Source organism: Calliphora vicina, chromosome 1 (genome assembly GCF_958450345.1).
Source record: "Calliphora vicina chromosome 1, idCalVici1.1, whole genome shotgun sequence".
NCBI classification, from domain to species: Eukaryota; Metazoa; Arthropoda; class Insecta; order Diptera; family Calliphoridae; genus Calliphora; species Calliphora vicina.
The window spans coordinates 64617039-64689127 of NC_088780.1; the positions used below are offsets into that span (position 1 = coordinate 64617039).

A 72089-nucleotide genomic window follows, 5' to 3' on the forward strand; every position below is an offset into this window, starting at 1 on the left:
AAATTATATTTTTGTTCTCGCTCTGTAAACCACGACCAAAATAAAATCGTTTGAAACCTCAAAATAACCATACGGTTCGAAATTACTTATATGACACCTATCATTAGTTTCATATCTGTATAATCTGTGGTTATCTTCTTCGAACATTTTTTTGTGTGTTTTTTCAACTTATTGTCATTTTAAAAACATTTATGAAGAAAAAAGGTTTGTACAAATTTTATTTAATAAAATTTAATAATTTTAATATTTGTATATTTGCAGCCTTTCTTTGCAACCGCTCGCCAATGGGGTGATTTATATGGGCTGTTCAGGTTGCAGTTGTGGCAATAAAACTGCTGATAAATAACCACGCCTGGAGCGGATATTGACATCGATATTAAATGTGAGGATATACACCACGCCCTTGATTCTGTATACAAGACAATAAGGAACAAGTTCAAAAAAACATTGTCGAGCAATTCTCCCAGATGTAAATGCTGTTTAGTTACTTATTTGGTATTATTATTAAGAATGTGGAACGTCCATCTCTATCGCAGATTGCAGGTTTCAATCAAAAATTAGTCATACTATAAATAATTGGTAACGTATATATTAGAGTGACAATCAGTTGTATGGAAAAACATTTTTGTTAAAATTTTGAAGAGTGCCGGGTGGAATATTGTGACACTAGGCCTAAATGTTAAGTGCTGAAAATTTGAGCCAAATCGGGCAACGATTTCTGGACGCGCATCGAGGTCAAAGTTCAGATATATGCAAAATTTTACTGTTAATATGGAATAAATAGGTGAAACTCGTTAACTTTCTGCATTGTTTTCTAGAAATATGTAGATTTGTTTATATTAATGAATATTACACTAAAAAAAAATTTTGGAAATTATCCCTGTATCTCCTTTGGTTCCAAATGACCCAAAAACTGTATTATCGCCAAAATTCGGGAAAAATGCAAATTTTTCAGTTTTCTTAAAAATTTTATATATATATAAATGACAAAATTTGATCAAAAAATTTTAAAGTTATTACAAATTCGCCAGACCATTTACGTGTTTCAAGGCCACTTGAACAAACAATTTAGGAAAAAAATTAAGATATTTCGAGAAAAATTAAAATAAAAGCTCATTTTTACTTAAAATATGTCCATATTTACTTGTATATGAGTTTTTAACTTCGTAGGATACCGTTAACCTATTGCGATTTAAATTTTGCTAATTTAAAATGCAGGTACTAATTTGTTGTCCATATTTAGGCGAATGAGTCCAATTTCCTTACTGTTATAAATTTTAAGTAAAACCTATTCATAATATTATAGTCCTTATAATTTTAAATATGTTCTGAAAGTTTTACTAAAATCGCAAAACGATAACCTTTGAATCGTGAAGGTCAAAGGTCAAATTTTTCAATATTTGGAATTTCTAATGAAAAGATAGCGAAGTGTTATATATTTTTGGGCCGATTTTCATGAAACTTGAGGAAAATATATACTGGGGTCTAGCATTTACAACAACAGTGCAAAAATGGATTTTAACCTTTAAGAGGACTTGGGGTCAAAATGGTTGTGTTTTTCGTGATTTTAAAAGTTGAGGGTAATATGGACCCCAAGTGCTGCTAAGGGTTAATTTCCATTTTTGTGCTGTTATTTTAAATTCTGGACTTTATGTTATATTTTCCTTAAGTTGCATTAAAATCGGCCCAAAAATATATAACATTTCGCTATCTTTTCATTAGAAATTCCAAATATTGACAAATTTGACCTTTGACCTTCACGATTTAAAGGTTAACGTTTTCCGATTTTAGTAAAACTTTCAGACCATATTTAAAATTACCAGGATTATAATACTGTGAATAAGTTTTACTTAAAATTTATAACAGTAAGGAAATTGGGCTCATTCGCCTAAATATGGACAAAAAATTAGTTTTTCTTGAAAATCGCAAAATTTAAATCGCAGGTACGGGAAAACTGTAAGAGGTATTGACATAATTTTTTCATATTTTTATTCCCTATTTTGATCTCAATAAACCTCAATGTGATGATCGAAAAAATCCGAAATTTGTTTAACAAAATTTTTAAAAAATTGAAAATGGAGTTTTGAAACTGCCGTTAAAAAAAATTATTTTTTTTGGCCATACCTGCGAATAGGTTAACGGTATCCTACGAAGACAAAAACTCATATACAAGTAAATATGGTCATATTTTAAGTAAAAATTAGCTTTTATTTTAATTTTTCTGGAAATATCTTAATTTTTTTCCTAAATTTTTTGTTCAAGTGGCCTGAAATACGTTAATAGTCTGGCGAATTTGTAATAACTTTAAAATTTTTTAACCAAATTTTGTCATTTATATCTCATTACAACGATAATTACGTACATATTTCGATTCTTTTGCATTCAATTGCAAAAGTATTTATTTAGTAGCAACATTTTTTCAAAAACTGAAAAATTAGCATTTTTCTCTAATTTTGGCGATAATACAGTTTTTGGGTCATTTTGAACCAAAGGAGATACAGGGTTAATTTCCAAAATTTTTGTTTTAATGTAATATTCATTAATATAAATAAATATACATATTTCTAGAAAACAATGCAGAAAGTTAACGAGTTTCACCTATTTATTCCATATTAACAGTAAAATTTTGCATATATCTGAACTTTGACCTCGATGAGCGTCCAGAAATCGTTGCCCGATTTGGCTCAAATTTTCAGCACTTAACATTTAGGCCTAGTGTCACAATATTCCACCCGGCACTCTTTGAAATCTAAAAAAAAAAATCGGCTGTCACTCTAGTATGTATATTATTAATAAAACTAAACCTTCAAATCTGAATAGAACTGGAACAGATCATTAGATAGAGATGAACATTCCACATAGTAACATTCAGATTCATAGGATTGGATAGTATGTAATTGTTTCCCAAATCAATTTTTTAAGATCTAAACATTATTTTTTTCTTTTTATCTATAAATAAAGATAAATTAAATAAAAAATCAATTTTATTGTTATTAGTACTATAGCATAGAAAAATAGTTAATTTAACTAAACAGATATTTTATTACAAAGACACTTTACCAAAAATAAAAGTATAAATTAGCTTTGCTATCATTTGTAATTTTGAAAAGTTTATAAGCAAGTTTAACGAAAATTTTTGTTGATTTTTCGAACAAGGAAATCAACTAAAATTTTAGGCATATTTACTAAATAAATTTGTAAATGCCATTCTACCCTTGCGCTTAGTTGAATTTATACTATATTTTTAGCCAATGTAACCTATAGAATTTTTTGTGTGCAAGCAGCGTTGCCACTCATAAAATATTTTTCCTACCAAATTTCTAATTAAAAACTACCAAAGCCTACCAAATTTAAAATATTTGAGAAATGCTATATGAATTCGTTTCAAAATTAATAGTTAACTTAAAATTATATTATTGCTGCTATAAAATTATCCAGAGGAAGAATGATATTGAAGCAGAGTTTAACACATATTATTAGAAAATAAAAGTTTTGAGAGCCCTTTGGCATTTTTTGAACTCAACACTACTAAATAAATACAAATTTACCTGACTAACGGCCATTTTCACAATGTACGATTATTTCATTTTAACCGGAAAATTAACTAACTGTCGGTTTGTTTAACGGGGACCATTTAACCAACGGTTACCGATTTACGTTTCACCATCATTTGATTACTTAACCAAATCATTCAGTAGAAAGTATGGCAATAATGCATACATTTGTTTACGAAAAATAGTGCAATGAAAGATTGAAATATAAAAAATTGTTTAAAAGACGGCATAAAAAATAATAATTTGTGTTTTCTTAGTGGTATAATAAAAAAAAGTATAAAACTCAAAAATATTAAGGTACCTAACTGTAAAATTTACAGAACAAACTGAACAACAATTACTGAAAACCAACAAGCAAAAGTGCACATTTGTTGTTTGGTTTGTAAGTGCAATATCCGGGTGGTATATGGATCACACCGTGCAAAATTTACTTTTCTTCTCTTTACACTTTTAAAAATTATAAATATTACAAAAATATAAATGTTTTTCCATGTTCTTTTATTATATTTCTTACAATTAAGATGCTAACCGGCGAAATTTGTTCGGTTATATTTAACAGCAACTTTGTTGTTAAATAGTGTCAGTTAAGAATTAATCGTACATTGTGAAATTCATATTAGCCTAAAGTTCACGTTAACTTTTAATCGTACATTGTGAAATTCATATTAGCCTAAAGTTCACGTTAACTTTTAATCGTACATTTTAGAAAATGCTATCTTCATATTTTGCAAATATGTAGTTTTATTATTTTGGCTTAACATAAGTAGTTGTTTCGTTATTAATTTAATTATATTGTTCTTAAAAATACTTCTGTATTCAGAAATATCGTAGCCTACCAAAATACGACAAATATCGGAACAAACCAACCAAACTACCAAAAGTCAATTTGTTAACTTCAAACTACCAATTTTGGTCCAATTGGACTAAAGCGGCAACGCTGTGTGCAAGTGACCAATCCTTTTACATGAATAGCATCTACTCTCTCTAAATTTGCAACACACTGAATCATGGTTTTTCCAGCCGCAATGTTCACATGGTTTTTACTTCTGCCGCTGCTGTTGTTTCTGCTGTTATTTCGTCTGCCTTCGCCAACTGCGCTATCGTTTGCTCCGTATACTTTTTTGCATGTCTATCATGTTTTTTATTTTTGTTTATGTAGTTTACATTGTGATCCTCACACGTGGGTTTTGAAATTAATTTTGTTTCCATTATCATGGCCTTTTTTAATATCTGATCTAATGTAAGGTTTTCAGTTTCTTCCCACAGTTTATCAAATATTTGTGATGGAAGTCCAATTACAAAATGATCCAGAATCATTACACAGTAATGTAATCATTGCTTTGGGACTCAATTCTGACAATTGCACGTGAAAGTAGCCCCATAAATAAGAACTTCTGCATCATTAGTTTTGTCAAGTTGGCTGCCGTAATAATTTAATGGCCATACGAATTTTTTTTCCTCAAGGTGGATTTCTATCACTTTTTCTATATTTTAGCACGGTTATATCTCGTATACCGTACGGAATATCTCTTTTGTGGCTGAAGCAAAGTTGTAGATATTGAATAGTAGAAAAAAAGTACGGAACATACCTATCCGGAAAAGGTGCATCCAGTGCCTTAAAAATCGCAAAAATGCCCATTTTTTTAATTTTTTAACAATTTTTCACCTTTTTTGTTCAATAACTGGATTACAAATCCAATTATGGACCGATAACCATGAAATTAGGTCGTGTGATTTTTGTCTATATGAAAGTTATTTATCATGAATTTTGTATGTATACCATAATTTTTAACAGATTTATTCACATTAAAGTGATTTTCGGAAGCGGGTCTTATATGGGAGCTATGAATAATTATGGACGGATCATAATAAAATTTTTTGACATGAATTTTGTATATATAAAACTTATTTGGAGCGAAATTTGTGTAGATACATATATAAATTAAACATTTATGAGTGATAAAGTCCAATTTCGGGAGGACATTTGTATGGGGCCTAGGTGAAATAATGAAACGATTTCAGCCAATTTCAACAGGCTTCGTTCTTGGGCCGAACAAATTATATGTACCAAATTTTATGATTCGTCCAGAATTTGTCATAGCTCCCATATAAGACACGCTTCCGAAAATCACTTTAACACATTGACTGCCAAGGCACTTTCAGCAAATAAGATGCTGAGGGCCACAGCATTTTTTATGGGATACTGCGTTAGAAAAAATACTCAGTACAAGTTCTGAAAGTGATGAAGAATGTGAAGATTAAAGTTTTGATTACAAAATTCCAGACAACATCGAAAAAATTCTTAAAATCCAGCACTATTGTCTGACATGGCTAGAGAGAATAAAAGTCGTGTCGGACATATGTGTCCGACGTGGCGTAAACCGCATAGTGCAGTGTCACACATATGTGTCCGACGTGGCAGTCAATGTGTTAAAGTGCATAAATCTGTTAAAAATTATGATATACATACAAATTTCATGATAAATAACTTTCATATAGACACAAATCAAAGACTATAAATATATAAAGATGTTGCACTGCCATACATTGTACTGCCAGTCAGTGTTGTCAGATTAGGGGATTTTTCCCCAAATTGGGGATTTTATTTTGTAAATGGGGATAAATAATTGGGTTTGGGGAGATGGGGAACAGTTGGGGCAATGTTGTATGTTTTGGGGAATTTTGAATTTTTTTTGGGGATTTTTATTTTTACGTTTTACTTTTCGTATTTATGGAATTGTTCTATTTAATTTATGTAGTATATACGATTTAATGTTTAATAAAGAACTAAGATTAAATGAAATGATTTATGACAAAATACATCTATGCCTCGTTTCGCTAGCAGTAAGAATTTAAAAGCTATCAATAATTGCGGGTTTCATCATACTAGTGAATGGTATGAAAAGCTAATAATCGATTTTCGACTTTTCGATCAATAATTTTCATATCGATTTTTACAGTCGATTAATCGAACCTAATAATCGATTTTTTAATAATCGATCTGCATTTTTGGGATCTATAGCAAATGACCCATATTCGTTATAATTACTATTTATATTCTAGAGAAAATTATCTTTCTAACAAGATATAAAACAATAATTTCGAATGAATAATAACAAAGTTATACGAGTTTTATCTGACCAAATATTGAGCAAAAAGTGCTAGTTTACTCATATTTTACTCGCATTTCTATTGTTGACATAGTTGTTTACATAACTTTTGCATGCAAAACAGTGAGCAAATAATACAAAAATGACGTTTTCTTGAATATATGATGTAGGGAAATGCTAATAGCTTGGTTATTTTTAACCCGATGTTCATGCTTTATACCTTGTTAGAAAGATAATTTTCTCTAGAAGCTTAGGTTTATTGAAAATGTTTAAAAAACAGTATTTAAATAGGGAAATTTTTTAAGATATCGGAAAAAGTACCATTATTTACCCCATTTTACAACTTTCAATCGATTTCAGGCACGTGTTCTAGTTATCCGTTTTCACTTAAATTTTGCAGTAGTTAGTTTTAGCTACTAACGAACAAAATAAGACCCATCCAAAATAAATCAATTTTTTAAGGGCATGTCTAATGTACATACATACATACATACATATATAGTAAATATATGTATACTTTAATTAATATGAGATAAGTTCAAGTTTTTTAGTTAAATATTTAAGTAAAAATAATGATGAAATTAAAATTGGTTTGAGTTTTTAAGAATACATGCTTGAGTTTGTCAAGTTTAAAATATCTATATCAGAACAATACATGCTTGAGTTTGTCAAGTTTAATATATGTATCTTTCTTAATATCTATGTATATCAAAACAATTTGTATTGTTATATTTTAAAAAAATCTTTAGAATAAATAATACCTTCTAAAGGTTCGGTTACAAGGAACATCGAAAAATCGCGAAATCGGCATTTTACTATTTTTAAGGTATAAAATCGGCAAAATGCCGATAAATCGGCAAATCTGGCAGGCCTGTCCCTGTTACCTAGCCCCCTCATCAATAAGAAGCATAAAATTTTGTCAATTTTAAATACACTGTGTGCAACATCTTTATATATTTATAGTCTTTGCACAAATCACACGACCTAATTTCATGGTAATCGGTCCATAATTGGATTTGTAATCCAGTTATTGAGCAAAAAATGTGAAAAATTGGTAAAAATTTAAAAAAATGGTAATTTTTGGGATTTTTAAGGCACTGGATGCACCTTTTCCGGATAGGTATGTTCCGTACTTTTTTTCTACTATTCAAAATCTACAACTTTGCTTCAGCCACAAAAGAGATATTCCGTACGGTATACGAGATATAACCGTGCTAAAATATAGAAAAAGTGATAAAAATCCACCTTGAGGAAAAAAAATTTGTATGGCCATTAAATTATTACGGCAGCCAACTTGACAAAACTAATGATGCAGAAGTTCTTATTTATGGGGCTACTTTCACGTGCAATTGTCAGAATTGAGTCCCAAAATCATGCGTTCTATTGTGTTATATTTAAATGTTCTTTAAATTTGCAGTTTAAAGCCAACTTTTTTACCTTGGAATACCATTCACTTACTGACTCTCCTTCTTCCCTTTGAGTGTTATGAAATTTTTTTCTTTCGCTGAACACAACTATTGGCGGAGTAAAGTGTGTCTCAAGAATTTCAGACAGTTTCTTGTATGTTTTTTTAACCGGCGAATATGGATCACATAAACTGTGCAAAACTGAATAAGTTTCAGCCCCTAAAGACTTTAGGAGTATAGCTTTCTTTGCATTCTCTTCAATGCAATTTATTTCACAAAAGTGAATTTCTAGTTGCTCATTTCAAATTTTACAATTATAATTTGAATTAAATTCTGGAACTCCAGAAGTTTGTAACACTGTCATCGAGCTCGTCGCCATTTTTGTGGTGTATTCACATGAGTTCAAAACGATACTGACTTCTTTATTAATTCATCTTTTCTTTTGTTATTTACATTTTTACTTATTCTATATTTATGGAGATGCCAGATTTTGTTTTAAGTTCAATATCCAAAATACCAGAATATCAATATCTAACAATATTCCACTCAAAAAAGTTTTTGATTTCGGAAAAAAATATTAAAAATTTTGTATTTTTTTTAAATATTTTTTTCGAAAGATTGAAGAAAGAGCTATCTAAGCTATTTGGGACACATTTTGCTAAGAACAGTAGGTAATAAGATACATGGATAAGAAAAAACACCTGCTTGGCCAAAATGTCAAATGTCTCTAACTCAGAGAGTTTTCCACCGATCTTGTTGAAAAATTGTGTCTTTGATTTCAAAAGTTCACTTGACATGATTGTAGATGACATGAGTGTAGATAAATTTAATAGTGAGGGCGTTACTTATTTATGTAAAAAATATATATTCTGTTAATAAGTTTAGAATATGTATGTAGATATTTAAATATAAAAACAATCTTTGACAGCTGCTAGAACCAAAAAGCGAAATCTGTACTAACTCCAACTTGTATAAATTCGCCATGGTTTTAGGGATGTCGGAATTTTTTTTGGGTTTTTTAGTTTTACGGCTGATACAGTTGTCGCTAGGTTGACAATTTTTGGTCGAGTGGAACACGGGTTTCAGAGCGAAGATAAAATATCGTTGTGGTAACACATACACGTTGTAGTTTTGACTTTTTAGAAATTTTCAATCTTCTATGGAATGATTATACACACAGAAAAGAGATCGATTGGAAATCAGTTCCTATTTCAATTATTTTATAATATCAAACGATATTTAAGTGCTATTATTAGGGGGCGGATTTTCATGCATTTATTATTGGATAATAGGCGCCTAGAACATGCATCAAAAAAATCAAAATATGTATGATCTAAAAATTTAAAAAATATGCTTTTTTATTTATGTGCAGAAAAATAAAATAATTAACTAGGGATTGCGCAATGTCCAAAAGAAACACAGCAGTGTTCCCAGCAGTTAAGACTCTTTAAATTATACCAGGAAAAAAAATTATAATTGTTCTTCTGAGAAAACGATGGATATTTTAATTATAATATCTTTTCCGGTGTCGAAAGCAGTTAGTCGACAACATTTTTTTTTCATATTTTATTTATTGTATCTTCACAAAATAATGTGAACTATCAATAATTTGATCAAATCTTAAATCTAAATATTAATTTTTATTTACGTCCCACCAAAGTTGGACGAAAAATTATGTTTAATTTATAGATCCTATCATCAGCGCAGGTCTGTTGGATTCCTTCTTCTTAAGGCTGGGTTAGCCGACCGTTGATGTAATATAACCGTAATGTTGACTTAACGTAACACTTTAGTGCGATTATAGAACATTAAAAACGTGTCATATGTTTTTGACATAAACAAACAAATTTAAACAGCTGTTTGAAAGTGTTATCAACACAATTGTTTTAAATACTGTTCAAGCGATTTTATAATTTTTTTCTGCGATTTTAAAAAAAAAAATATTAAACTTTTTTGGTAATAGTACTTACATATAAACTGTATATTTTTACACATAATGTATTCATCATCATTGTGAAGTGCTTCGAAGTGACTTCATATATGTTTATATTAACCCATTGGGAGACAATTATAAATATTATTTATTACCTTGTCATACAGACTTTATTTATTAAAGGTCCGATAACTTAAAAATTAATTAATATTGTATTGTACTTTATACTAAGGGCCATTATTACAACTTGCCTTTATGTTCGCAATAGTAATAGTTAACTTTAAGGGTACCTTTTTCTATTGCTTAAATTTTCACCTTTCACTATTTCGAACATAAAGGCAAGTTGTAATAATGGCCCTAATTTGTTAATTTAATTTGTCTATACAAAATATTAATTTAATATTTTCAAACTATTACTTTCGACCATTATTAGTATACATTTTATAAATGCTTGTGTGAACTAATTTGTATAATAAGTAAATATTACCATAACAATAAAAAAATTTTGTTTTTAGTAAGAATTGTGCTAAATTTCCCAATTATTGATAAATTCACTGACATTTATTGTTGTTGTTGTAGCAGCAGTGATTGCTGAGTTGACAGCCCTTGGCCGAGTGAACTCGGGTCATTCCGGTGCGTAGAACTGGCTGTTGTGGGAATGACATTTATTGTTGCGGGATATGCTAGTTCCTTTGTCCCCTTTTACAATGCAGAAATTGAAAGGCAGACATTTTTCTCATTCTCTTTTGAACTAACCTAAACCTGTGTAATACACACTGTACCTCTTCAACACCTCGCCTTCAAACTTCGTCTGTCTACCTTTCAATTTCTGCATTGTAAACGTAGACTATGCGCATTTCACTGGTTGCTTAGGCCAGATCATCAGGAAACCTTTTCCCAAAAGGCTTTAGAAAAACTAAAGATATTATACAAATCAAACTATAGAGTGAATGAGAATTACAGACACTCAAGCTTTATTTGTAAAAATATCAAAGCTTAAATAAAAAATCAACAATAAACAGTGAGCTTATCTTTTCTTACAATTTATTTTTATTTATGTATTTATATTATTGAAATATTTAAAACATTTTTAGAACATTGAAAATATTGTTAAGCGTTCTGAGCATAAGTATTTTTTATACAAGACTTTTAAAATCAACAAGTTGACAACACCGTTAGTAAATGTCACGTTGAAACGTAAAGAAATTCAGTTTTTAACAGGTTCAGACGTTACAGTTACGTTACATTTTGTCACTATAACTGCTTTAACTACTTTACACACAATAGAAACGATCAGCTGTTCCGTTCCGTTAAGGTTACATTACATTACAGTCGGCTAATCCACCTTTTAGTCGGATGTAGCCATTACTTCTCATTAATGTTCGTGAAAGTGGGTTAGGGTCAGTGCTGCCAACATTTTTCCACAATTTCCCTCAAAGTGGGCTTTAAAAATCACCAGAAATCGCTAAATAAAATTTTTACAAAACCCGACAAATAAATAATTTGAAAAATTTTAATTTACGTTAAATAAAAATAGCTGATATATTACACATAATATGCGGCAAAAATGGGAGTAGTAGCCACAGAGGGCGTTGCACCTCCCAAACAATCTAAATACTAAAATTCATATCTATCTGTATAATTGTACATGCCATTGATTTTAATCGATTGCAGTCTATTTCATATTTGCTTAGCATTTGCAATGCCAATTGATAAAGCTGAAGGTCAGTATTTGCAAGTTTGCGGACTAAGTCTAGAAAAACCATGTTTTTCACATGAACAGTTTTCAGTTGCATTTTCTCGAGTAGGAAAACCCAAAGACTTATAGGTCTATGAACCAGATGGAAAAACTAAAAATATTGTATATACTAAGGCATTGGAACAATAAATAACACGGTGCTATGACGAAAAAAAACTTATAAAACGACCTAGCTTAGTACATTACAAATTGTGTCTAAAACTTTCAGAAACACCCACAAATTCAGAAGTTATTCTAAAAAACCGTTTTCAGAGATGTTCGTCGGCTTATCGACCTGTAGCTTAGTCAGTTTATATCCGACTTTAAATTTTATTTAATTATTTTTTTTCCTGATGTGTAGATGTGTATTAATTTTTCATTTTGGTTACTTTTTTCAAAACATTTTGTTATAGACAGATTTTTCAATATTTAATGGTGGTGTACTCTCAAAAAATGTTTCGGCATCGCACTGTGGTTCCAAATGAAAATCTAGGTGGACAAAATTATGAAAATCGGTATCTTCAGAATTTGGAAAGTTCCACAAATTTTTAATCATATTTTCGTTAATTTTTTTTAATATTTTACTGCTTTACTAAATTAGATATATCTCAATGGTTTTACCATATAGAAATTCATACTTCAAAACATAGATAAACATTGATATAGGCTTTTATTAAATGTATATCTTATATTTATGGGCCTCTCCATTTTCCTGTTATAGTCCTTTAAACTTGGTTCTCAAATATACTGATATTTTTTTTTCTATGAATGTTACATATATAGCTTGCCAAAAAAAAGACCGTCGAAGCCCGTCCAATGACTATATACATCATTTAAATAAACTTTCATTCCCCAGGTCTTTGTAAAAAAATTGTAGGCTCCAGCACCCGCCGAAATACTTTTTTTTTAATTCTTACGGAATAGAAATTTTAGAAATATTTATTTATTATTGATTTTTATATATCTAGACCCTACTGTAACTTGAAATATAGTAAATACAGATCTTTTTAAAAATTTAGTTTCAGAAAGACATGAAAACGTATTTTTTATTAATGTTTTTTATATGTATATCTAGACCCTACTGTAACTTGAAAAAAAGTTTATATTGATATTTTAAAGATTTTTTTTTGGAATCGGAGATACCAATTCTATATAAAAAGATCGCCAAATAATTTTGTCCACCTAGATTTTGATTTGGAACCACAGTGCATCGGTTTGTGTTAATTCTTGCTGTAGGTGTATAATTTTACATGACATTTTTCATAAACAAATTACATTTATCGTGATTGGCAATTGAAGCCAAAACATTTGAGAAATAGTAATTGTTTTAAAAGATATTTACGATTTGTGTGATTTAGGAATGAGTTCTCAATATTGGTTTAATTACACCAGCGGAACAGAGATTTTGGTGCAAGAAATTTCAATTACATTTTGTACGAGTTGATGAACTCTTAGTACTATGTTAAACTAGTTTTTTTCAGTCAGCTCACGTTTTCGAAATATTGTTGTTTTTATATTCACATTACATACCCTATTTTTTGGTATTTTTCTTCTAACTTTTGGGTAATACAGCATAGGAAATGACTTGTTTTCCATTAAACTGTTTGTCCAATTTGTTGTTGTAAATAAATAAGAGAAACATATTCTGGTGGATGTTTCTTTTAGCTTTATTGAGGACAAATAAAATGTTGTATTCCGAAAATTCTAAACAAGAATGTTTATTGTTAATATTTATCTAGGTCCAACCTTTGCTATTGGTTTAGATTTTATTAAAAATACTTTAATAAAAACTACGAATGACGTATGCATATAGGCGTCTGTATAAAACTGTATTTACATGAGACAATGATATTTAAATTCAAATATTAAAAATTTCATTAATAATTTATTTTATAAAAAATATAAAATTGTTTTCTTGCTGTAGCCAGTAACGCAAATCATAATATTGTTACGTTTTAACCTTTTCAAAACGTTGGTTTATTTCCTTTAAATAAACCGGATACTATTGATTGCAAATAAAAGCCGTTTAGCAGTTTGAAAATTGTAACAACTCCTTATTTATTTAAAATGTACAACAACTGAATTAAATAGTCACTCAATGTTTTTTTTTTTATACACGTTTATCAATACGCAGAAATACGGACACACTTTACAATGTACACAAATTCACCTGAAAAACACAGCACACTCAGTCAGTGTTGCCACCAAGACAATTATAAACTACACATGCCTCATGCCTAAATTACACATACGAGAAAAAATTACACATGTAAATAAATTTTCGTGATTTCAATGGGAGAAATTGTCTAAAATTGTCATGATTATAAAAGGTTTGTCACAGTAGACTCTGGGGTGTTTGGACCAAATACGATCACTTTATTGTCAATGGACAATTTTCACTTGTGGTGATTTTAATTTATCCAGGATATATTGGATTTTTTAGTGAACTTTTCTAATTTAATGAATTCTTGAGATCAGTCAAATATGTCAATCCCAAATACGCCTTTAACAATTATTAATCAATGTCCTTTGGAAATTGTTACATTTCTATTAAAAATAGCACACTGTTTGCTTTCGCATTTTAATTTATTCCTAATTTATATTAAGTGCTTTGAAATCAGTTTTGTTTTCAGTTTCAAAGATAAATATTTTTTACTATTTGTTTAAAAATTATAGCTCTGATCATTTTCCTTCCCAGTAAATACTTTACCATAAAATCTTGTAACGTTTATATTTTTAAAATTTGTAGTTATAAATTTGAAATTAAGCTTCCAAAATAGTAAGTCAATTTTAATGTTTATTATTTAAAACACAAGCCAGAAACCAGACAGGCAATAGCATAAACTCAAAATAGTTCTTACGGGTATAAAAAATAACAGGAAACAATTTGTAAATAAATTTTTCTCACACAAATTCCTACGTTCTTGTTTTTTTCTCTTAAGATTGGCTAACGTTACCCCGAAATAACTGCCGATATAATAGTTCGATTTTGGTTATTACAAATTGTTATTGGAAAAACGTTAATTTTCAATATAACGAAAATTAATGTTTTTCCAATAACAATTTGTAATAACTTGTAAAAATGTACAGTTATTATACTATTTTATATTTTGTTCATGTTGAAATTAAAATTCTTATATGTATATAAACTAAAATTTAGTTTCTATTACCAATATTACGCAAACAAAACTATCACAAACGGCGAAATGTCCATCTGGAAAACCAAACATAGCAATCTCCAAATTACTTATCGTATTTTTCTGCAAACCTTAATGTTAATTTAGTTCAAACTTGATTCATATCTTCATCTTATATATAAATAGGCCACACGTTTTTTTGTGGTACACTTTTAAGTATGTTATTGTCCACCAATATTAATAAAACATATTGTTACGAAATTGTACTTGAATTCAAATATAACGATTTTAACGGCTGATTTAAAAGTAGCATAATGCTTTCAAGTAACAGTGCTGTAAAACTGTAACATATCTGTGGGCATTGTTAAATAAAAGCTTTCAGTTGATTTGATTGTAAGTTGGCAACGCTGTATTCGAGTTCGAATAATCAGTTAAAGAACATTGTAGAAAGTACACCACAGATGGCGTATGATCTAGAATATTCGAACTTTGACAGTTAAAGAGCTTTCTAGATGGTAATGCAGTGTTATAAATAGTGGCAGAGGTTGCAGTCGTTAGTGAGTTTATCAGAGACGCTTTTCGAATAAACATCATCTAAGTGCCTTAAAGTGTGTTGTGTTTTCAAAGTAAATTCGTGTACATTATAAATTGTGTCTGTAATTCTGAGAATTTATAAACGTGTATAAAAAACATTGAGTGGCTATTTAATTCTGTTGTTGTTGTACATTTTAAAGAAATAAAGAGTTGTTACAATTCAATTCAAACTACTAAACGGCTTTTATTTGCAATCAAAAGTATCCGGTTTATTTAAAGGAAATAAACCAGCGTTTTGAAAAGGTTAAAACGTAACAATATTGTTTTCGAATTTCGGCCACCGGGAGAGTACATATAATTCCATTATACTGAGTAACAAGAGAGTACAATATAATAAATATGAATACATTTAGAGATACTGGATTTGTATTTATTTGAAATCTGAACTATCCATAATTCATTCATTCATTCAATTAAAATCCAAAATATAGATAAAAGACATACATTGACAATATATTTTGGATATAATTGGAATTTAAAATTACACATGAATTACACATTCACTCAATTACACATGGGTTACACATCCAAGTTAAAATTACACACAATATGTGTAATTACACATGAAGTGGCAACACTGCACTCAGTTGATGTTTATTCGAAAAGCGTCTCTGATAAACCCACCAACGACCGCAACCCCTGCCACCATTTATAACACTACCATCTGCACTCTAGATTGCTCTTTAACTGTCAAAGCTCGAATATTCTAGATCTTTCTAATACATACGCCATCTGTGGTGTACTTTCTACAATGTTCTTTAACTGAACACTCGAACTCGAATATACGGTCGCAGCAAACAGCGTTGCCAACTTAAGATCAATGGTCAACTGAAAGCTTTTATTCAATGTTATTAATGCCCACTGAAGTTTGGGCACTGCTATTTGAAAGCATTATGCAACTTTAAATCAGCCGTTAAAATCGTTACATTTGAATTTATGTACAATTTCGTAACATTATTAAGAGGCAAGTCCATTTCTTTAGACCCATTTTACGCTCACATTATACATTCAATTTGGGCAAGAAATATACCATTTTAAAGGGATTTATTCACAGAAGTGCTGAATATATATTATTGAAATCGGTTCAGTTTTTTAGGAGTTATAAGCGTTTAAAGATGTTACTAACACATATGCAAAAACGTGTACGTGTGAACCTTAAGGTTCACACGTTGTCATCGACGACTATATACACGACTTTTCTCTCATGTCGTCGTTGATGACAGTTATCGACTGTATCTTCCATATTGTCATTGACGACAGTATACGCGACAATATTCCCACTTTGTCACCATATTTTTTTTTATAGAAATAGATATTTTCATTTTATTATTGCTAAATATATTTATTTATACAAATAAAAATTGTAAGTAACTAAAATTAAACAGCATATTTAATTAATTTTTAAAAAAACTTTATAACATTTAATTATATGGGGGATTTTGTTTGTTTTTTTGACCGGTATTATTCTTGAACATTACCTCGTCCATCAGCTACATTAAAATCTTGACCCGGAAGATGTAATATGTCTGCCAGTACATAAGTATCATCATCCATCATACAGGTGTATTTTTTTATAAAATTTGTCCTCAATTATTTCGCTCCTTCGTTTGCTCTAAGTTCTTTAACGCATTGCGATCAGGAACTTTAAACGACTTCAACCCAGTATTAGCTTTGGCTTTGCACACAAAGGAATCAGAGCATTTACCTTTACGAGCTGCTTTTCTGATAGAAGTGTTCGGTGATCTTCGAAAGAGTTGTTCGACATCTTTTGCCTTACCAAAATCTGTTACACCTTTTCTTCTTCCGGATCCAGATTTTCTTTCAATATTCAATATTTTTGAAAACTTTTAATTATTAAATAAACTTTTCAAAAAAATCCAATATGGACTTTTAAAAAAATTGCAAAAGATCTGAAGGTTCATCGTCACACTGTTTCGTTACTTTTTTTCGCCGTTAAGCACTTCAAGACCACCTTTCACTAGAACTTTAAAAACTCAACTGAATAACATACGTTCCTTCTTACGTTTGTTTGTTTTGTTTTCTTATTTTCTGTTAAAGTCCCGCTATTTTGGATTTTTTTCTCAACAAAAAGCTTAAAAAACTAAGATGACAACAAGTCGAATGTTTTAAATTTGTTTGTTTGTTGTGTCTTATTTGTCGTCAATATATTTTAAATGAAGAAATGTTAAAATGTCGTCAATATAGTTTCAAAGACGTCAAAGTGCATGCAATTGTAGTTAATTTTGTCCTCACAACCGTTTTACTGACGATCAGATGAAGACATTGTCGCTCATCTTGTCGTGGATGTGGCTTGATACAGGACAAAATGCATGCACTTGTCGTTCACTTTGTCCTCAATATTATTTTATTCAAGACAAGTTCATGAAATTGTCGTTAGCTAATCAACAATGGAGCTTAAAACACGACAACATATGCGACTTTGTTTTATACTTGTCCTTAATTGCTTTGTATAGGCGACAAATTATAAAATGTCCTGAAGACATCATCGACGAAAATTTCGTCTATGACTGCCTGGCAAACTGGGTTAAGCTAAGATCTTAGCTTTTCCATTCAAAATTTGTTTTATAAACCTTTGACAAATTTAAAAACTGTTTATGCATATGGGGGTAAATATGTAATTGTACATACATAAGTAAATAGTTATTTTATAATATGTGCAGAACTATAATTGTGACGGTTTTCAAACTTCATACGAATCAATTACTTATCACTGCATGAAGTTTAATCAAAATTAGTTACATATTTCTAAATATTTTGTGAACTATAATTGCAAGATTCTTCAAACTTAGTCTAAATGGCTCTTTTATAATTTTGCATAGTTTCGCTGAAATTGGTCGGGATTGGAATAGTGGGCGTGGCACACCCCATACAAAGTATATAATTAATTTCGAATATCTGTAGAACTATAATTGTAAAAGTGTTTAAACTTATAGCGAATTTATTTCTTATTACTGTGCAGAGTTTAGCTGAATATAGACGGAATTATATTAGAGGACATAGCACCCAAAATGGGAGGGGTCGGAAAAGGAGGTGCGTCACCTCCCATACAAAGTAATAATTGCAAGGTTCTTCAAACTTTTTCCATTTTACTCAGATTGGCTGAAAATGGTCGGGATTGCATTAGTGGTTGTGGCACAAAGTAAATAATTAATTTTGAATATCTGGAGAACTATAATTCTAAAAGAATTTAAACTCTTTATCAATCAATTTATTACCATTCTACGGAGGTTAGCTAAAAGCAATTTTATTCCTGATCCCTGTTCGAAGTTTAGGTAAGCATGATCGGCTTAGTAGGCATGACCCCTCCCTTATAAAGGGAAGTTAAAGTAAAGCTTGATATTTACATAAAAGGTTTAAAAATGGGTGGGATCAGAGCAGTGGCGTAGTATCTCCTATACAAAATTAGTTAGTTATTTTCGAATATCAAGTGAACTGTAATTGAGAGATTCTCAAATTTTGTATGTTTTATTTTCGTATTTCCATTCATATTTTTTTAATTTTACTTTTACAATGCAGAAATTGAAAGGCAGACATACGAAGTTTGTGGGCGAGGGATTAAAGAGGTAGAGTGTGTATTACACAGGTTTAGGTTAGTTCAAAAGAGAATGAGAAAAATTTCTGCCTTTCAATTTCTGCATTGTAAAAGGGGACTAAGATAATTACTATGAAAAATGTTCAGCAAAAGTGTAATATTTGAAAATCTGTGCCACTATTTGTAGAACTTACACAAAATGAAGTACATTTTAAAAAAATTAAAAGATTTACTTTTTTAGTTTTCTATTTATGACCAATGATGTTGACAATTTTGTTTTTAAGATTCCAATCTTACGGGCTATTTATGGTCAATCATTTGTTACCAAATGTATAAATAAAAATCAAAGTATTTTAATTTTTTATTATTATTTTCCCAACGTTTCGTTTGTTTGTTTCAAACTTCTTCAGGGGTTTTTTCTTTTATTGTTGAATTGAAATGCTATTGTTACATTGTCAATTAACTTATTATTTAAAAAAACTGGAATATATATAATCATTACAACACAACATATACTATAAGTCAATCTTAATCCTAGTATCACAGAACTTCAACATTCAGTAAAAATAATTCTGTACTGGATTTTTTTTTTAAATATTTCAAAAGAAAAATAATTAAAAATTATTTCTGTCGATTTTTCAGAATATTTTGCTATTAAGAATTTATTTTCATAATATTGTAAATTTTGAAATCTTGACATAAAATTTAACCTGTGTAAAATGTATCAAAAAAATTAAATTTCATACTTCTGTTCATAAATTTTTTTAAACAAAAAGTTAAAAACAAGTCGTTTGCAACAAATAATTTTTGTTTACTTTTTAAACACTTTGGTTCTTTTTTTAATCAAACTTGGTTACAAATATTTTGAGGTTGTGGAAACACTGATCGGCATATTAGTTTCGGAGTTATAATAACAAATTAAAGCAAAAAATTTATTTTTTATGTGAAAATAGCTAATTTTTTTGTTTTAAAAAACTCATGAAAAATCGAAAACTGCAGAACTTGTTCAGGTTTATTACTTTATCACGAACCCACATATAATAGCAACAAAATGAGATATTTCGAATTTATTCACAATTAAGTGAATTAGTACATTTTCACAAAATTTTACTTTATTGTTTGATATACATACAATTTAGTAGTTAATAATTGAATTTTTAAAACATTTTTTTTTTTTTTAAAGTTTGGATAGGTATTGGGGGTGATATGTCCGCTTAAGTGATACAAATTTTTTTTTACACGCTTTTGCATTAAGTTATCTTTCCGGATCATATAAAAATTCTATATAGTCTCGAATTTGCAATGCATTGTCAGATTTTGACTTGATATTATATTAACGCTAAAATTAAAAGTCAATAGTTAAATATAATATTTATTTAATAAATAAAACTTACACTGAATACTTAATTACGAAATTTACAGTATGTATTGGATTTATTTTCAGTGAAAATAATGTCCTTAAGTGCTTAAAGAACCTTGGAAGCTAAAATAAATAAAAACTAAAATGCATTTAAATGACATGATTTCTGTGTTTAATTTTATTGATATAAGATTCAGTTGACTCTCTCTAAAGCAGCTTAAAGTGAACTGTGGTGTATTTTAAAGCGGCTTTAGGCGGTCACATTTTACGACACACTTGTGGGACAGTTACAAAAATAAAATCCAATCCACTTGTAGAATACTTTTTTGACAAGTTTCAAAAACAGAACAACATATCGCTTTCTTGCTATGTTAAAGCTGTAAAAACACACACTTTAATATGATATTAGGTGTGTTCGCGTACTTTTCAGTAAAAAATATCCAGTAACTTTATTTTAGAGAGTAAAAATAAATTACTCTCAATCTGAAAAGTAACAAAAAAAAGTACGCGAACATCAATTTGTAAAAATAAGTTGTATTTTATTATAAATTAATAATTAAACGTTTGTTTTGGGCCATTTTACTTCTTTTCTTTGCAAAACTTGTAAATTGTATTAATTTTCAACTTTTTAGTTTTGTTTGCATTTACAACCATATGTTTTAAACGTTTTTTATGTTGATATTTTTTACTGGACAAAAATGTCCAGTAAAAAATATCATGTTCTCTATCTACGAACTGTCACTTTTAACACTCTCTTGCACTCTCGTTACAAGTTTTTAAAAGTAAACGAACGGAATCCCGTAACTTCCAGTGATAATTTGTACAAATTATTACAAATTATCAAGTACGCGAACACAACTATTGTCTCAAAAGTGAGTCGCAAAATATGACCGTGTTATAGTACTACCAGGGATGGAAAATTTAATTCTTGTTGGGGTATACAAATTTGGATATTATACATAGTACTTTTTCAGAACCCTACTTCTTCGAATTGTCATTTTTGAATATAGACTCCCGATATGCACAATGTACATTAGATATCCTCTTAAAAAACTAATTTTTCTATGATGGAAAATGTTTATAACTTTGCTATCTTTTCAGTGGATTTTAAAGTTTTATATCTTGTTAGAAAGATTGTAACAAAATAAATATTATATTTATTCAAACGTAAAAATAAGATTATATAAACCACCACGACTTAATTAGTTTTATATACAAATAAACCAAATTAGACTCTACTTTTTAAATGTAGATCTAATGTACATTCTACATCCATTTATACAATTTTCAGCATACAGTTTAAGGCAGAATTTTAAAAATCTATATTGGAAATAGTCTTCAAATATTTTTTTATAATATAAATACTTAAGAATAACAATCAAAGTTTATACATATGTATGTATGTAGGAGACCATATGTATGCATGTACATAATTTTTTCGAAAAGAACCAACGAAAATTAACATTATGATGGACTTGTGTTTGCAATTAGAGCCAGTGATTGGTTATTATTTGTAGATTTTAGTGTAATATTTGATGTATTATCGCACTGAGAATTAATAAGATAATTGTTGGCCGCTGTTAGGGATTTTGGGAATAGCAAATTGTTAGCAAAACAAAATGCCGATGCATAGTAGGGAGGAAATATTGCTGGAATTGTGTTTGCAGAAGGTGGCGGTGCTGCATTGGGTTGTACGACTAAATTCGAACCATTTACAACATTTGTTAAGTAAAGATTATTCTCATATACTCCTTGCCGTTGGGCGATCTTTAAACGGGACGTCAACTGTTTTTTCCATTTGGTACGTCTGTTTTGAAACCATGTCTTTATTTGCACCTCTGTTAAGTTCAATGATTTTGATAGTTCCATTCGTTTGCTGACACTTAAATATTTATCTTGTTTAAATTCATTTTCTAGTCTTTCTAGTTGCTTTGCACTGTATGCCTGTCGCGGTTTACGATCTATTCCTTGTTTACGAAATCGCTTTGCTGTAAAATGAAAAAAATACATATGTATAATAAATGTGTATGAACGAACATTCGGAAAAAGGAAATTTTTAATTTTAGTTAAGCTACATTTATGTTTTGAAAGAAATTTCGAGAAGTGCTAATATGATTATTGTGATAATTTTGATACTAATTGAATATTGTTAAACTGTGTCGTATCGACAAAAATACAAATTTAGCAATAACAGAACCTTAATCGATACATAGTTATCTCATTAAAAAGATATAAAAGCCAAAAATGGGTTTTACAATTTTCGAGTTACTAAAAAATCATAAAATATCTTATATTAATTTTTATATAATTGGGATAACGTTTTCCCGGCCATGTGTGTAACTTAACTTTCCTAAAACCAGTAAATTTGATTTTTCCATTTCACTTTACATGTGGACTTATAATTTATTACTATATTTTTTTACTTTTATAAGTTTTTAAAAATATAATTCTGTATTAGACTAACATATCAACTGCTTTCGTCGAAATTCAGAAACAAGTAAAAAAAACACATATGTATAAGTAAAGAATACCTTGAAGTCCCATTAAGTGATGATGATGCAAATGATTGAAATGTGTTCCGATCATTGGTTTTGTTGGCAGACCAATCCAGTTGCTGTAAATAACAGGAGCCGAGTTTAACCCTCCATAATTTACTAACGGATGTAAACGCTTTATATTATTATCGTAGCCAGGTATTGAATTGACGCCATGGTTTAAAATATTTCCAAAATCGATAGATGCTATAAAGGGAAAATATTTAAAATCATTATAGTTTACGATATCATAGCACACTTGGATAGTTTATTTAAATAATTTTGAAAAACACAATTTTTAATTGATTTTAATTTTTACGACTCTTTATACATTTTTTTATTTTTACAGTTTACACATTTTAATAAAATTTTAATATAGTTTGTTCGCGTACTTGATAATTTGTGCAAATTATTACTGGAAGCTGCGGGATTCCGTTTTACTTCCGTTTTCTTATAAAAACTTGTAACGACACACAGTGGTATGAGAAAAAAAAAAGATGGAAATAAATCTGTAACTTCTAAACCCTTAGTCCGACTTGAATGAAATTGCACATGCGCAAAGGGGAAGTATCGTCGAGTTTAAGTTTTGAATCTGCACCTCATGAGCTGGGCCAGGGGTCCCCAAAGTAGGACACCTCGGGTATGGTCAATTTTTAAAATGATCCTATTTCTTCGTTTGTGTTCCGATTTCAAAAAAATTACATATATAGAATCTTCTCATTGAGCACTACATAAAACCTCGTAGCTGTCAATTATCTCTTATAGCTTAGGAGATATTCGCAAAATTAAGAAAAATGGAGAAAATCGGGAAATATTTGGAACCGCGGTCAACAAAAAAATGGAGTAGGGTGGGTAAAAATGTTGAAAATTTAATTTTCAAATGCGAATATCTCCTAAGCTATAAGAGATTGATAGCTACGACGAAATCGGAATACAAAGGAAGAAATAGGATAATTTTAAAAATTTACCATACCCGATTTGTCCTACTTTGGGGACCCCTGGCCCAGCCCCTGACGCGCCCGTCAAAACTTAAACTAGACAACACTTCGCCTTTTTGCATTCAAATCAGACTTAGGGTTTAGAAGTTACAGATTTATTTCCATCTTTTTTTTTCTCATACCACTGTGCGACAGAGCAAGTGACAGTTCGTTGATAGAGAACTTGATATCAAGATAGAAACATATGATTGTACATTTTCAAATGTATAAATGAAGAATACTGATAAACAAACACTTAAAATATATATATTTCTGTTACAATAGCGGAGTTCAGTATTAAGTGCGAATGGTATTGCATCATTGCAAATGCAAAATTGTAAATGTTTTTGTGTGTATTTTGTTATAGGATTACGGTAAAATTTTGCATTTGCAATGATGCTAGACCATTCGCACTTAACAGTGAATACCGCTAATAAATAAAAATTATGTAATGCAATGTCATCTTAGGGTTTTAATCATACATGGGCATACTGCATTACTTTTTTACTGCAGTAAGCGTTTCAGTAATCAGTAAATGCTTACTGGTAATGAAATATAAGTTTCATTACCAGTAAATTTTTACTGATTACTGAAAAAAAAAATCAGTATTCAGTAAATTTTACTGATTACTGAAAAAAAAATCAGTATTCAGTAAATTTTACTGATTACTTAAAAACAAAATCAGTATTCAGTAAATTTTACTGATTACTGAAAAAAAATCAGTATTCAGTAAACTTTACTGAAAAAAAATCAGTAATCAGTAAAATTTACTGATTCAATAATCAGTAAAATTGTAGAGATTTTCACAAAAAATTAAAAAATAAAAACTTCAATTGATGTCAATAGTAAGTAATGGTACTTCAAAGGGCCATTCTACGTTGTCGAATGAAAGTGAGTGACTGTGAAAATCTCTAGACTCTGCAAATTTACTGATTACTGAAAATAATTTCAGTAATCAGTAAATTTTACTGATTACAGATTTTTTTCCAGTATTCAGTAAAATTTACTGATTACTGAAATTTTTTTCAGTAATCAGTAAAATTTACTGAATACTGATTTTGTTTTTCAGTAATCAGTAAAATTTACTGAATACTGTTTTTTGTTCTGTAATCAGTAAAAATTTACTGATAATGAAAATTGAAGTGCAGTACCAGTAAAATAAAATATATACTGAAAAGTGGTACTGCAATGGGCACCTATGGTTTTAATACATGCCCCAGTACTTTCTTTTAAGGTTTTAACTACTGAAAAAACATTAAAAATAAAAGTTGTGAAAAACTAAATTTTTAACTTTTTCTGAAATTTGGACGCCTCGAAAATGATTTTTTTTCTTAAATATATTAACGATTTTTTGGAATCACCTAAGCGGTTTTTTTATTTCAGGCGTTAAAGTTTTTGTCATAACATGCCCGACTTTCGATGTGAGCCACTGTATATACACGGAAATACATGAACTAGGTTTTCGACAACAGACTTATGTTTTTGGCTCTAAGTTACCTATTGTAACTGATCTATGACTAAAATCAGGTATCAATGACATTAAGTTCATTGGTAGGATTTGCATTTGTTGTATACATATATGTATGAGTGTTTGTTTGCCTCAAACAGTTTGGTGTAAATTTTTACTAATTTGCATCAAATATCACGTCAAAAGTACAAATAATTCACCAACTAGTTGAGCATCTATTTCAACCTGATTGCATTTAACACTTCTAAGATAAATAAATACTTCGTTTGGTATTGTCTCAATTAACATTGTACACATCGGATTAAAATGTTTACATTGGAGAAACAACAACACAAATAGGACTGGACATTTTTAAAAGTGTGAAAATTATAAAATTCTGTGCAGATGAGTAAATATAGTATAGTTAAATATGTAAGTAGTACTACACAGAGAGAAAAAGGCGTTATAAAGTAATGAACGGAGCGTTCACAATGTTTCGAGAACATCCGTTCTTAAATCTAGAACAAAACGTTGTGAAATTAAGAACGAAAGTATAAAAATACCAAATGTTGGCAAATTAAGAACGGCCTGTGGTCAAATCATGAACGCACCGTTCCACAGTGGGGGATACGGAAAAAAGTGGAAATAAATCTGTAACTTCTAAACTAATAGCCCAATTTTAATAAAATGCCGATAAAGGAGGTGTTGATAAGATTATGTTTTGAATTTGGGCTTATAACACCAAGGGGGGGCCGAGCCACAATGACCCAAAGTGGTGCACCTCGGGTATATCAAAAATTAAAAATGATGCCAAATTTTTGTTTGCGATCCGATTTGAAAGATTTTTATATATATGGAATCTACTAGACGAGATCTACGTTGCTTTAGCCATATATTATCTCTTATAGTTTACGAGTTATTCATATTTGAAAAGTAAAATTTTATTTTATTTACCTAAATCCATAACGAACAAATTAAATATACCAGATGTTGTCAAATTGAAAACGGCCTGTTGTCAAATCAATCACGACTAGTTGTTAAATCGTTGATAAATTACGAACTTTTGTGGTCGAATCGTTGTGAAACTCAAATGTTTTGTATTATGTATTTTATTGAAATTTCGAACATAGATATATTATTACTTGGACCATAAAGGGATAAAAAGGGGAAAAACGGGAAAATAGGATAAAAAACATTTATTTTCAAATATCTGCAGAACTATAATTGTGACAATATTCAAATTTTATAATAATTGATTTCATATAACTCCATGAAGTTTAACCGAAAACAGGACGGATCGGAATAGGGGTTGTGACACCACCGATACAAAGTAAATAATTATTTTCAAATATCTGGAGAGCTATAATTGTGGAAGTCTTCAAACTTTTTCCGAAGAATACCTTTAGCATTTTACAACATCTGAAGAACTATAATTGCAAAAGTATTTAAACTTTGAACACATTAATTTCTTATCACTATACGGAATTTGGCTGATTGTATTATCTGGAGTAGTATAATTGAGAAAGTCTTCAAATTTCATACGAATCAATTTCTTATCACTGCATGAAGTTCAACGAAAATTAGGATGGATTGGAACTGGGGGTGAGTCACCTTCCATACAAAGTATATAGTTATTTCAAAATATTTTGAGAACTATAATTCCGATATACTTCAAACATTGTCCGAATTTCTAACTTATAGTTTTACATAGTCTGGCTGAAAATTAATTTAGTGGCCGAGGCCCCTCCCATGCAAATTATTTTCGAATATCTGCAGAACTATAATTGTGAGTCTTCAAACTTTATACGAATCAATTTCTTATCACTGCATACGGTTTAACCAAAAAAGATAAGGATCGGAACAGGGAATGAGTGCTCTAACAAACAAAGTAAATAGTTATTTCTAAACATCTTGAAACTAGGGTTCCTAATTTCCCGGACTTTTTTCTTTCCCGGGATGAAATTAAAAAATCGTTTCATTCCCGGGAATTTTTTTACACTAAATTAAACCAAAAACCAGAAAATTTTGTTTCGGATAAATTGACTTATAATTGTAGCATGGTTTTAAAAGAAGTATAAAATAACTATATTTGATTGTACAATGTTGGTTCAGCATTTATAAGGGTTTCTAATAGAGATGAGCGATCCCGTGATTTTTGAAGAACGTCGTTCTCAGTGAACGTGATTTATAAATCACTGTTCTTTTAAACAGTGACCGTGATCACGTTTTGTCTATTTTAAACAAAATAACAATTATGTTAAGAAGAATATATTATGTATTATTTGCATTCTTAAATCTGCTCGTATGTTAACCAAAAACTAATATTTGCTGATTTAAAAACTTTATTTTAAATAGGAAAATAACAAAATTAAGCAAATGTAACAAAATTTTAAGAGAATTAACTGATATGGTACTTAACATTTTATTTTATACACTGTGTTGGAGATAAATAAAATTATGCGCCTAAAAATAGGCTGTTGTTACCAGTGAATGTTGAAAAATATTAAATGTCGTTAACAGTTTGTTGAAATACTTAAAAGAACGACATTAAAAGTACCTGTTACTTTCTTGCTTTCTTACCAGTGATTTTTTAAAAACGTTACTAATGAATGTTGAAAGATACAAAAGAACGACATTTAACAGTATGTTGAAAAATGTGAAAGAACGATATTAAAAGTACCTGTTACTACAGTTGTTCCAGTGATTTTTCTAAAACGTTGCCTGCGAATGTTGATGAAAATAAAAGAACAACATTTAACAGTATGTTGAAAAATATAAAAGAACGACTTAATTGTACCTGTTACTTGCAATATTCAGTAACTGTTGTTACCAGTGATTTTTCAATCACAGTGATTAAATCACAGGTATGGAAATATCGCTCATCTCTAGTTTCTAATTTAATAGTGGCATTTTACCAGTATTGTCACAGTCATAGTTTTAATCAGTATGAAATCAATAAATTCTTTGTTTAATTAATTTACTTAAAAATTACGGCTATGTTAAATCTATAAAACACGCGTAGTTAGAGATATTTTTCATATATGATTGTAGATAAACAAATTTGAACCACTCTTATTGTTATTATTTACTAATTATGAATCATAGTCATTGAATATCCCTAAAAGTTGTAATGTTAGGCATCTTAATAATTCCTTTATGAGCATAAACTTTAAATTAGATTCATTCTTAATAACCAAATTTTTCTGCTGTGGCTTGTATTGAGTGAATTCGGTTATTTCAACCGTAATACTTCTTTGCCAACTGACTATCTGTTGCTAGAACCGAAAAAATTTATGGATATAATAGAATGATTCAATTAGCAACAAATTTGGCCATCGAAACGAATCTGAAAATTGTAACTTTTAGAAGAAAACTTATGAAGAAATTCCCGACAAACATTTCCCGAAAATTAACAAAAAAATATATAAATTGTCTGAAAATGGACGGAATTCAACCATTTGAAAAGTAAAAAATTAATTTAGTATATTTGGAGACCTGTAACCGTAAAAGTACTTAAACTTTGTGTGAATTAATTTCTCATCACTGTAAGGAGTTTAGTTAAAAATGGCTGGGATATAAACAGTGGGTATGGATACTTCCATACAAGGTACATAGTTTTTTTTTGAATATCTGAGTAACTAAAATTGCATAATTCTTCAAACTTTCTCCGAAACATTTTTTTATAATTTTACGTAATGTGTCTGAAAACGGGCGGGTTATTAATAGTGGACATGGAACTGGACATGTTATCGAATATCTCATGAACTTTATTAAAAACTTTGAAGGATTTATTTCCTTCAAAGTTGTAACTGTGGTATCAAATATCTAAACAACTGTTATATGTAGAGTTTTCTAAATTTTTATAAATTGCTTTCATATCAATTTCTTGTCTGCAAAGACAGACAAGAAATTCCGGTATTAATTATATTCATTTATTTTTGTATAGAATCCTTTAATATTTTTTTATTTTACTACGACAGGGGTAGCGAAGCGCACTGGGTCAAGCTAGTAATATATAAAGTAACTTAAAATAAAACCGTATTACATTTTATTTCCAAATACAACTGAATCAAACTAATACACAATAAAAAATGGAACAAAATAAGCAAAAGTTCAACTTCTTCCACTATACATTTTTGAAATTTTCATTTGGGCAATTCTAAATTGTTCATTGCAATAAATTGTTTAATAAGCTTTTTATTGAAAGAAAGTGTAATATCATTCAATTATATGTGTAACCATTTTAGACTTGCAGTTTTCGTCGGGACTTACTAGTTATACTCTGAACAGGACGTCATTTGTCACTTTATTTAGTCGGAAAATCGTAGTTAAAATTTCAAGTATTTTGATGTGTATAATTCTATCACAAGGGTGTTCAGGGTTTTTGTAAAAAAAGTTTCGAATTGTTTTTTTAATTTAAATTTTGTTTTTTCAATTTGTTTAATATTAGCGAAAAAAAACTTTTGGGGGAAAAAAATTCGGGTTAAAAAATATTTTTCCGATTTTGGCCCATTGTAGGTCCAACTTACTATGGTCTTATATACGTCGTTGCAAAGGTCTTTGAAATATCTATCATTATATATTGTCTATATTCATAACTTAGTAATCCAGATATAGGTAAAAAATCGAGGTTGTCCTGGTTTTTTTCTTATATCTCAGCCATTTGTGGACCGATTTTCTCGATTTTAAATAGCAACCGAGCCGGGTATGTAAGTTATTTGGGGGCTTCGGAATGTTCATTTAAACAGTGTCGGACATGGCTTAATCAACTCTGCTATCTATAAGGATCCAGAATATAAATACTTTATAGGGTCTCACGAAGGTGAAGGGTATAAAACAGGGACCGTAACAATTATGACATTTATAATAAAAATCACAACATAATTGTTATTTTCTGAGTTTTATTTTTTTTGTCAGAAATAATTGTTATTTTCTGATTTTTATTTTTTTTGTCAGAAATAATTGTTATTTTTGATTTTTATTTTTTTTTGTCAGGAATATTTGTCAGACTTTGAGTTTTATTTTTTTTGTCATGAATATTTGTCAGACTTTGATTTTTATTATTTTTGTCGGAAATAATTGTTATTTTTTGATTTTTATTTTTTTTGTCAGATATATTTGTCAGACTTTGATTTTTATTTTTATACCCTTCACCACGAGTGGCAAGGGTATAAGTTTGTCATTCCGTTTATAATTTTTACATTTTTCATTTGCGACCCCACAAAGTATATATATTCTGGATCGTTATAGATAGTGAAGTCGATATCGCCATGTCCGTCTATTGAAATCAACTGTATGTTGAAATCAACTTTCCGTAGCCCCCAAATAACTTACAAACATGATTGATACGTCAATATATCGGGAATTCTTCCGGCTCGGTTGCCATTTAAAATCGAGAAAATCGGCCCACAAATGGCTGAGATAACGGGACAACCTCGATTTTTGGCCTATTTTTGATCTATATCTGGATAACTAAGTCATTAATATAGGCATTTTTTTTTACCAAAAAATTTTTTTGGTAAAAAAAATTTATGACAAAAAAATTTTTTTGGAAACAAAAAAATTTTTGACAAACAAATTTTTTTGGTAAAAAAAAATTTATGACAAAAAAATTTGTTGTTAAAAAAAAAAAATTATGACAAAAAAAAATTTGTTGGTAAAAAAAAAAATTTATGAACAAAAAAATTTTTTGTTAAAAAAAAATTCGGGTTAAAAAATATTTTTCCCGATTTTGACCCATTGTAGGTCAAAGCCTTATATACATACATCGTTGCAATGGACTTTGAAATATCTATCATTAGATATCCATAATGCCTATATTAATGACTTAGTTATCCAGATATAGATCAAAAATAGGCCAAAAATCGAGGTTGTCCCGTTATCTCAGCCATTTGTGGGCCGATTTTAAATGACAACCGAGCCGGAAGAATTCCCGATATATTGATGTATCAATCATGTTTGTAAGTTATTTGGGGGCTACGGAAAGTTGATTTCAACATACAGCCGAATATCTATAACGATCCAGAATATATATACTTTGTGGGGTCGCAAATGAAAAATGTAGAAATTACAAACGGAATGACAAACTTATACCCATGCCACTCACAGTGAAGGGTATAAAAATAAAAATCAAAGTCTGACAAATATATCTGACAAAAAAAATAAAAATAAAAATTATTTCTGACAAAAAAAATAAAAATCAAAGTCTGACAAATATTCCTGACAAAAAAAATAAAACTCAAAGTCCGACAAATATTCCTGACAAAAAAAAATAAAAATCAAAAATAACAATTATTTCTGACATAAAAAATAAAAATCAGAAAATAACAATTATTTCTGACAAAAAAAATAAAAATCAAGAATTTAAAAAGCATGTTATTTTATGAAATTATAGTTGAAAACAATCAAAATGGTATGCTTGACTTGACTCTCCGATATTATCCTGTGATGGCTTTTTTCCTTAGAAATTTCAAGAATAATTATTATTTTCGGTCCCTGGTATAAAAATAGAGAGTCGGACTACTTGTTATACTTTGGTGATTTCATTCAACCTACAGAAGTTTTTGATATTTTTCATAAAATAAAAATAGAATTTTCAAATACCGATAGACAAGGATGCATTATTTTCGGCAATATGTTTCTTAAATAGTATGTTGTCAAAACTGAATATCACTATTAAACAATATAAACTTCTATGAGTACCCAAAAAACACATTTAAATACAGTAATCCTAAAATGTTTAAAAAATTTGTTTATGATACTGCAATATATTTTTATTGCTCTATGATGCTTGTGCATTAGTGTTTGTAAACCGGTTAACCGAAAAACCGGTTTTTCTTCGAAATCTCGGTTTTTTGCGAACCGGTTAATTTAAAATGTTGATTTTCGGTTAACCGGTTTATCCTGTTTTTTCACTCGGTTAACCGGTTTTTTAAAATTTGGGTCAAAAATTAATAAATCTCATGTTTTTGTCCTTTTTTTATATTCATTGGGTACACATTATATCAAACATTTGGTCTGATTGGAAACCTAAACTGCTGATTTACAATACAAACCTCTTTAGAATAATATTTTAAGAATTACAATGATTCTAAATAGTAGAGGACGATGAGTTTACTGAAAAACTTTTTCAGAATAAATTGCATATACTGAAACTATTAAAAATTAATTCTAGAAGTTAAGTTAAAACTTACTAATGATTCATTAAAAACTTAGTGATGATTTTATCAAACGTTAAATTGAATTCGATGTGTTTTGTTTTTAAAATTTTATTATATTAATCATTTAAATTCCTTTTCAGAAATATTAAAGGAGAGACAAAAAACGTTCTAAAATCCATGATTTGAAATATTTTTGAAATCTGATAATGGAGTTTTATAAATTATTTGGTATGATTTATAATGACAAACAATCACAGCTAAGAAGAAGTGCGTTTGCATCTTATATGTCCTTTTTCGGACTTGTAAAATTTTATGTTTCATATCAGAAAGTCGAGGTGATAATAAATTTCAAAATTATAAAATATTTAATTAAAAAATTGGTGATTTATATTTTTTGGTAGAAATTTAATGAATAAACCAATAATTAAAACAGAATTATATATTTATGTATGTTACACACAATTTGACTGAGATAATAATTTTGAAATTTTTACAAAATAAAATGGACTTAGCACTTTTGTATATTTATAGTTATTTAATATTAACCATTCCTGACTACTAAAAACTACAAATTTTAAAGCAGTGTATACTTTATAGGACATTTTATGTTTTCTACACATATATGACGGTTAACCGGTTTTTTCGAAGTCGGTTAGCCGAAAAACCGGTTTTTGTAAAAAGGCCAATTTTCCGTTAACCGACAAACCGGTATTTTAAAAAGTCGGTTTTTTATAAACACTATTGTGCATTTAGTTAAAGTTATTGGTCCATTTCAAATTCTGCTTAAGATGTGCTGAGTTTGTTGAAGTTATTACTTCAAATAAGATTTAACTATTCCTATTTTATTTACGTTTTTTTTTTTTTGTTAAAGTTTTATGAGTCTAGAATCTAGACTCTAGATTTTATGCAATTTGAATTAAGCCCTGATTCAGAAACTCGCAAGGAGAACAATTTTTAATTTTTTGTATGAAAAGCATTCACAAATTATTTAAAAACTGAGTGATTTTCATACAATAATTTGAAAATTGTTTTCCTTTCGTGTTTCTGAATTATGCACTTAATGTGTTCTTGTTGATTTTAATAAATAAAATAGGATAATAATTATAAACGAATTTTTTTACTGATCTTTTAGTGGTGTCCCGTTTTGGAAATTTCAAAAGGTGGCAAAACTTGCCAATTTACATTACGGGTTTACATTTACAAAATCGTATGTTTTCGTGGAAATAATGTTTTTTTTAAAAATAGATTTTACAGAGATGAAGAGATGTATTGCGGGACAGCGTGTTTCTTTTAACTATGGACAGATTTAATTCATGAACAGATTCATGCATTCATTCATAAGTTCTTTGGGGGAAATATGTATTTATATTGGATTCTCACAATAAAATAATGAGTATATATTTCAGACATGCTGGAATGTCAAATTATTTATTAAACAATCAATTGTGGGGCATAAAATTTCAACGAGCCTGCGCTATTTTGAATACAGTAATTTTGACTTACCTGCACAACCAACTTTGCACGATATTTTGTGCAGGTAAGTTAAAAGTGCAGTTAACATCAGTTAACTTACCTGCTGATTGATGCTGGTAAGTGCATTTAAGTTTACTGCCCAAAAAAGCAGCTAACGGCAAATAATTTACATGAAGTTTTGTGATGTTTCCCTTTAAAAATAACGACAAATTTGGTATTTTAGCTACTTTTAAAATTATTAAGAAGTTTGCAACACAATTTTTTATTCAAACTCGTATTTTTCATATTTTGTTTTTATTTAATTTTATATTAAGCAGCTAAATGAAATTTTTTTCATGAAAACCATTTATAGCTTCCAAAAGTATTATGCACTTATCATAAATGTTCAGGTATGAACAATGCACTTAAATTAACGAATTTGTATGGAGTTTGATAAATAAATTAAAAAACAAACACAAGAAAAAAAAATTCCAAAAAAAGTTATATTTTTTTGTGGAATTGTGTTCATGTTTTTGTTGTGTAAAAGTGTAAAAAAATCAGAGTGTAATTTTCCCTTTTTTTAAATGAATAACCTTATAGAAATTACCAAAAACTTTTTTAAAACTATTGTAAAATCAGAAAACAAAATTTTTCTGTTAAGCCATTATAAAAAACACGGTTTTATGTAAAATTTTTATTGAATAGTTCTAAGAGATGTTGGTAAGGCAAAATAAGTCGAACAACTATTTTGAAGAGCACCGAACACTTCTATCAGAAAAGAAGCTCGTAATTTCCAGATTCTTTTGTGCGCAGAGACAAATTTAATGCTGGGTTGAAGACGTATAAAATTCAGAAAGTTCCAGATCGCAATGCGGTAAAGAATTTAAAAGCAAAACAACGATAGACAAAACTGAGTTATAATTAAATACTCCTGTTGTGTGATGGATGATGAAACTTATGTACTGGCAGACTTTTCACAACTTGCGGGTCAAGATTTTATGTGGCTGATGAACGAGGTAAAGTACAAGAATAATTCCGCACAAAAAAAAACAAATAAAATTCCCCAAGAAGTTTCTTGTGTGGCAAGACATTTGCAGTTGTGGCATAAGAAGCCAATAATTTCTGACATCAGGCACGATAAACACAGAAATATGTATTACGGAGGGTCTAAAAAAACGGCTTTTATCTTTCATAAAACAGCACAGAGTGCCTTCATATTTCTGGCCCGATTTGGCATCATGCCGCTATGGAAAAAAATGTCCATTAGTGGTATTCAAACAATAATGTAAATTTTATACCACGAGAGTCCAATTCACCCAAATGTAAAAGAAAATAATTAAAGAACACAGAAAGGTATCCCAGGACATGCCCAAAAAATTAACGGAAGCAACTATAAAATCTTTAATGGGAGGATTTACGGAAAAAGTGGATAAATTTATAAATACCAAGGACCTAATATGCCAATATTTTAATGTTTAATGAATTTGTAAAATATTTGAATAAATTTAAGTTATTTAATTTAATTTTAATTTTATTGGCTTAAGCTGAATTCACCCATGAGTTTCTGAAACATTTTTTGTTCGGAACAATTTTTTTTTTATATGTTGTTTGACGTTCTATTTTTGAGAGAGACTTCAAACTACATATAAAACAAGTAAGAGTGCTATATTCGGCTGTGTCGAATCTTATATACCCTTCACCAAATTATACTTCAAAATTTTAAATATTTTTAGGTAAACAAAATTTAATTTTTTTTTTTGTTGTTTTTTTAATTTTTTGGAAAAAAAATTTTTCGATTGTTATTTTAAATTTTTTTTTTTTTAAATTTTTTTTTTTGGTTTTTTAAATTTTTTTTTTGAAAAAAAAAATTCGGGTTAAACATTTTTTTCCGATTTTGACCCATGGTAGCTCCAACTTACTATGGTCTTATATACGTCGTTGCAAATGTCTTTGAAATATCTATCATTAGATATCCATATTGTCTATATTAATGTCTTAGTAATCCAGATATAGGTCAAAAATCGAGGTTGTCTTGGTTTTTTCCTCATATCTCAGCCATTTGTGGACCGATTTTGCTGATTTTAAATAGCAAAATTCTCGAAAGCATGTCTGACATCCCGAAGATATCTGGGGTCTTCAGAAAACTGATTTCAACAGACGGACAGACAGACGGACATGGCTTAATCGACTCCGCTATCTATAAGGATCCAGAATATATATACTTTATAGGGTCGGAAATGAAAAATGTAGAAATTACAAACGGAATGACAAACTTATATATACCCTTCTCACGAAGGTTAAGGGTATAAAAATTGTTCCGAACAAAAAATGTTTCAGAAACTCATGGGTGAATTCAGCTTTACTCTTTATACATACTGTGAGCGTCAAAAGAAACTGTACACCTTAAAGTATTATATTTACAACTTTATTTTCCTAATATATTTTATAATTTCATTAAACATTTTATATTTTTTATTTAATATACATATTTTATTCCTTCACATTTTATTATAAAATAATAATGAAATTCTAACAACATATAGTTTTATCAGTTTTAAAAAAGTCAATTATTTTTTGTATGAGATTGTTTTATAGTTGTAAACGTCAAAATGAAAATTCACGTTTTCTCGAAGATTTGACAAGTACAAATTTGGGTTAAATACAGATTAGAAAGATATTAATATCTACTATTGAAATCAGGTTTTATTTCTAAAATCGCATGATTTGTTGAAAATTTATTGAAGAAATAGTAAAATGTCATGAAACATTCAAAGCCGTTTTTCTCGAAACGACTTTTTTTGAATAATGACGTTGTTGCAGCAAATGAGCGATATGTATATTAAAAAATTCTGTACTAAATTTGACATTTAATAATATTTATGCAAGCTATAGACAATATATTTGCCTAAAACCCATTAACCGTCTTAAAAAACCGTTTTGTCAAAAAATAGGTTGTGATTGATTTTTGATGATGTTTGATGGGTAGTTTATTATTTAGTTGTATGTAGTATTAATCCACTGATATTGTATGCACTGAGGTCAATTAAATTATTTTAACGCATTTATTTCGAGTTATGCAAGTTAACATTACATAATCAATTCACTTACAAACATCTGGAGATGACAATTGACTGGATGACGATTTCGTTATCGTAGTTGTGTTGTTGCTGTTAATCACTGACGTATCTGAATGATATTTATGTAAGTTATTCGATCGTCCCAATATGCTGTCTATGCTAAATGGACAATTTCTATCAGACTTTGATAATGTACTTGAACAAGAAATATTTTCACTTGATTGTGGATTTTTATCGCCATTATTGCAAGGTGTCTCACTAATATCACTACAATTTAACTCGGAATCACAATAACTCTCTATTTCATCTTCGGACGTTACAAGCTCCGTATCTTCGCCGCCAAAATGGTCACGACTCATTTTTCTGTGTGTTTTTATTTTTTTTTTATTTTTTCAATATCAACAGCGGCAATTGCAATTTTAAAAGTTAACTAACTAATCGGTCCTTAATCACTTGTTAAGTACTACTGAAGCAGTTAAGATTAAGTTGTTACATTGAACCATTTAAAATCCCTTTTAGAACATGGTAATACTCATTTGTTGTGAATCTGTATGAATGAGTGAATGTATCTGTGTATGCTACTCATACGAATATACTCGCATCTTACGCTCAAGCTCCGCCCAAATACGAGATAGAAAAAGAAATCGTTGACAGAATTAACACACTTCAACTTTGTTAACAATTATCCATTCATCTCCACCACCCATTCATTCAAGTGATTTGAGAGTAAGAGAGAAAATAATAGTCCAACAGGGATGCTGCTATTTACCAATTGGAAACATGAATTGAATTCCCACATTCCTACATCTAATGCCCACGAGTACAAACGGCTTTCATATAAAATTAATACATATACAGATGTATGTACTTGTACACACGCATATGTATCTATCTCAATGTATTGAGATACCAGGTGACCACCAGTGTTATTCGATAAAATGTACACAAATGTACAAATTAAGTTGTTATGGATGTTTACAGATTCAATTAGGACAGGCAAAGGTGTTAATATACCATTTCGTTAATGATTTACTCCAATTAGAGTTTACTCTTCCATGAGTTTTTTACATTCACACATACATACTTTCAATCCGTTTTAAAACATAAGTACATACACATGTACATTAGAGTGCTCCAAAAAAATAAAATTGCGAATTTTGACCGTCCCCCACTAGAATTGTTCTATGGAATTTCTAATTTATAAATAGCGAAATGTTATATATTTTTGTGCCGATTTTGATGAAACTTAAGTAAAATATAACACATAGCCTAGTATTTACAAAAACAGCAGAAAAATTAACCCTTTATGGCACTTGGGGTTAAAATGACCCCAAACTTCTAAAACCATAAAAAATTGTCAATTTCAATAGTGCTGATAAAAATTTGATTTTTATAGGAAAAAAACCTTAAAATATTGAATTGTGTATTAGAATATATATTACTAAGCCATTTTGAAAAATGTTCACAATTTTGTTCAATTTTGATCACACATTTTTCAAACGGCAAAATATTGTATTTATACCTGATTTTTGCTTTAATAGCGTAATTAACCATCCGTTAGTCGCAATAATTTTCAATCGAGACTAGTCGCAATGTATCAAATTGATAACAATAAAAAAAGGCGCGTTTGAAAATAATCTCTTCATTATACCCTACACCACCATAGTGGGGAGGGTATTATGCGTTTGTGCAGATGTTTGTAACGCCCTAAAATATTAGTCTAACACCCACCTTAAAGTATACCGATCGACTTAGAATCACTTTCTGAGTCGATTAAACGATGTCCGTCCGTCCGTCTGGCTGTCTGGTCGGCTGGCTGTCCATGTAAACCTTGTGTGCAGAGTACAGGTCGCAATTTTGAAGATATTTCGATCAAATTTGGTACATATTATTTTTTGGGCCCAAGGACCAAGCCTGTTGAAACTGGCTGAAATCGGTCCATTATTTCACCTAGCCCCCATACAAATGTCCTTCCGAAATTGGACTTTAACGGTCATAAAGGTTTAATTTATATATGTATCTCCACAAATTCCGCACCAAATAAGTTTTTTATACAAAATTCATGTCACCAAATTTTGTTACGATTGGTCCATAATTAGTCATAGCTCCCATCTACACCCGCTTCCGAAAATCACTTTAACGTGCATAAATCGCTTAAAAATATTGGTATACACACACAATTCAACATAGTCACCTTTAATATAGACATAAATCAATTTCAATTTCGAAATCATAAAAACAATGTTAAATGCAATGTATTTAAAAGAGTAATATAAAAAAACTTGCGGTACAAATATTATTTTTTCAAAAATAGCTTAAAATTTAGGGTGATTAAAAAAATGTTCAATAAAAAAATGTTTGCCTGTATCAACCAGATCAGTTGCGAGTAGGGTTTTTATCCCGGGAATTCCCGGTAAAAATTTCCCGGGAATTTTGCCAATTTTTCACTACCCGATTTTTAGTCGGGAATCCCGGGAGCCAAAAACTGACGAAAATAAATAGGAAACAAGTTAAAACTCTATTTTTTCACCAAAAAACAGTGTAAAATTATATACAATTTTTTGCTTATATCTCGGCAATAATAAACCTTTTATTATTATTTATTTGGGGTTTTTCGTATGAAAATTTAAAAAGTGAATTCATTATTTATAGAATTTATTTCTTATTGAATCAATCTAATTTCTTTAAATTTCTTCTTCAAATCCATAACAAAATAGCTTCAATAATTTATTAAATGATTAAATTTTTCTTCAATTCAAATCTAGTACAATTTTTTCAATTAATTTTGTAAATGATTTGATTTAACAAAAATTTAATCATTCAAATTTTGAATAAATTCTGTTATTAATTAACTCTTAAATTAATTCAGTTTAAACAAAGGCTTTGGAATGAATATAAAAAATTAAATATTAGGAATGGATTTATGGAATGAAAGGCAACATTCTTTAATTACGGATTAAGATTTTAGTGAATTAAGCTCAAATTTTATTAATTAATTCGGAGCTCTGATATTTAATAATTATAACACTAAGTTTTTATATGAAATTTGGCTATAATATTCCTAATTTACATCATCATTATAAATTTCGGGAATAGTAGATCAAAATTTCCCGATTTCCGGAAATCAAAAAAGGACGGGAAATTAAAAACCCTAGTTGCGAGTAACGAAGGGTTAATATTTTATTAAGGAGTTTTGAATAACAAAATTGATTTTAACCCTTTAGTGTACTTTTGATATATTAAATTTAAAAAATAACTTGAATCATTCAGTTTATTTTATTCTGAAAAACATTAAAATTAGCACCATTCATATTGTCTGTGTTTTTCCTGATTTTAAAAGTTAAGGGTCCTATTAACCCCTAGTGATATTAAGGGTTAATTTTAAATTTTGTGCTGATATTATAAATACCAGTCTTTATGTTATATTTTTCTTAAGTTTCATAAAAATCGGCCCAAATATATATAACATTTCGCTATCTTTCCAAGAGAAATTGCAAATACTGAACAAATTTTGACCTTCACGATTTAAGGGTTAGCGTTTACCGATTTTAGTAAAACTTTCAGACTATATTGAAAATTACCTGGACTATAATATTCTGAATAGCTTTTACTTAAAAATCATAACAGTAAGGAAATTCGGCTCATTCGCCAAAATATGGCCAACAAATTTGTTTTTCTCGAAAATCACAAAATTTAAATCCCAGGTACGGAAAAACTATAGGAGGTATTATCAAACTTTTTTCAAATTTTTATTCCCTATTATGTTCCAAATAAATCCCAAGGTGATGATCAAAAAATTCTGAAATTTGTTTAACAAAATTTGATATTGGTGATTTAAAATTGCCGTTAAAAAAATTAAATTTTTTTGGTCATGCCTGAGAATAGGTTAACGGTATCCTTCGAAGACAACAACTCATATACAAGTAAATATGGATATATTTTAAGTAAAAATAGGCATTTATTTTAATATTTCTCAAAATATGTTAATTTTGTTCCAACATTTCTTGTTCTGGTGGCCTGAGACACGTTAATGGCCTGGCGATTTTATAATAACTTTAACATTTTTTAACCAATTTTTGTATTTTATATCTCATTAGAACGATAATTACTAGGGTGATCGGCCCGGTTTTAAATAACCGGTTTTTTTGGTAAGGTCGGTTCGGTTTTTTTGAAAAGCTCACATTTCGAAAATCGAAGAAACCGGGTTTTTCTCCTCGAATAGCCGGTTTTTTTCTAAAAGTGTGTTTTTATGAGTTTTAGTATATTAAAAACTTTACAAAATATTCAAAATCCAAAAAAAAAAAATTAAAACAAATACTTCAACTATTTTAGAAGACTTTTTATATTTAGAAAATGTCGCAAGTGATCTGGTAAGCCTGAAAACTTACTCAATGCTTTGTTTTCTATATGTCCCAAAGTAAAAGATAATTTTCAATGTCTAGTTTTATAAAAACAAAAAAAAAATCGATATACTCCAAAGCATTTAAACTGTGTTTTACTTATTCCTAAGAGATTATTTTATCTTCATAAGGTCTTCAAATTTACTGACGTTAACGATTTTCGGGTCAAATTTGGCCCAAATAGAAAATAGATTTTTTTTTAAAAAAACTAACTTAGTTATTGACATTTGAAATTAAATAAAATTCATAAAATATCAAAAATATCAACCACTCACTTTTAGAAAATATTAAATATTAATTTCAAAATGGGTCAAATTTTACCTTGTAAAGGATAAAAGAAGTAATCAAAATTGTTTTAATCACTATTATTTTAATAAATAACACATTTTTTCTTCTTATTTCTAGGCGTTTTAATATTTTTCAAAAAAAACCGGTTATTATAAAAAAACCGAAACCGAAACCGGTTTATATTAAATTGCAATTTTTCGAAGAAACCGAAAACCGGGTTCTAAAAAATGTCGAAGAATCGATCACCCTAATAATTACGTACACATTTCGATTCTTTTAAATTAAATTGCAAAAGTAATTACTTAATAGCAGAATTTTTAAAAAAAAACTGAAAAAAATTTATTTTTTCCCCTAAATGCACCTCAAAACTAAATCGAAAGTCGGCACGGGTTGCCATTCTTAGCTACAAAAAATTTTGGTGGTATTTTAGGTCATAACGAAAGTTTTCAGGAGGTACCGTTTCAACATTTCAAAAAATTTAATTCTAAGGGACACTCTAATATACATACTTATGTAGTACATATATATTAAAAAATCATTTTAATTTTACACAAACAATAAATAAGGGCAATTCTATTTTTTTTTGTAAACTTTTATAAAACCTCAAATATATTCTTTAATTTCTTTGTTAACAATTAACTGGTGATTGATTATTATTAACATAGTTTAATGCAATGAAGTTCGAAAATTCAAATATTGAAACAAATATACCTATTGAAACGAACAATTTGTATGCCATTTACACCAACGGAAAGTACTAGTTTTGGCTTTATTTGGTTTTTGATTAAAACTTACAAAATTTTCTTTAATTAGTTCATGCATATGTATATAGAACTACTTTCAGCTGGTGTTTAATGAAAAATCAATTAAAACCCAATAAAAAATACTAAAAACACAACTCTGGCATTTCGTAATATTGAGTCAACGTGAATTCATGTGTATTCAATATATGTACATAAATGTATTGTGTTGTGTTGGAAGTTTTGATTCAGTTCCTAACTTTCGCTTACTTATATATAATTAAAACACGTTGACTATTTTATGTATTAAGTATGAATTTTTTATTTTTTTTTTATAACTGTGAAAATATTTTGCATCTTTTAAAAACCGAATTCGAAAATATTGTTACGTTTTAACCTTTTCAAAACGTTGGTTTATTTCCTTTAAATAAACCGGATACTTTTGATTGCAAATAAAAGCCGTTTAGTAGTTTGAAAATTGTAACAACTCTTTATTTATTTAAAATGTACAACAACAGAATTAAATAGTCACTCATTGTTTTTTATACACGTTTATAAATTCGCAGAAATAAAGACAAACTTTATAACGTACACGAATTCAATTGAAAAACACAGCACACTTTAAGGCACTCAGTTGATGTGTATTTGAATAGCGTCTCTTACTACGTTTATACGCACGGCTTATTCGCAAATAAAAATATTGCAATTAGAAAAAAATGCCGCATAAACAGTAGCGGAATTCACTGTTAAGTGCGAATGGTCTAGCATCATTGCAAATGCAAAATTTTACCATAATCCAATAACAAAATACACACAAAAACATTTACAATTTTGCATTTGCAATGATGCAATACCATTCGCACTTAATACTGCACTCCGCTAGTGAATTAATTTTTTATTTGAGAATAGCTAACTCACGAAAACAATTCCGGATTAACGACACTATTTGCAAATAAGATATTAAGCATTGCCATATGCTTTAACGCTTTTAGTTTATTAAGACGTTTTTTAAATATTTCATTGCGTTTTTGAATTAATTGGATTGCAAGACGGACAAGAATTTTTGATTCTATAATTTTTACATTTAAAACAATTAAAAATGTATCATATTTTATTCAATAAAAGAGCTACCAAATAATTACATTTTACCATCTGGCATCTCATAAAACCAAGAATTTTCCGTAACTAATGTGACATATAAACAGTGAGTTAGTTAATTGCAAATAATTTTTATTTGCGAATAGGCTACGTATAAACGTAGTATCTGATAAACTCACTAACGACTGCAACATCTGTCACTATTTATAACACTGCCATCTGCACTCTAGATTTCTCTATTTCTGTCTAGAGGTTTCTAATACATACGCCATCTGTGGTGTACTTTCTACAATGTTCTTTAACTGAATATTCGAATTTGTAATATACGGTCGCAGCAAACAGCGTTGCCAACTTACGATCAATGGTCAACTGAAAGCTTTTATTCAATGTTAATAATGCCCACAGATATGTTACAGTTTGCTATTACAGCACTGTTATTTGAAAGCATTCTGCTACTTTTAAATCAGCCGTGTTAAAATCGTTATATTTGAATTCAAGTACAATTTCGTAACAATATGTTCTCCCAAGATAAAACCTTTTAACAATTTTGTTATACAAATTTACATAAGCTATGTGCAAAAACATGTTTACATATTAAGTAGAATTTTGAAGTTACCTTTTTTTACAAGAAAGGGGATTTTTGAAGTTGCTTGGGGCAACGTTAGAATTCCTCTGATAAATTTAAAAACATCCATTTTATTAAAGTCTGATTGAAAAAGGTATCACTATCTTCGGGCAGCTTTTAATTGTCATGGCCTATGTGATATAAAGGCACACGCCTTAGATTAATCCGTTTTTTATTTATTTTAAATATAAATTGCAGTATTGTGAACTGTTACATACTACACATATTTCATGGAAAATTTCTCGGAGTATTGTAACCTTTTTCTAAATGTGGCAACGTTTCAACGAATATTTACAAATAAAATAAACTTCAAAAATCCCCTTTCTTGTCAAAAAAATATAAATGAAACTACCTTGTAATTTTTTTATATCATGATTTTCTTCATTCAGTTTTGTTTTGCTTTTAATTATTTACAAAATTAATGGAGCCTTAAGCCTTTTTGTAACAGATTTGAATTGAAGACAAATTTAATCATTCAATACATTTTTAAGCTATATCGTAATAAATTTGAATTCAAGAAATTTGTAATGATTCAATAAGTAATAAATTCTATAAATAATGAATTCTCAAAGGAATGAATTCAATGCATTTGAAGTATGTACATAGGAATTAATTCATTATCTGAATCGTTAAAAGATACAATTTATAATGATTTCGAAAATGGAATTAAGAATTAATACATAAAGTCCACATTTAATCTCTTATTATTTACAAAATACAAAAGCTTTTACAAATAAAGATAAAAATGACCAAATTATTAAATTGATGGGTGCTCAAGCATATTTTGAAAGCTTACAGGGTAAAGTATTTTTGAGATTTTTTTTCAGATTTTTCGGAAGAGATTTAGAGGTCGCTCAAGTCGAGTTTTTGCCAAAAATCGGGTTTGTCTTTTTTTGAGTTTTCATCATAACTTTTTCAAAACCCACGATTTTCTTTACTTTTGAGGAAACATTTTAAAAGAAGAATATCCAAGCTTTATTTTTGTGTGCAAAAACTATTAGTTTTTCCAAAGAATTGGCTCATTAAGGTGCCATACAATACATTTTTTCCTAATTTTTAGCACAAATAAGTTTTATATAAGCTAAACTCGTGTCTACCAAATTTTGTGACGATTGGCCCATAATTAGTCATAGCTCCCATACAATGCCTACTTCCGAAAACCATTTTAACGAGCACAAATCTCTTAAACATGTTGGTAAATTTTAAAAGAAAACTGTTAAAAGGAAAATTGTTGTCCCTGTATTATTAAGAATTAATTGATCTTTCAAACTGCATTGTTAGTTCTTTCATTTTCATAAAAGTTTTAAAAGTTATAAAGCGTTACACTGTGCAACAACCAAAATCGGAATGGGATGAAACCAAAAGCAAATGAATGCTTACGTTTTCCATAACAAAACCCTCAAGGCTTTTTTTAGTTCAGCGCTAGATTTTTTTTACACGCATTTGAAGTTAGTGATTTTGGAACGCTGACTAACAAGAAAAAATCATTAAAAATTTGATAAAACAATGCCTATTTATTTTTACTATCCCGGAAAGTTGTGGTATCTTACTATTTTTTGTGTTCGGGGAATCCATTTTTGATATTTATTTTTACCTAAAACACACGCTAGAGGGCGCTGTACAGTGGTGTAGAAAAGTAAAGAGAGAAATAAATCTGTAACTTCTAAGCGGTTGGTCCGATTTAAATGGAATTTGACATGCGAAAAGTTGAAGTGTTTTCGAATTAAAGTTTTGAATTAAGACCTCGTGAGCTTACCAAGGGCGCTATACAATCCTATTTTTTCGTTTGCTGTCTGATTTAAAAGAAAAATACATGTTAAGAATCTCCTCCGAGCACTACAAAAAAACCTTGTCAAATCAAAAAATCAATTAACTCTTATAGCGTATGAGATATTCGCATTTCAAAATAAAATTTTCTACATTTTTACCCATCCTACTCCTGTTTTTTGATAACAGCGGGTCCAAAAATTTTATAAAATTGTTTAATTTTACTAAATGCCAATCCTCAGGTCATAATGTTTTCAACTTATATAAAAAGCCTTTATTTACTCCTCAGAAATTCCACAAACCTTGCCCCCTTGGACAAATTTGTACGTTTTTTCATCTGCTGGTTCCAACACCAACAAACCATTGTCTATACAATCCTCCACTTCCTCATGGGCCCATACCAAATCCTCTGCCTCTGTGCTAGCTCTTTTTAAAGGTGGCTCCTGTAATGCTTGATGATACGACTGCTGGTTGTTTCTTAGCGGTGAAACATATCTGGCTCGCTTTCTTGGTGCTCTACAGTTTCGCTGAATATGACCAATTTTACCACAGTTATAACATTAAAGCCTCTAAAACTGCCTCTTCTTGACATTGAACATTATTCAAGTCCGACACCTTTTTATCAATGCCATCCACTCTGTTGTTAATAACATCAGACACTTTCCGAATTTTCTTATCTGTGGCTCTAGAAGATTCTTGAAGTTTTGTTAGAAGTTTATCGTTGTTTACTCTGAAAGTTTCAGCCAACAGCTTCTCGTTGTTTACTTTAAAAATTTCTCGAACTTCTGCTTTAACTTCAGATAGAAGTTTCTCGTGGGCTGTTTCCATTTTTTTCATCATAGTCGCGAAAATTGTACTTAAATCCATGCTGCTTGTTGTTGACCGTGTAGAAACTTCAATTTCTTCCTTATACTCGAATTTGTAAACACCGATGTCAATATCACGCCGCTTGAATTCGTCTATCAGCCTCTTCTGCAATTCTGCCTTGTTACCTGCTGTTGGTAGCTCAAACTTACTCAATTCTTTCTTGAGTTGTTCAACTTTTAGTTCCTCAAACTTAATGCTTATCAATTTGCAATCCCACTTCTGACACCAATTGTTACGTTTTAACCTTTTCAAAACGTTGGTTTATTTCCTTTAAATAAACCGGATACTTTTGATTGCAAATAAAAGCCGTTTAGTAGTTTGAAAATTGTAACAACTCTTTATTTATTTAAAAATGTACAACAACAGAATTAAATAGTCACTCAATGTTTTTTTTATACGCGTTTATAAATTCTCAGAAATACAGACACTTTATAATGTACACGAATTCAGTTGAAAAATACAGCACAATTTAAGGCACTCAGTTGATGTTTTTTCGAATAGCGTCTCTGATAAACTCACTAACGACTGCAACCTCTGCCACTATTTATGACACTGCCATCTGCACTATAGATTTCTCTTTAACTGTCTAGAGGTTTCTAATACATACGCCATCTGTGGTGTACTTTCTACAATGTTCTTTAACTGAATATTCGAATATACCGACCCCTTTGCGCGAAATTATCGTATGTTACAAAAACCAAATTTTACAGGAGAGCGTTATTATTATTAAATTTCTCTGCTTTGGCTGGTATCATCAATACCAAATTTTAAATTCGATACAATCACCCATTAAGTAAATTAAATTTGACATACGATAAAATTAACTTAGTAATATTTCCATAAATATAGCGAATATCGTTATAATAATTTACAATGTAAAAATGTAACATACGATAATTTCGCGCAAAGGGGTCGATACGGTCGCAGCAAACAGCGTTGCCAACTTACGATCAATGGTCAACTGAAAGCTTTTATTCAATGTTAATAATGCCCACAGATATGTTACAGTTTGCTATTACAGCACTGTTATTTGAAAGCATTCTGCTACTTTTAAATCAGCCGTGTTAAAATCGTTATATTTGAATTCAAGTACAATTTCGTAACAATATCATAACAAAATTTGGAACCCATATAGACTCAAAGTCCTTAAATTAATGGCATTAGAATTTTTGACATTTTTTATTTTCAAATACCGAAATTCCTAATACTGGTAAAATGTGTTCCAAAAACTGAGTTTTTTTAGAAAAGTGCTACTGTGACGTTATTTACCGTGTGATAGTAAAGACACTTAGTAAATATTTAAGCTTTTTCGTGGATGCGTGCTTTGCCTTTTTAGAATTTTTTTTTTACTCAAACCGAATTTTTTTTTTAAATTTGCCAAGTTTAGATAGGTCTGCGGGGTGATATGTCCGATTAAGTGAGTCAAATTTTTCTTTACACGCTTTTGCATTAAGTTGTCCTTCCTGATCATGTACAAATTCTATATAGTCCCGAAGAAAATTTTTTTCTACAAAAGAAAAAATATATGGGCTTTTTTGGGAAAAAACGTAAAAAATACGGCCCTTTTTACAAGTTCCAACTTTGGATGCGTATAACTTCTTATAGGGAACAGATAACTGTTAGCAAGTTTTTTTTTATTTTATTTAGAATTTTATCGCCAATATAGCTGATATTTTAAAAATAAATTTCGACCCCCCGTAGGCCCAACATAACTAAAAAACCGTGAAAAGATCGAGCAAAATTAAAAAAAAATAAATCAATTAACCTGAATATCTCTTCAACTACTAGAGATAACCTACAGTGAGTGTCACTCAAAATCATACAACATATTTTTTTTTTGAATATTATGAAATTATACAGGCAATAATAGGTGATTATATAAAAAATTAAGTCATTTTATTAATTGGAACAAAAAATATGTATTTCAACAAAAAAGTTAACAAAACCTCAATTCGTTAAAAAAATATTGATGAAAATTAAAGAATATCACAAAATTCATATTTCACTTAAATTCGTACAATTATATTAAATTATAATTAAAACTTTAAAAATTAAAAAAAAATTTAATATTAAATAATCCTAATACTTTGTAGGGTATCATTTGCTATTTTTTAGTGCCTTTACGATTTTAAATGAAGCGTTGATATTCTAAGCACTGACAGTCTTACCCAATTTTTTATTTGTGGATAAGGGCAATTAAAATTATACCCAATTTTCTGATAGGTAATAGCACACACAATATAAAAATAGCATTTTAAAATATTTCCAAAACATCAACATTCTAAAACTAATGAATAAAATTTGACTACGATGGTGTACGATTTTAAGTGACATTCACTGTACCTTTGTAAGCGTATTTTTCTCAAGGACTATTTATATTTAAAATTTCAGCTCATAGGATCATAAATGGATTTTTGGCGATTTTTTTTAAAAAATTTGAGACCCGAGGTTACCAACTTTGGGGGGCTACTGGCCCCCATTATCGCTTGGAAGCTGAACAAACGTAGATCAACTCGAAAGCACCTCAACTTCGTAACAATATATCCAATAATTCCCAAGATACCGAATTATTTCCAAAAAAAAAGTTTCAAAACCACTGTGCAGTGTTATTTACAAAATTTATTAAAAATCATTAGAAAAACTAATAGCACTGTGCTAGTTGAAAAAACTGTCAAGCGTTAAGCTAATTCGGTTACGCTGAATTCAGTGGTGCTAACCGGTTTTTTAGGTTAGCTCGTATTTTCGAGTTATACCGTTATTTCGAAATTGGAGGAGGTTGCTCAAAATATATTCGTATAACTCAAAAACGGTTTATTTTATTGAACAAACTGAAAAACCGAAATTCCACAACAAAATTACCTTTAAGCAAGACGACATGTTTTTAATTTTCGCAGTCATTTTAGAAATATAATTTTTTTTAAAGAAAAATTTCGAAATTTTTGGCTTTTAAAACGGCATTAAAAATTGGAAAATGCATATACGCTCTTAATTTTTAAATTCAAATGCATATAACTTTGGAGTCAGTCACGATTTTAAAAACAATTCTTTTTTTTTTGACATACACATAAAATAAAAGAAAAAAAAGCAAATCGGGAAATATTTGGACCCGCTGTTATCAAAAAACTGGAGTATGGTGGGTAAAAATGTTGATAATTTGATTTTAAAATGCGAATATCTCCTAAGTTATAAGAGATAGTTGATAGCCACGACGAGGTTTTTTGTAGTGTTCGATGAGGAGATTCTATGTGTGAATCTGAACACAAACGAAGAAAGAGGATCGTTTTAAAAATTTATCATACCCGAGTCCTACTTTGGGGACCCCTGGCCGCACCTCTGGTAGACTCATGCGGTCAAATTCAAACCTTAAACTCGTCAACACTTCTTCTTTGCACATGTCAAATTTCATTCAAATCGGACTAAGGGTTTAGATTTATTTCCCTCTTTTTTGTCTATACCTCTGTGCACTGCACGATGTAGCTAGTTACTACGAGTTATGTATTTTGATAACATATTAGGGGATATTTGTATTATTTTTTGTGAATAAAATGAAAAGTTGTGGACAGAATTTAATTATTTAGAGCTTATTTTATTTGGAACTTTATTTTCTAAATGTGTAATAAAAATTAAGATCGTATATGCATTTTCAATTTTTAATGCCATTTTAAAAGCTAAATATTTCGACATTTTTCTAAAAATTTATTTTTTTTGTTAAAAAAAAATTTATATTTCTAAAACGACTGCGAAGATTATAAACATGTTAAGCTTTACTTGAAGGTAATTTCGTTGCGGAATTTCGTTTTTTTTTCAGTTTATTCAATAAACTAAACTCTTTTTGAGTTACGCGAATATATGTTGTGCAACCTCCTCCATTTTCGAAATAACGGTACATCTCAAAAATACGAGCTAACCTAAAGAAAATGGTTAGCACCAGTGATGGGATTTGTGGCACAATTGTGCCATTTTTGGCACTATAACGTTTGTAGTGGCACAATGGCACACTCGATACTATTTTGGCACTTTCTATACTTTTCAAAATAATTCATAAAAATTGGTTTTTGAATTAATTTGGGAAATATATATTAAAATACCAGCACTTTCTGCATTACAAAATAGAATTTAAAATGAACTGTGGTACTAAAATTATTGAAAAAAATTCTTCTTCTTCAAATCGAGTCATTAAGTTCGATTATTATTAAATAATTGCCTGAAAAACTAAAATTTATCAGATTTAGTTAGACATGTTAGATTTTCTGTAAAAATTTATGATCGTCACAAAATATACCAAAAGGTTGTTGCAGGCTCCTTGAATTCATATTTTTGTTAAAGTTTGTTGTTATTTACTAATTAATTTTAAGACGATTTGAGTGGAATTTATTTAAAATGGAAAATTTTTATAAATAATTGAAATAATGTAGAAATGATTAAGAATATTTTAAATTTTATTTCGTATAGCTATTGGCCCATAATCATAGTTAAACACTAAAAAAGGTAAACAATAAAAATAACCGCGGAATTGTCGGATTTCAATGAACCGCTATGTCTTCTCAAAGTTAAGAAAAAAATTGTCATGAAATAGTTTTTATTAATATACTTTTTTCATACACCTGAATTTAATGCAAATATATGTATTAAAACCAGGAAAAAAATAAAATTTGCTTCTATTACAATACAAAAATATGTCGCGAATAAACCGATAACATTTTGGAATTAATTCAGAAGAATACTTGGCCAGAATCATAATTTAAAGAAAATATATATTTTTTTGGATTTTTTATTATTATCTAAAAGTTTAGAAGTAAAAAAAGTATGAAATTCTCCCGAATTCTCCATAAATTTCTTATATAAAATACTCGGTGAAATGTTTTGAAATAGATTATGGCTATGGACCAAAATAGATGTCATTCCATACTGAAATTTAATTATATAAAGTTTAATAATTTATATAAAATAAACCAATGGAGGTATTATCATATACGAAAAATCACTTAGTTTTTGGATTTTTGCATTCAATTTTAAAATTAAACTAAGATACCATGCAGTTTATTGATATAATTTCTTTAAATATTTAAAAAATCATCGAAATAATGCACCAATAGTGCTCAACAAAAATATACAATTCGTTAAAGGTAAATAATAACAAATATTTTGTAGGTAATATATTCGTATTTCAAGGTCGTTTTTTAGAAATTATGTTTTAATTGTTGGATGCAGCTTTTATTCTTAGAAGAACAAGTCGTAAGTATTACATGTGATAATTTATCAAGATCCGAAAAGGATAATGCTTTCTATAACCTCCTGGAACACGGATCGAACATAAATAACTACAATACAATCATTACATTAGCAATTTTAATTTTACATAATATATGACGAAATTGTTTTAATAAATATTTTTTCGCCTAAAAACATAAAATATTTACTACTATATAAAAAAATATATAATTATTTACTTGTGTATAAAATATTTTTGTAATTTTACGATTTTTTGGTAGGTAAAACTATTTTTTTTTACATATTGAAAATCTATACAAAATTACCTTTTCAGTGATACCAACAAAGCTGAATTCACCCATGTGTTTCTGAAGCATTTTTTGTTCGGAACATTATTTTTTTTATATGTAGTTTGAAGTCTCTCTCAAAAATAAAACGTCAAACTACATATAAAAAAAATAATGTTTCGAACAAAAAATGTTTCAGAAACACATGGATGAATTCAGCTTAATTCATATCAAACCTCAGCCGTTTAATTATCGCCATGATCAATATAGGTCTGCCAAATGTTCGATGTCTGTGGTGGTGTTGTGGAATTTGGATTTCTCTTGGGGACTTTTTTCACCACACGTTTCGTAATTTATTCATAGTAAAATTTGCTAAAGTTAAATTTGCTTAAACAAACTGATTGAAAGGCTCCGAAAATTGATCAATCCGAGGCATTCCTTAATAAAATAATCGACAACCCAAAACAAAACATCCGCAGATTAAACTTAATTTAAACTCCAATCCTCTATTCATAACTCCGGCTGAGGCCATCATAAACACATTATGCCATTTGTAAATGCGAATTCAAAGAGCCTAATAGCAAATGACGTAGTATGTTTCGATTGAATTACCATTACTTTTTAACAAATTGTATAAACAATTGTGTTAAAAAGGGATACAAATTCCGTTTATTTTGTGAAAAGTAGTTTTGGCACTATTGAACCCAGTTTGGCACAATTTATACATCAATTTGGCACTAAATATAAATGTTCAAATCCCATCACTGGTTAGCACCACTAATTCAGCGTACCCGAATTGACAGCGTACCCCTCTTGACAGAAAAAAAGTGTCAATTTCGTGCATAGTGTAGTTTTTGCACACAAAAATAAAGCTTGGGCATTCTTCTTTTAAAATGTTTCCAAAAGTAAAGAAAATCGTGGGCTTTGACAAAGTTATGAAGAAAACTAAAAAAAGGCAGACAAAACCCGATACGTATTCAGGAAAATAAAATATGTCAAAATTATGACTTTTCCAATACAATTTTTTCAGATATTCGGAAGAAAAAATTGTATAAAATACCTCCAAATTTTTTAGTTTCTCATATTTCAAATTACCCTCCCAGAACAAACATTCATTACCAAGTAATGAGTTAAAATTCTAGATTCTATTTTAACACGGATAATAACTAATTAGGTCTAGTTAGGTCTCGAAGAAGCCGTATCAGTAAAAACAGAAAAACATACAGTTTATGAAAAAATACTTTCGAGATATAATCGAAAAACTGTAAAAAAACTTTCCATCGTTTTTTGGGCAAAAAAATAGTCTTCTAACTTATTTTCTTTGTAGTTTCGTCAGTTTTTAATTCCAGGGATTCCCGACTAAAATTCCCGGGAAATTTGTACCGGGAATTCCCGGGATAAAAACCTACTTGGAATTTAAAAAAAAAATAAAAATAAATAAAATAAATTTATAAACTTAAAATGCTTCCTCCCATTATAAAATTAAGGTAATGCTTTAACCCTTTAATGCATATTGTTGCCAATTGTCTACATTCCAGTTCCACTTAATTTTAGATGAATATAAGCTTGATACTAATTCAGAAAAATCAAATGGAGTACGAAAAGTTTCAGCTAATGAAATTCTAAATCAAACTAAAGCTAAAGGAAATATAATAAATAAAAATCAATACTTTATAGAAAAATAAAAGTAAAAATCATGCACTTAAGGGTTAAGTAATTAAAGCTGAAACAAAATTGTACTTCAATGTTTTGCACAAAAGCACAGTGGGAGAAATGGCCAATCTGGTGGCGCTTTAATTATATCTTTATAATTACAGATCTGATCTATTACAATTGTTCAGTGAAATTTTAGCCAAGGATATGCTCTTTCAATAACAATTTTTTTGGGACATGCCGCTTCAGTACAGTGTGCGCCATTAATGCTGTATCATTCATCATCGACAATTAATATATTAATAGTTGTATGTATGTTTATAATTTTGTATTACATTCGATTTTAAAACTTTTTTTTAAACAAAATTATTTTTTAGGCATTATATATTATATTTATTTATTTTTTGGAATTTTACCCTACACTCATCATGCACCAATAATAGTACTTAAAATCAGAAATTCATGCAAATTTATGAGAAGTAAAATAAGAATAATGTGACAATGCTAAATTCTATGATGATTTTTTGAAATTATTATTTCTTCTTTTTTCATTTAAAATGTTTTTTTAATTTTTTTTATTGATTTATTGTGGTCTGTGCAAGAAATTGCTAATTTCGCATTGCTTTGTTAATATGTAACTTAAAAAATAGCTAATTTTAAGTATAGTATTTTTTTAAATAAAGCAGTTGTGTTTTATTTTTTTTACTGTTTTTTTATTTTTCTAATTAAAAAAATTAAAGTAACAAATTCTTGATGTAAATTATGGAATATTTTTTAAATAATAAGATCCTACTTTATATTTGCTCATGTTCTAGAAGAAACTATTTGGAAAATTATTCTGAGTCAGAGCTTTCCGAAATGTGGGTGTCTGGTAACTCATACTCATTTAAAGGAAGTTGCTTGACCTCATCATCTATTTCAATATGAGGTACTTTTAGATTTAGATGTAATGAAAGGGTCTGAAGAAACCAACAATGCATGTATTAAGTCCTCCATAGTGTGTAGTTTTGAGGTTTTTCGTGTGTGGTTAAGCCTATAGCTACGGAAATCTTTATTTCTTGCCTCAAGTGCTTCTTCTGACATTATTCCTATTGGTAACGAAACATTTTTAATAATATCTGCGCCATGCAATAATATTTTATGAACGGATGGAGGCATGTAGAACCAGGGGTATTCACTTACAGTTTCCAAAGCATATATGCGAAAAGCTTCTGTGTTTACTGTATACCCACAATCCATTGCGCGCAAAATTATTCCAAATCTTTTAATTAATTCCATTTGTACGCCAATTACTGTAGAGGCCAAAATCGGTTGCTTAAAAAATATTCTGGCAGTATTTCCCGTGTTTGTGTTCCCTGAGCCCGTCATTGGAATGTCCACCAGGATGCCCATTTGTTTTCTTAGTTCTAGTTGAATTTTTGTTTTTGTTTCTGGAACAATTTCTTTATTTTGTCCACGAACTTGGAGTGTTGATAATCCATACTCGTACAAATGTTCTTGTGGTTGTCTCAACTGAATCATATTCAGATTGTTAAACAATTTTGGAGTTGCTCCACAAATTCCGCAAGTCTGTGATGATGACTCCGCTATGGCGTTGAAAACTTTTCCGTCAATCATTGTCAAATGGAATTCATGTTGTATTTTCAAATGATTTAATGTTGTAGGTAAAATTTGAGCAATTTGCCTCTTAACATTTTCAACCTCATTCCGAACTAAGTCTGCTAACTCTTTTTCAAAAATTAGTTTAATAGGTCTGCAGAACCTAGTTGAAGAAGGTCGATTATTTTCCCATAGTATTGACGATCCATTTTTTATTAGAGTGACCATCACAACCCTATTTATAAAAGGCTTTTATGCAATCGTTGTTATTGCATTCAACTACGAGGTCCTCAAATGCTGCTGGAAAACCCTGTAATATACGTCCAACAGTATGGTTAATAAGAGACTGTAAAATTATTTCTGCTGAACGTTCAGTTACGCGTATGTCATTGGGCTAACACTCTTTTTTAGTTTTAGCTAAAACATCGTAGCTTGGATAAATGTTATAATTTCGCTCTTTGGCACCATATTGCATTAATTTATATGTATTTTTTGAGTAGTCTCCATCTATATATAGGGCCAAAGCTTCCTCAGGTGTATATGGAATAGGTGCTTTTGGCTCAGCATTTACAGTTTTAATCATTTTTGAAGCTATTGTAGGTTCTGAGCTCAATTTCGAAACAAATTGAAGCATTCCTTTTTCCAGATTTGAAAAGACTAATGTGCGTTGCTAACATTAACTTTTCTGTTGGCGTCTTATCAACAATAGAAGAAACCTTTTTTATTTGAGTTTTAGTTTAGCACTCTGAAAAATTTGTATATTTACGACGATCAATGAATGGCTGGTTCTGGAAAAATAAGATCTCCTTCTAACCATTCTTTATTTCGATCTGCGAATTTTGTCATTATTCTGTGACTAGTTGTCCACTTGTACCGCAGTTTATTAACAAAATTTCTTAATTGTTGACGAATTTGTTGACTCTTCGTTATATTTTGATGGATCAATAACATTAGAAAAAACATGATTTTTCACCGCCAAAAACTTTTTTGCTAGTACTGGTTCAGAGTGCCAAATTAAAAAAAGGGTGCGTTTAGACTCTGACATTGCATCTAAAAAACGTAAAAAATCATAAAGTTGCAAAAAGTTGTAGCTAATTTTTCACATGGACATAGAAAACAGAACATACAAACAAATAAACATACAAATAAATAATAATAATAATAATAATAATAATAATAATAATAATAATAATAATAATAATAATAATAATAATAATAATAATAATAATAATAATAATAATAATAATAATAATAATAATAATAATAATAATAATAATAATAATAATAATAATAATAATAATAATAATAATAATAATAATAATAATAATAATAATAATAATAATAATAATAATAATAATAATAATAATAATAATAATAATAATAATAATAATAATAATAATAATAATAATAATAATAATAATAATAATAATAATAATAATAATAATAATAATAATAATAATAATAATAATAATAATAATAATAATAATAATAATAATAATAATAATAATAATAATAATAATAATAATAATAATAATAATAATAATAATAATAATAATAATAATAATAATAATAATAATAATAATAATAATAATAATAATAATAATAATAATAATAATAATAATAATAATAATAATAATAATAATAATAATAATAATAATAATAATAATAATAATAATAATAATAATAATAATAATAATAATAATAATAATAATAATAATAATAATAATAATAATAATAATAATAATAATAATCAAAAGATGAATAATTGATGAATAGATCAATTTATATAATAACTATTTTTACACCTACTTTATGAAGTTTTTATATTTTCAAATATCCATACTTTTATTCTCCTTATTTGTCACCTTTATTAGCTGCTTTTTTTTGTCAATCCTTTCTTGGCGTTATTAGATTCAGCTACTGATTTCGCTGCTGGCTTCTTTTTTGGCTTTGGAAAGAAATCGCATTGAGTAGATGCAGAAAACTTTTTTAATTTGAGTCTTCCATCGACAAGCGGTATTGAGCATGGTATTGAGCAGTGCCATCGATTGTTACCGCAGCATCGAATCGGCTCTTTAGTGTTTTCAATGTTTCCTCATGATCCTCTTTGCTACTAAAAACTATTTTAGTTTCTTTACAATAATTCTTTGCCCAATGGAATAAAGCAGTCGCATCTAAGATGCGATCTTGATGAGAGCACTGGAGGCTATACTTCGCTGCATTTCTTGTGAGGTTTGCTCCAATACCATCACATGCTCCTTTACCATGAGCAGTAGGATGAAAATGCCACTCAGCTGGCATTCCAAAATCTTTTTCATGAGCTGTAAGATTGCGAAGCTACTTTTGTTTTTAAAATGTTGACGAGCTCCGTCCGAAACGTAGTATACCTTTTCTACTGTAAATTTTGATTTTAGATAATTTAGTATTATCTTCTGGTACTCATAAACTGCAACGGTGTCATGTTTTAAATCGTCGGATATGATTGCCATACTTTTGTGTTCCAGGTTTTCTTCTTTCATGTAGTAAATAACTACTGTGAATATAGTTGCTTGGTCGTTATTGAAGTGGAATGCTTGTATGGAATCCTGAAGAACATATTTATAGTTCTCTGCGAAATCAAATGAAATAATGAATTCACCAGACTTCAAATGTGTTTTCAAGTCCTTGAAGAATGACCACTGCTCTTTGACTAAAAAGTCATGGGTTCTCAAATTTAGCAATCCTCTACACAGTTCTTCCACAAAATCATCCACATTTAAAATTATGGTTTTCAGTGTGCATCTTTCAGTCTGAAGCCAAGATTCAAATTTTAACTCCTCAATACATTCTCGATCAAAAGAGTTGATTAAATTTTCTTTGATGGATGTGGTTTCCGGGCAATTCGAACATTCACCTGAGTGGCAAGAAGTTGTAGCATTAGGGCACATAGTCAATTTAAGGCAATCGCGGTAATGGTGTAAATCTTCTGATGAATCATCTTTTAAGTAATTTAAGTTGATTTCCTTCAACATCAATTTAACATTTTCATGGTAAATACAAACACATACTGTGTGAGTTCCGCTGCTTCCTGCCAAAACGCAATGTTTTGGCCTCAGTTGTGTAAATTTTGTGAATCCAATTTTGACATCCTCGTATTCAGATTGAAATGTTGCGAATAATTCATTCAGGTTACAGAGAACCATTCTCTTCTGCATTTGAACTTTCTTGCCATCGATTCGTACAGACATCCAGTCTTTCATCCCTGGCATCAGGCGACTCATATCATCTCGCTGATAAAACTGTGTTATTAGAGATTTAGTATCGCACTCCAAAGTTTTTCCCTTCTTTTTGTTTGGGAGTGTGAGAATCCCATGCTCAGCAACCAATTGTTTAGCAATTCTTGCTTTTCGTTGAGACGTTCCAAACTCAGTCATTGTTTTTGCAGAACTCCATGTTCTTGGAGCAAGAGTGAGAAGTTGAATTCTTTCAGCTTCACTCTGTGACGTTTTGTATTTCTCTTTTATTTGTTCAAGAACTTCTACTGCATCCTTATGGTATTGGTTTCGACACTCATTCGTTGAATTTGAAAAGTTAGAATATCCATCATCATCAACAGTTCTGTCTTCATTCTCGGAATTACTTTTGTCTTCATCTGGAATAACTTCAACGCAAGGCTCATTACTATTCAAATTGGGTAATTCGTTCAACTTTCCGAGCTCTTTCCTGCATGATCCACAAATTTTCAATCGTTTTGACAGCGTAGGGAATTTTTTTAATAAGCCGTCGGAAATATTTCGCATATCTGATGATCTGTGCTTCATTTTGTTAAAGGGATTAAAACAAAAAGACGAATAAATTTCATTTTCAACCTTAGCCTTTTTAGAAGTCGTAGACATTTTGAATTTTGTAAGTATTTATGTAAATAACACACGTCTTAACTTTAACGCTGTTTCTAAAAAACTGATTTCCGTATGTCTTCAGAATGACAATAAATATTTTTTTAAGATCATATAGGTAGTACGTTTTAATGAATGAGTCTAAAATCTTTTATTAGGGTCAAGAAGGGCTTACATACTAAAGTACCTAGTTTAACCAAATGTTACAAATAATAATAAAAATAAACCACCATATAAATAACCTACCTGTCAACTTCTACCTCTCCACCCACTTCTTAAAGTCAAATGTCATAAAATAATAAATAAACTGGTACTTCGGAGAAGGGCCATAAAATATTTCCACTTGATTCCAAAAATTTGTTTCTGGGGCACCTGATATTTTCACAATGAAAATCACGTGCTCTGAAATCTAGGATTGACTAAAAAAGCCGCAAGATACAAAACTCAGACAAATTTTGGGGGTGGAAAATTAATAGCGGTCGGCCTCATATTGCACCCCTTCAGTGGCTATTATCGGTCAGTTGTTGTGGTTTTTATTTTTAAGGTTTTAGAAACACTTACACACAAATATGAAAAAAATCAATTTAAAAACATTTGTCTTGAGTTATAAAACATTTATTTTGATAGATATCCCACTCCCATCCCACTAAGCGACCAAAAAGGTTTTAAAGGAAAAGACCTAAGCTTTCTTTTGAGAAAAAAAAATTAATAAAAAAAGAGTCCATTTTGGAAAAAAAAGTCAAAAAGGTTTTTGATTTTTCAAAAAAAAGTAAAAAATTTTATGTCTTGAGTTACAAAACATTTTTTTTATAGATATCCCACTCGCATCCCACTAAGCGACAAAAGGGGTGTTAAAGGAAAACACATAAGCTTTCTTCTGAGCAAAAAAAAAAAATAAAAAATGGGTCCATTTTTTTAAAAAAAGTCAACAAAGTTTTTGATTTTGCAAAAAAATTCAAAAATTTTAAATCTTGAGTTACAAAATATTTTTTTTGATAGATATCCCACTCGCATCCCACTAAGCGACCATATAGGTCGCTTAGGAAAAGACCTAAGCTTTCTTAAAAAAAATAAAAAGGGCCCATTTTGAAAAAAAAAGTCAAAAATATATTTGATTTAAAAAAAAAAAATCAAAAATATTTTATTAAATTTTTTTAATTTTTTTTTTCGAAAGATTGCATAAATAGCTATCTAAACTATTTGGGACACATTTTGCTAAGAACAATAGGTAATAAGTTATATGGATAAAAAAAACACCTGTTTGGCCAAAATGTCAAATTTTGACCTCCTATAACTCAGAGAGTTCTTGACCGATCTTGTTGAAAAATGGTGTCCGAATTACTATCCAATAGAACTAACATTGGTTCATCGCGATCGGAAGACATCGATTTCAAAAGTTGGTTCACTTGACGTGAAATGCCCCATATACCTAATAATTTCAATTTAAACACTAATTCAAAAAAATATATATAAAGTAATGATTTTGTTGTGTAAACAAACTTTAACTTTAAAAAAGCGCGAAAAGTATTAATGCACTTGCTAAAACATATGACAAGTTTGAAAGCTCACAGGTGGGCGAATATCGAGAGCAAAACAAAACAAAAAATCCGTTGGTTTCTTAGTTACCACTAGATTGGCTTTGTATTCGCCACATATATTTTTTCGCATTTTGAGCATGCAGTCTTTGTCATGGTGTGTTTCTGATAGGAACATAACACGCAAATTTTTCTTTTCTTAATTTTTTTTAGAGCTGTATTTTCAAAACTCGTCTCCTGAGCAATAATGTTACTTGGTTATTCATCGCTGTCTTCTTAATCGTGACCACTGCTTTCATAATTGTCACTGTCCACTATATCTTCCGAAGAACTTTCTTCAGATAAATGTGGCTCGTATTCGCTCTCGGAGGTACTAAAATCTTGTTCATCATCATCGGATATAGCCAATATTCTTTAAAATTCATCACCAGATATTCCAGTTGCAGTCATTTTGTATAGTAAACAAAAATTGCAATAATACCAATGCTAGTCGTTACGACTACGCTGTATTCATACCACTTAAATTAGTTACACAACAAGTTAGTATTGATCGACAGCAGTCTCACAACTAAATCAGATCTCTCAACGTAAAAAATGAGAACGATACAGAAAGAGAAAAAAAAAATTAGGACAGGAAAAATCAATGATGTTAGTCGAAACGACTAACAGTGGGCATGCAGGGTTAAAGAATATTGGCTATATCCGATGATGATGAAGAAGATTTTAGTACCTCCGAGAGCGAATACGCGCCACGTTTATCTCAAGAAAGTTCTTCGGAAGATATAGTGGACAGTAACAATTATGAAAGCATTGGTCACGATTTAGAAGACAGCGATGAATAAAATAACCAAGTGACATTATTGCTCAGGAGACGAAATACAGCTCCAAAAAAATTAAGAAAAGAAAAATTTGCGTGTTATGTTCCTATGAGAAACACAGCATGACAAAGACTGCATGCTCAAAATGCGAAAAAATATATGTGGCGAACACAAAGTTGAGCTTTGCGCCGTTTGTGCAAAACATTGAAGTACAACTTTGTTTCAGCTTTAATTACTTAAAGTATTACCTCAATTTTATAATGCCAGGAAGCATTTTAAGTTTTTAAATTTATTTCATTTATTTTTATTTTTTTTTAAAACTCCAAGTGATATTGCTAAGACTGAAGAAAGACGCCAATTGATTAAATTACAAATAAATCAAAAACCATAGCAAATATAAATGTTTTTAATTTTTATATATGGGGCATTTCATGTCAAGTGAACCAACTTTTGAAATCGATGTCTTCCGATCGGGATGAAATTTGCACCAAGGTTAGCTCTATTGGATAGTAACTCAGACACAATTTTTCAACAACATCGGTCGAGAACTCTCTGAGTTATAGGGGGTAAAATTTTGACAATTTGGTCAAACAGGGGTTTTTTCTTATCCATGTAACTTATTACCTATTGTTCTTAGCAAAATGTGTTCCAAATAGTATAGATAGCTATTTCTTCTATCTTTCGAAAAAAAATATTTAAAAAAAAAAATAAAAAATTTTTAATATTTTTTTTCCGAAATCAAAAACTTTTTTGACTTTTTTTTAAAATACGCTATTTTTTTTTATTTTTTTTTTTTTCTTAAAATAAAGTTTAGATATTTTCCTTGAACACCTACTTGGTCGCTTAGTGGGATGCGAGTGGGATATCTATCAAAATAAATATTTTGTAACTCAAAACATAAAATTTTTGACTTTTTTTGCAAAATCAAAAACTTTGTTGACTTTTTTTTTTCAAAATGGACCCTTTTTTAATCTTTTTTTTTAGGTCAAACAAAAGCTTAGATATTATCCTTGAAGACCCTTTTGGTCGCTTAGTGGGATGCGAGTGGGATATCTATCAAAATAAATATTTTTTAACTCAAGACTTACAATTTTTGACTTTTTTTTTTGCAAATACGATTTTTTTTCCAAATGGGCCCTTTTTTTAAAATTTTTTTTGTAGTCAAAAGAAAGCTTAGGTCCATTCCTTTAAGATATTTTTAGTCCCTTAGTGGGATGCGAGTAGGATATCTATCAAAATAAATATTTTGTAACGCAAGACATACAATTTTTTAATTTTTTTTTGCAAAATCAAAATTTTTTTATATATACATATATAGTATTTTTATATATCGCACTCACTCAACAATACTGTATTAACTCAAATTTTTAAAATGTTCAGTAGAGGGCAAAAACTGTTTGTGATTACATTTTAAGAGAATTTGAGAATCCGAATACATCATATTAAGCAAATTCCATTTGAAAATATATTAACATTGTTTTTCTTTAAAATTTTTGCAATTATTGCAAAATAAATCTATTTTTTGAGTTAATATCATTTTTCTAAAACTTTTCCATATTTTTTTTGTATTATTTTATCAACAAAACAGTATCAACTCAAAATACAGCCAAATTTAAATAAAACAATTTGATTATTTTTAACTTGAATAAAGGCTGAATTTTTTATTTTTTTTATTTCATATTTTATTTATTGTATCTTCACAAAATAATGTGAACTATCAATAATTTGTTGAATATAGGCTCAATTCAAAATAATACATTTTTTTATGAAAATATACGATGTATTTCTATTTAAATTTTTGTATTAACTCAAAATAATACTTTTTTGATGATACAAGGTAGTCACTAATTATCACGAAAATGGTCTCAAATGTGGTTTTCGAGATAAAAGAGTAATCGGAATACGTTGAAATTTTTACAGTAGATAGATATTGCTGTTGTTAGTTGATTTCTAGCAATAACTGAATTTTTAAAAATTTTGATTTAATACAGTATTGTTGAATGAGTGCGATATAGTATTTTACGTTTTCAGTACTTTGTCGTTATTACACAGAATCGATTTTTCGTGCATGTTAGTCGAATCAACTAACATTGGTCATAACGCATAAAAAATATGATTGGGCATGCAGGGTTAATAATTGTAATAATAATTTCACAGAACTTTTACACAATAACATCAGTTGGGGAATTTAGAAAAAAGTGTAAATAAATAAATATGTAATTTCTACCTCTTCTATAGACATGGGAAATTTTATTAAAATCGGACTATCCCTTTTTTGATTTATTTTTTACTTTTTTTTCGAAATCCCACCATCACTGAAGCAAATTAAAAGTCACAAAGGATCAATTAGTTTTATGCATTAAACACATTGAAGAGAGCAGGCTACCAACTGCAATAAAATACACCAGTTTATATGAAGACGATTCTTTGGACGACAGCACAGCTACTCGACTACTTTTGTCGCTGCAGCCGAATTATTCTAATTTCTATTTTTGTCAACTACAAAACAGAATAGTGGTGTTAATATAATAAAAAATGACAAACGTAAGTTTGACGAAGTTGTAGCAGATATCTATAAGTACAGTGCCATGATATGTCCTTAAAACTAGAAACGGATGTATTTAAGGCAAACTATTATATTTATGAATTCATCCTGAGGACACCTTTTTTTAATTTACTCGGGAGCAAACAGCAAAACATGAATTTTCCAAATGTAAGCCAGCAATAGTCAACGATTGGTGCTTTGGTATTGGTTATAGCAAAGGCAAGACGAAACGTTGGAAATCACTAGCGGAGTTCATTATTAAGTGCGAATGAATGGTCTTGCATCATTGCAAATGCAAACTTTTACAGTAGTCCAATAACATATATAATTTTGCATTTGCAATGATGCAAAACCAATCGCACTTAATAGTGAACACCGCTATTGTTATGCGTAGAATAATCTGCCACAGATGATTGTTGCCTCAATAAAATGTTCCGTTGCATAATTTTTGGTGCGTTTATGTTGCGGATAAACATCAATGTTTCAGTAGCATAATTGAGTCTTGTTCTTCGTTCATTACTGTGTGAATCGATTTGTATTTCATTGTTTCGGCAGGCAGTTTAAATTAATTTGCTCATTGTGCTTCAAAATTGCACGTTCCCACAGCCAATCCGAATATTTGTAGTTGGTTTTAAGACTTGTGAATACCTTGTCAACAACGGATTCAATATCCATTTGCATTTGGAAGAAGTTCGGCGGGAACGAAATCTCATTTGCCGACGTTGTTTACAATATTAGTTGTACTTTCGGAAATTTTATTTATCATCGATTGATAATATATAAAAAAATCCATTTATGATCCGCTGAAATTTTAAATATAGATAGTTCTTGAGTAGGTCTACAAAAAATACGCTTACAAGTATAGGTTATCTCTATTAGTTGAAGAGATATTCAGATTTATTTATTTTTTTTAATTTTGCTCGATCTTTTTATGGTTTTTTAGATATATTTTTAAAATATCAGCTATATTGGTGATAAAATTCTAAATTAAATAAAGAAACTTGCTAACAGTTATTTTTTCCCTATAAAAAGTTATACGCATCCAAAGTTAGAACTTGTATTTTTAAAGTTTTTTCCCAAAAAAGCCCATATATTTTTTCTTTTGTAGACAAACATTTTCTTCTGGACTATATAGAATTTTTATATGATCCGGAAAGATAACTTAATGCAAAAGCGTGTAAAGAAAAATTTGGCTATCTTAAACGGACATATCACCCCCAGAACTATCCAAACTTGGCCAATTTTTAAAAAAAATTTCGGTTTGAGTAAAAAATTCTAAAAAGGCAAATTACCGATCCACAAAAAAGCTCCATATTTGTATAACACCATATGTTTTTTAAATACTTACTAAGTGGTTTTACTATCACACGGTAAATAACGTCACAGTAGAGGCTTTTTAAACCACTATACAATTTTGATGTATTGTGGTTCCTGTAGTACAAATATGGTCCAAATTTTAAATTCTATGGAGATGTTTTTTTTAATTTTTTTTTTCTAAAATTGCGAATTTTTGTAGATGTTTCTCCACATAATTTATGATAACTCAAAAAAGGTTAGGATACTGAAATAAACTTGGAAAACTTATAATTTACATAAGCTTTAATCTATATATTGCGTTTTAATCGGCTCATTAGTTTCGGAGTTATAATAACAAATTGAAGCAAACAATTTATTTTTTATGTGAAAATATCAAATTTTTTTGTTTTAAAAAACTCATGAAAAATCGAAAACGGCAGAACTTGTTCAGGTTTATTACTTTATCACAAACCCACATATAATAGCAACAAAATGAGATATTTCGAATTTATTCACAATTAAGTGAATGAGCGATTTCACAAAATTTTACTTTTTTGTTTGATATACAGTTTGTCAAAAAATTCTTTGCACATAGAGAAAAAATAACAAAATTTCAAAGAAAACATTGATTACTAATATACAGGCCTGTCACAGAATTCCATTCCGATCGAAAGTATAATTAATTCCGTTTTTTGTTTCTTCAGAAAAAGAAAAAGAATTGATATTTGTTTGTAATTTTTTGTTTTTTTTTTAATTTTTAATCAGTTTCTGTAGCAAAAACTTCACTTTTGCTTTAATATAAGAAACGCAGTCAAATTAAATTCAGAAATACAGATTTATTAAATATGTTTGGAATTAAAAAATTACACGGAATCTGAAGAACCTTAAACGAAATCGATCGGAATTGTAACTACGGAATTGAAACCATTCCGAATAATATGTGTGACAGGCATGACTTCTTTATTATTTTCAACACATTTTTTATAAACATATGTTTATTAATATAATAGGTAACAAAAAAAATCAATTTCAATAAAACCATTTATATTTATAATAAAAAAGGACAAAAAAATAAATTTTTATACTGTCAAATAAATGTTTGCACATTCGATAAAATATTAAGTTTGTGATACATTTCCAGGGTTTTAGCTGCTAATATATTGTTACGAAATTGTACTTGAATTCAAATATAACGATTTTAACGGCTGATTTAAAAGTAGCATAACATATCTGTGGGCATTGTTGATGCTCTATAGAAAGATGCTCTATAGAAAATCTTAATCGTTTCTCAATATTTTTGATTTAGAGCAGGGGTTTTTTCCTAGCCATTCCTGAAGAATATTTGTGTTTTAGTAGCACATTTCGGAGTGTTTCATGTGATACTCTTAGCCCATAATCATTTTCCACTTGCAGATTTTCCTTTATAATAATTACAGTACAAAAAGTATAATCTTTTTCGAAATGCGAATTCCTGCCATTATTTTTATTTAAATATAAAGTCACTTGTAGAACTTAAAAAAAATATTTATTAACTAAACGCTATGCAACCTCTTTCAAATGCGATAACATTCATAAAAAGGCCTATTTGCACAAAATTCAAGTATATTTAACCAATTTTTTGTTTTCTTCACTCAGTATGCAAAGATTTTTTTGACACCATTCATATTGAAAAATCATATATTTTTGTTGTTGGTGTTGTAACGCGTTTGTCAATTTTAAATATGTTGGTGGAGTCAGATAGTCGTAAGATGTCCAATAACGGAAAGTGTGAAAAAAAAACAAAAATGTAATGAATTTATTCTTGGAATTCTTAAATGAAAATAAAATTTTAAAAATTTGTTTACTGTGCAAAGATATTTTTGACAAACTGTACATACAATTTAGTAGTTAATAATCTTCTTTCGATTGATTGAATTTTTAAAACATTTTTTTTTTTTAAAAAAAAAAAGTTTGGATAGGTATTTTTCTTTACACGCTTTTGCATTAAGTTATCTTTCCGGATCATATAAAAATTCTATATAGTCCCGAATTTGCAATGCATTGTCAGATTTTGACTTGATATTATATTAACGCTAAAATTAAAAGTCAATAGTTAAATATAATATTTATTTAATAAATAAAACTTACACTGACTACTTAATTACGAAATTTACAGTATGTATTGGATTTATTTACAGTGAAAATACTGTCCTTAAGTGCTTAAAGAACCTTGGAAGCTAAAATAAAAACTAAAATGCATTTAAATGATATGATTTCTGTGTTTAATTCTATTGATATAAGATTCAATTGACTCTCAAAAGCAGCTTAAAGTGAACTGTGGTGAATTTTAAAGTTCGGTTACAAAAATACAATCCAATCAGCTTTTAGAATAATTTTTTGATTAAAGTAATAATTTTTTTTTTAAAGTTTTATCAAAAAGTCAAATGAAGCTTCTATTCTATTGATATAAGATTCAATTGCCTCTTAACTTTGAACTTTGGTGATACACACGACACACTTATGGGACGGTTAGAAAAATAAAATTCAATCCGCTTGTAGAATACTTTTTTGACAAGTTTAAAAAACAGAACATAACATATCGCTTTCTTGCTATGTTAAAGCTGTAAAAACACAAACTTTAATATGATACTGTCTCAAAAGTGAGTCGCAAAATGTGACCGTGTTATAGTACTACCAGGGATGGAAAATTTAATTCTTGTTGGGGTATACAAATTTGGATATTATACATAGTATTTTTTTCAGAACCCTACTTCTTCGAATTGTCATTTTTGAGTATAGACTCTCGATATGCACAATGTACATTATATATTCTCTTAAAAAACAAATTTTTCTATGATTGAAAATGTTTATAACTTTGCTATCTTTTGAGTGGATATTAAAGTTTTATATCTTGTTAGAGAGATTGTAACAAAATAAACATATAATATAATATAAAATTTATTCAAACGTAAAAATAAGATTATATAAACCACCACGTGTTCTCATTATCCAACCGACTTAATTAGTTTTATATACAAATAAACCAAATTAGACTCTACTTTTTAAATATAGATCTAATGTACATTCTACATCCAATTATACAATTTTCAGCATACAGTTTAAGGCAGAATTTTAAAAATCTATATTGGAAATAGTCTTCAAATATTTTTTTATGATATAAATACTTAAGAATAACAATCAAAGTTTATACATATTGTTACGAAATTGTATTTGAATTCAAATATAAAGATTTTAAGGGCTGATTTAAAAGTGGCATAATGCTTTCAAATAACAGTGCTGTAATAGCAAACTGTAACATATCTGTGGGCATTATTAAATAAAAGCTTTCAGTTGACCATTGATCGTAAGTTGGCAACGTTGTTTGCTGCGACCGTATATTCGAATTCGAATATTCAGTTAAAGAACATTGTAGAAATAGAGCTTTCTAGATGGTAATGCAGTGTTATAAATAATGGCAGAGGTTGCAGTCGTTACTGAGTTTATCAGAGACGCTTTTCGAATAAACATCAACTGAGTGCCTTAAAGTGTGTTGTGTTTTTCAAGTAAATTCGTGTACATTATAAATTGTGTCTGTATTTCTGCGAATTTACAAACGTGTATAAAAACATTGAGTGACTATTTAATTATGCTGTTGTACATTTGAATAAATAAATAGTTGTTACCATTTTCAAACTACTAAACGACTTTTACTTGCAATCAAAAATATCCGGTTTATTTACAGGAAATAAATCAGCGTTTTGAAAAGGTCAAAACGTAACAATATATAGGAGACATATGTATGCAAGGGTTCTATAAGTCGATTGTTCGAACAATCGACTATTTCCTGAAAAAAGTCGAAATCGACTTTTTGGTCGGAAAAAAGTCGAACAATCGACTATGTTATCTCAAACGTCGATAAAAGTCGAATAGTCGAAAATAGTCGAAAAAAGTCGAATAGTCGATAAAAGTCGACTTTTTAAATTGTTAAAAAAAATATTGCACTTGCATTTTTGTAGTGTATGCTAATATATGTAAATAATAAATAAATAAATGTTTATAAAATAAAGCTTTTTTCTACACAAAATTCTTACAACATTATTCTAACTATTATCGCCTTGATAAATTTCATTTTTATTGCTAAACATTACAAAAGGCGCATCTATAAATGTAGAAATCATGTATTTTTTACAAGAAATGGTAAAAAGTTGAAAAAAGTCGAAAATAGTCGGAAAGTCGAAAAAAGTCGATTAACTAAAAAGTCGAAAGTTCGAATAGTCGACTTTTCATAAACTACCAAAAGTCGAAAGTTCGAAAAGTCGACTTTTTAAAAAACGGAAAATGTCGAAAGGTTGAAAAGTCGACTTTTTGTTTCAGCTATAGAACCCTAATGTATGCATGTACATAATTTTCTCGAAAAGAACCAACGAAAATTACATTATGATGGACTTGTGTTTGCATTTTAGTGTAATCTTTGATGTATTATAGCACTGAGAATTAATAAGATAATTGTTGGCGGCTGTTAGGTATTTTGGGAATAGCAAATTGTTAGCAAAACAAAATGCCGATGCATAGTAGGGAGGAAATATTGTTGGAATTGTGTTTTCTGAAGGTGGCGGTGCTGCATTGGGTTGTACGACTAAATTCGAACCATTTACAACATTTGTTAATTAAAGATTATTCTCATATACTCCTTGCCGTTGGGGGATCTTTAAACGGGACGTCTGTTTTGAAACCATGTCTTTATTTGCACCTCTGTTAACCCTCTAATGCCCAAGCAAACCCAAGACACTCATCGCAGAAATTCCAATAATTGAAAATATAACTGATTTTACATTTCAAAAACTCATGTAACCGTTGCTAAAAAATGCACTTAAATTATTTTCAAAAGCTTTCAAAGTTTTTGAAATGAAATATCAGTTATATTTGCATATATTGGCATTTTGCGATGAGTGCCTTGAGGCATGCTTAAGCATTAGAGGGTTAAGTTCAATGATTTTGATAGTTCATTCGTTTGCTGACACTTAAATATTTATCTTGTTTAAATTCATTTTCTAGTATTTCTAGTTGCTTTGCACTGTATGCCTGTCGCGGTTTACGATCTATTCCTTGTTTACGAAATCGTTTTGCTGTAAAATTAAAAAAATACAAATAATAAATGTGTATGAACGAACATTCGGAAAAAGGAAATTTTTAATTTTAGTTAAGCTACATTTATGTTTTGAAAGAAATTTCGAGAAGTGCTAATATGTTTATTGTGATAATTTTGAGACTAATCGAATATTGTTAAACTGTGTCGTATCGACAAAAATACAAATTTAGCAATAACAGAACCTTAATCGATACATAATTATATCATTAAAATGATATAAAAGCCAAAATGGGTTTTACAATTTTCGAGTTACTAAAAAATTATAAAATATCTTATATTAATTTTTATATAATTGGGATAACGTTTTCCCGGCCATGTGTGTAACTTAAATTAAAGTAAATTTGATTCTTCCATTTCACTTTACATGTGGACTTATAATTTATTACTATATTTTTTGACTTTTATATGCTTTTAAAAATTGTAACGATTCTCTTACATGTGGTCTACCAATTTGGGAACAGGGCTACCTACTATATCGGCCGTGCTCGTCGGTGGGGAGGGTTGTTCCCAGTTAATGTAAATAAATAAATTTTGAAATTTTGATTACAAGAAATTTTAAACTTTAGGTAGCCAATTATTAATAATAACACATATAGATATTAAGTAGAAGAGGAAATACCTATCTGATGATGACTGATGTGTAGCTATAGGTGTCATTTGCTACACATGTCCGTGCCCACCCGCCATGCTGACTTAAGGTAATAATGGTTGTCAGACCCAAAAACAAAATCACATAATAAATGTAACCTAACCCATATCACTAATTTCACCTTTCACAAATAACAACAAAATTAGTATTTCATTTTGAAAACTCAATAATAACAATAACAAATTTATTTCATATTAAAATAGTATTGAAAGTTTAAGTTTATACAAGTGAATTTAATTTAAAATTTACTATTATATTAAATGTTTTGAAATTTAAAATCAATGATGAACTTATGGTCACCTTAATTCTCAACTATTGTAGATTATATATATTTAATTTAGATTTATAAACAAGCATATATTCAAAATTTAATATTGTTTATCTTTGTAATTGTCTTAATAATTATTAACATCAATATTAATGTAATAAAAAAAAATTATCAATAATAGTAGGGGTATTCATAATAGTGATGTTAATAATAGAAATGTCATATATGAACTAATATTAACAACAATATAATTTGTCTATGAAATAATAATAAATTAAAGTGTTTTTTGTTTCAATATATTGTTATTAATACCAGTTTATCATTATTTATATGTTTTTTGTATCGAATTTAATATTTAAGTATATGTTTAAAGACTTACATATATTTATATATCCCTCGATGTCATCC

The 72089-nt window shown here is 29.0% G+C and overlaps 1 protein-coding gene across 1 annotated transcript; it reads right to left on the reverse strand.

The window, feature by feature from the left end:
• Window positions 1-21849: 21849 nt before the first annotated feature.
• LOC135949182 (homeobox protein engrailed-1a) lies at window positions 21850-37401 on the reverse strand. Its single transcript, XM_065498657.1, has 3 exons — window positions 37064-37401; window positions 22917-23126; window positions 21850-22373 (listed from the first exon to the last, which is right to left on the reverse strand). Exons 1-3 carry the CDS (start codon window positions 37389-37391, stop codon window positions 21850-21852), a joined length of 1062 nt encoding a protein of 353 aa, XP_065354729.1. The 5' UTR covers window positions 37392-37401.
• Window positions 37402-72089: the final 34688 nt, after the last annotated feature.

What these genes read in the sequence shown, in the direction of transcription:
- LOC135949182 (XM_065498657.1), bottom strand. Translation starts at nt 37,391, where the DNA reads ATGAGTCGTGACCATTTTGGCGGCGAAGATACGGAGCTTGTAACGTCC. An exon ending in ATTGTCATCTCCAGATGTTT is followed by an intron (nt 23,127 to 37,063) that starts GTAAGTGAATTG and finishes TTCCCTTTATAG; the next exon opens with CATCTATCGATTTTGGAAAT. An exon ending in TCACTTAATGGGACTTCAAG is followed by an intron (nt 22,374 to 22,916) that starts GTATTCTTTACT and finishes TTCATTTTACAG; the next exon opens with CAAAGCGATTTCGTAAACAA.